A 72,089-nucleotide genomic window follows, 5' to 3' on the forward strand; every position below is an offset into this window, starting at 1 on the left:
TCTTAATACTCATAAACCCCAGAATAATTTGGAGTGTTACAAATTGAAGGGAAATTTAAGAGTTTGTAACCTTTCATAAACCTTTTTATATCCTTACAACCAGTCTAGCCCTAGGAATTAAAGCTATTAAATTTGCTAGGCATATAAACATAGTTGTGAGACGTTGGGATCCGTCTTTCGGATTTATCTACGACGATAGACTCGATCAAGTAGCACTCATTCAGATCATATTGTTCTATAAATCAGAATGCAGTTTGATCCGTGATTTACATCTACTTATTCTAGCAGATTTAATATTTATTTCAGAAATACCTTTCTTAATTCATAATTAATTACATTTTACATGTTTGAGCATTTATACGTCTATTTATGCCTATTAGAAAGTAAAACTTATTGAAATTGGAAATTACAGACTAAACCCGACGAAAGGCAAAAATTCTACATTTCTGCCATTGTAGCCGATCTGCTATAGTGAGTGGTAGATCACCCACCTGCTGCGGAAATGCAGAATTCTGGTTTCTTGTCCCAAAATTATAGCAGACAGATATGAATTGAAATCAAATTGCAGACATAGAGGAAGACTTTTAAACTCTTCAGAGTGTTACCTTTGGTGTTATAATCCAGCTTTGCATGGAGGTAGACTCACGAACGCAGACAAACAGGACCGCTACTAAAACCCGCGAATAGAATACCAAATTGATGAATCTGGATTTGAATTGGACTAAATTGATTTCAAATGTATGATTTTAGAACTTTCCTTGCTTCTAAGAAGGATTAAGATGATTGATTTGATATTTACCCAAAGAATCAGTGAGGGAAATCAATGATTTCACTCACTTTCAATGACTTTTAGTCACTTTCAGATGCTTTCTCACTCTAGAAACTCCTTAAAGACCTTAGATTCACTTAATTCTGATCTTTTGATCACTCTTAGAATGGTTAAGAACCTTCAATTTGGTGTTTTTGGTTGAGAAATAGGCTTATTTTTCATTTTCTCTCTCTAGTTTCTCGCTCTGAGGTTCTGTAATTTTGCAGAGCTCTCCAGTGTGTCTTCTACCTCTAAATTGACTGTTTTTGGTGTTTTAATTCGTGTATAGACGTGGCTTCAACTGCCAAAGTAGTGGGCAGTTTAAAGAGAAGTTATGGGGCATTTTTGCCTCAACTGCAGCAGGTAGCCGATCGACCACCACTTGGTTAGGCGCAGATTTGCCCCTTTCTCAGATGAAGCTTAGACCATTCTGAGGCCCAAGAATGCCCTTCCTGACATCCATTTCGACGATTCTTATACCATTTGAATCATATCGACGAGACATACGCTTTTATATCTCATAGACTTAGGCTAAAATGTCCCAATTTAAGGTTATTGCTCTAAGATCATTTCGGGTTTTCATTTGGAAATTTTGGAGGATCATAACTTTTTCATTTGACCTCCGAATTGAGCTCTAAAAAATGCGTTATGACACTCTCAAGGAACGCAACTCATTAAGACCCTATTGAAATTCAATTCAAAAGACTCGAGTTTCAACCCGTAATCTTGTACGATGCAACACGGGGTCCATGATAGGGACGTTTGCCCCTATCTTTTGGCGTGATTTACGGTATAATTTCAAGCTTAATAAACAAGTTTAATTACAAAAATAGTATGTTTTCGAATAAATTACAAAATAAAAATAAATTTTACGTTGTCAGTGAATTTCTTGAATTTTTGATTAATTTTAGAAAAATAAACGTCAAGCTAACTCGGTTCTCGAAGATCGTATTTTTCAGGTACAAAGAAAAAAACAATCAAGCACTAATTCACGGTTACGCGGGCCGTAAAACAGGACACGCGGTGCGTAGAACAATGCCCCTCAACACACGGCAGTCAACTGAGCATTCCCACATGGTCAACACTAACTATGCGGGGCGTAAACCAGACTACACGGGGCGTCCCCTGTATGAATTGAAGACAAAAGTTCCAGGAACCCAACTACGCGGGGCGTAAAACAGGCCACGTGGAGCGTATAAGGCATATTTCAAGCAAATAAGTTCCAGGAGCTCAACCACGCGAGGCATATCCCAGTCTACGTGGGGCGTGGTTGAGTCAACAAATCTAAATCTGGTCCACACGGAAGAAATTATCAATGAAATGGGTTAATCTTGCAGATACGCGGAGCGTACCACCTTTTACACTGGGCGTACCTTGTGAAACTTGCAAAAATAGTGTGAATTCTTGTTTGTAATTTGTATAATTATGATTTTACCCCCGAGCTTGATGTGTATAAATAAGAGTGATTAGCACTCATTTCCTCATTCAGACTTTGTACAACTAAACTCTATCACTTTGAGAGCTAGTTCACTTGTGCCGTCACTCCGTTTAAGTTCCGTTCCACCCTCTTCCACCAAGCTCGAGAAGTTCCACCTCCAAGACCTAAGAGACGGCCTTGAGTCCGGTTAGCTAGTTCCAAGGGCCGATTCTTCCCTTCTTACTTGCTAATTAGCTTGTACTCTTCCTATGTACTAGGCTTGGTTGTATTCATATTCTTTTCATGCCATATTTATAATATATGATTTGCAATCCCCGTCTCTCTATACGTGTTGATGTTTGCTACCTGTTTTGATATTTGTAATTGATTGTTGTGTAGGGGGACACGATACCCGGCGACCCGTAGGGACGAGTTATCTTTAGGGAACCATATAGGCGCTTCCCTACCGGAAGTAACACACCGGAAACCGTAAGAATTGACACATCACGGAACTTACGGGCCCTAATTTCTGATCCCCAGCATTAGACACGCCTGGACTAGGTACCACGTCATCTAAGTACTTTACGGGCCGGTCTGTCTATACGTAGTCGTCTTTGCAAGAGTAAAGTATCAATCGTATATGTTCAGAGTCTTTGCTTATTATAATTATAACTTATCACAATGCGTAGAGTTCGGTTGTACGAGTCTGTCTCACTATAGTTTAGGAGTAGTTTGTACTTGTCACCCAAACCAACCTAAAGTATTCACCGCTTAGATAACGTGTAAAACCGAGTAGTTTAATACTTGTAGTTATAAATCCCGTGGATTCGATACCCGGTCTTAACCGGATTATTACTTGATACGACGTGGTACACTTTGCCCCTACGTAGTAGCGTCTAGTAGAGTTTAAAAGCATATAGAAAGATCATATCCATAACCATAGCACTTATCATAACACTTATTATTACTGCACTAGACGTACACCCATCAGTCCACCTGCAACATGCCGAGCACAAGCAACATAATTTCATTATTAGGGTCAGAAAAGTATGTGCTCATAATTTGATATTGGAAGTGGAGTGGTTCTTCGAGTATGCCGGTATTCCAGATGAACTGAAGGTTTGGTTAATAGCTTACCGTTTGAAAGGGGGTGCTTCAGTATAGTGGGACCAATTGAGAGAGGAAATCAAAAAAAGAGGAAGAGAGTCGATTCAGTCTTGGCTTAGGATGAAGGTGATACTTTGGGAGAGGTTTCTACTGTTGGATTATGAAGAATATATTTACAGTTCATATATATCGGGGATGGTCACAAGGCACTAGGAGCGTCTATGAATACATTTCAAAATTATTGCGATTTCGGCAAGGGAAAACTTGTCGGAAATAGAAAGTCAAAGACTTTGAGGTACCTTGAAGGATTACGGTACAATATCCAAAATAGGATTGAGACACAAATGGCTATCCAAGTACAAAATGCACGGAAGTTGGCAATTAAGGCGAAAGTTCAATTGAATGTGAGGAGCCAAGGTAGCTACCGTTGTTTCGAGGGAGATAGCTATGACAAAGAGTTTTATGTTGTGATGAGAGTCTTAAAGATGTGGGAGAACTACTTAGTGGGGAAGGAATTTGTACTCTATATACCGACCACCAAGCTTTAAAGTATTTGGAAAGCCAAAAACAGCTTCGGAGCGCGATGCATGCTAGGTGGTCTGCCTTTGTGGATAAGTTCCCCTAAAAGACTTATTCATAAAGTTGGACAAGAAAATAAGATGGAGGATGCTCTAAGCCGAAGAGTTGCACTTTTCAAGACTTTATCTCTTGAATTGGACTATTTTGAGCATGCAAAGGGAGATTACAAGGAAGACCCAGATTTTGGGGTTATAAGGGAGAATTGTAAGAACCAACTCGGGGAAGGAGAATATCATGTGTTTGATGAGTACTTCATTAGAGGCAATCAATTATGCTTACAATGTACCACCATTATTTGAGATATACATGGGGGAAGCATTGGAGGGCATTTCGGAAGGGACAAGACATATGAAGCACCAAGTTCTCAATATGTTTGGCCAAGAATAAGGAGAGATGTAACATATCTAGTGGAGCGTTATTTTATTTGGAAAACTGCTAAAAGGGCATGCTACTAATTAGGAATTACATATACATATGCCCGTGCATGACTCCATTTGGGAAGACTTATTGATGGACTTTGTGTTGGGTTTGCCAAAGACACAAAGAGGGATGGACTCAGTTTTGTCGTGGTTGACCGGTTCTCTAAGATGGCACACTAAATTTTTAAGTCATTTTTGGTAGAATTTGTGGGCTCTATTTGATACAAATTTAAACTTTAATACCACTACTCATCCCCAAATCGATGGGCAAACTGAAGTGGTCAACCAGACCTGAAGAACCTTTTGAAGAGCAAGTGCAAGGATAAATCAAGAATGTGGGACTTGGTGTTGGCCCAAGACGAATTTGCTTACAACCATTCACTCAGGAACGGGGAAATCGCCTTTTTGTGATGGTATATACAAAAACTCTTAACCATAATCTCGATAATGTAGATCTTCAAAAATGGGATAAGTGGAATGTGACCACCCACAAGCTTGCTAATGAGTATCAATAAATGCATTAACAGGTGAAGGAAATTTTGAGGAGCAGAACAAGAAGTTAAAGGCAATACTACTAACCATCAAATATCAATTTTACAATTCACTTAAGTAATTACTTAAATCCTTGAAATTTTCAAATTAGTCCTTAGCTATTCCCAAATGTGTGTATATCTTAATCACTATATTTGCCTTAGGTCCGAAGAAATTAACCTAGGGCTCTGATACCAAACTGTCACACCCGACCCAAAAACGACCCCAATCGGCATCGGGTGCGAAATAGATAGTTCATATACAACACTTAAGAGTCTCCAAATTATCCAAATATCATAAATATCACTTTTATAGGCATTCCTCTTAAATGTATATTCTAAATAAATCAATATTCATACTACATTATTCCTTCAAGAACCTCAACATATTTACCAACTTTCCATCATATTACAATTTAAATACTAAGGTTCTAATAATAATTCTAACAATAAGCAATAACTTCCAATCCTCGCCTAATCAGTCGGTAATCTTCTCTATATCTTGTACTTTCTCACCTAAAAACATTAAAACATTTAAAAAGGTGAGACATAAATCTCAGTAAGCAATTATCAACTACATAAAGTACTTATACTCAAATTAACTATATATATATATATATATATATATATATATATATATATATATATATATATATTAAATTTCCAAAATGCATCACATAAAATTCATATTCTTAAAAATGAATATTTTATGGATTAAACCATAATAAAATACTCAAAATAGTACCTTTAACCAAATATGCAATTTAAAATATCATAAACTTGTTAAACATTATTTCTCAAAATACCACACATTGTCCAAAACGTAAATCATTGTATTAAATACTTAATACCAAAACTTGTGTTCAAAATAGTTATATGTATATTTATTTCTTTAAAATCAACTACATAAAATAAATAAGTTGCAATTAACCATTTACTCAAATCAATCGTAAATCAATAAATACTTCATAAACTGTATCTCAATAAATACTTCACAAACTGTATCTCAATAAATTCTTCACAAATAGTATATCAGTAAATATTTCGCAAATCGTATCCATCCGAGAGATAATCCCCGTATGTATCAATCCCCACAATATAATAGAATCGAGATATCTCATAATTTTGCCTAGCCCGCATGGTCTTACTCAACACTTCTTTGCCATACCCGATAGGTCTTTCAACTGTGTACACAGGCCGTATTTCTCACTAAATACGGACTTTAATAAAAACCACCTATCCAGATTACTCTTGATGGATACTAAAAATTTTATATCATAAAATTATAACATGCTCAAATCACTTTTCACAATCAAATTTCATAATTATTTCATAACCTTAAACCACAAACCATTTGGCTTCCGCAAAAGAACCACAATTATTCAAATATTCTCTAAAAATTGCTCAAAATACAAAATCATTTAAAATCAAATACTTCTTTAATATAACTAAAATCAGAAATCTATATATATGTAAAAATATATATATATAACTCATAAATCAACAACATAGAGTTTTTCAAGTATTTTTCCTCAAATCAATCCTTCAAAATATCAATTCTTATACAAATATTAACCAAATATATTCAAATTCATCAAAATATCAAGTATAATCAAATCCAAAAATCCAAATCATGTATATATAATTATATATTATAGGTTAAAATTAACATGCAAATACATATATAATCACTTGAACTTAACTTTAAGCTCATGTTAAAACTAATTCATGAAAACTCCAATTAATCAAATTCATATCAAAAATCACCACAAAAATTCAATTTTCTGGAAAATATAGTGTTATATATACATATATATATATAAAAACTCAAAAGGGTAGTTGAGAGAATTAGCACCTTAAACCTCAAATTTGCCCCTCTAATCAGTGTAGGTCGAACCCATGATAGAAATCTCCAAATCAAAATCACACCGACCACAATGTGTATTAGGATGTCTAGAACCTATTTTAAAAAAATGAGCTCGATCCGACGGTGCAACCTCCAGATATCAAAGAATGATCAAAACTAGGTGAAATTGGGATAAAATGAAGAACAATGGAGAAGATGGAGATGGAGATGGTGATGGAGTTGGAGGCTTTGAAATGTGCAATTGTTTTGATATGCACGAAATCAACATCTAGAAATATGGTATTTAGGTTCCCAACAAGGGAAAATACATTATTTAGTCCCTCTAAACTTTAACTTCTTTTAAAACTTACCCTAAACTTTTAATTTTACACTTAAAACATGAAATTAGCTTCCAAACTATATCTATAATACTAAATTAACTCTCCAATAAATAAATAAATATAATGTAACATAATATTAGGGTATAATAACTAAAATTAGGGACACGGATGTGACAATGGACTAGAAATCCACTCACACGGTGTGTCAGATAAACCATATACTGTGTGGCCCTACTTAGCGAGTAAGGAACACAAACCTGCCACATCTCTATCTTCCACTTATTTATTATTTTTCCCTTCCTTAATTAATATCTTTCCATTTGTATTTACTTACTGTTCTATCATTGTGTTTTTAAAGCCCATTTTGCCCCTATTTGTTAGTGAGAATGGAATGATCTTTTAAGTCTTTAGTACCCTAGGGTTGGGTAAGTATTTAAACCCACATTTTGTAAGAATAAACAAATTTTTTTTTTATGAATCAATACATTTTCCTCTTTGGAAGCAATATTATGAACCTTTTGGGATTATTTCCTACTAGTGTAGCTAGTGAAGATATTTTTCTTTGTTGGTTTAAGATCAAAATCATCATTATCGCTACGAATTCGTATCAGTTTGACTATTAGTCACTTAAAATTCTTATGGAATTTAAGCCAATTTATCCAATTTTCGTAAAAACAAAATCCCACTTTAAGCCATTTTAGCTTATTTATGCAAATGTTAAATTAGGTGAAATTTGTATGAATATGCATTTAAACCTATTTAAACGTGGTTTTATAAAGCCTTGGAGTTAATATTTCAAAATAATTTTAATAAATTTCATTTTATTCACCATTGTTGCTTTCAACCCTTTTTCTTCGGTTTCTTTTTTGTTTTTCTTTATTTGATTATATCAAAATGCTCATGTGGTGCTTTTTTTTCCCAGCCAATTTCACCCAATTAGATCAATTTAAACCAATTTAAGTTAACATTAAATTAAATGAAATTGGTATGAAACTGCATTTAAAGATGTTTAAATGTAATTGTAATGATTCGTTCAAAAAAAAAAAAATGTAATTGTAATGATAAGAGAGGAAAGACAACTATATCCATCTGTTACATTAAAATTACAAGTGAAAATTTAACTACAAGGGACCATACTTTTTGGATAAACATAATATTTTGAAATATTAATATATATATATATATTATAAAGTGACTGAATGTGTATAAAAATGACTGAACGTATCTGTAAGTGACTGAATGTATGTGAAATTAGTTGAATTTTGCTGAAACAATTCTAAAATGCAACTCCAATGTTACATAAAATTATATGAGTGTCTGAAATTGGATAAAAATAATATTATAAATGAAATTAACTTCAAAGTATATATAATTTTTTATACACATAATATTGTGAAATATTAATACCAAGATTTCCATACTTTTTGGCTACTCGTAATATCACAGGGGATAAAAAAATTCAGTGAAAACGAACTAAACCCAAGAAAAGTAGATGATATATATCATGTAAAGTGATTGAAAGTGTTTAAAAGTGACAAAAAGTACGTACACGTAACTGAAAGTAAATGAAATTAGTTGAATTTTGTAAATATTTATTCTGAACTATTAATTTCAATATTTCATAAAATTACATCCGAGTTACTGAAATTGCGCCTAGTTAGTTGTCTTCAATAATTAAAAAACCAAAACATATTGAAATTTTAAACTTACAAGTATAAAGTTAAACTTTGACACTACAATAATTGAAAGATCATGTCACAAGTATTAAGAATATATAAATAGGAATATCAATTGAAAAATATCTAAGGTACAAATTTAGCATATGTTACTATGGGAAAGGGATTAACATCCACGTATAAAATAACAGAATCTTAAGCCTAGCATTTATCATTTGGTATAGTTTCAAGCATAATCAGTAAAAACGTGGCTATTTTATGTATAATTTCATATTTTATCCACTCAATATGGTTTGAAATTGTACATTTTATATCAATGAAAAAACTCATTTTTCATCAATTATACTTGAAATTGTACCAACTTGTAAATATTATTAAGAAACGCAATGGTTTCTACATAGAAGCTAAATTCACTCTCCTCCAAAAACCATAATTCTAAATTTATACCATAAGATTTAAAAGATAAATAATTATTCTTGGTCTTTTTACATAACTAGATTAAAAATATAAAATATTTACAGATATATATATACCACGAAAATTGAAAAATCCAAAGTGAGTTTTTAATGTTTCTATAATTACAAAATCCACCAATTAGTTTTAACACTATCAAAATAAAGCAGAAACACAATAAAAAGAAAGTAAAAAAATGAAAGTGAAAAAGAATGATATAGTGTATTCCAACGTGTGTATATATATTAACTAAAAATATTTTTTTGGATGCCTTTATTAATATGGGCCTGAACAGGTGTCCCTCAAAATATGGAAAATTTACACAGAAATTAAGATTTAAAAAATTATTTACAACTATATCAAGTAATGATTTTAAATGATGTCAAACTAATAAAATCAACATTTTTAATATATTTTAAAGATTGGAATTTATAAATTAGGTGTCTATGATATATTTTTTAGGGTTTAGGATTTATGAATTAGGTCTAGAATTTTTAAAGTAGGGTGTAAAATTAAACTTTATTTGTAATATATAGAAAATAATGACATATTAAAAATTAAATTTGATAATATGATTTAGTTGTAATTTTATAGTTATTTATGATATTCATGTATTTGACCCCTCGAAACATAGCCTAAAGCCAGTCCTGAACCAACCCATGATTGCAATTGTGAGACCGAGCTGTTTCAAGTTAAAAAAAAAGATGAATTCATGAAGATTTAGGTAGTGGGAGAACGTTTGTTAGTATGAAATAGAACATATATGTGTGCTTGGGATAGACAATAATTTTAGTATTTTTAAGAATGTTAAAAAAATATGATATTTTAAGATTATGGACTTTGATTTTCTGGTGTTCTTTAAATAATACGCATATTTGGTATTCTAAGAATAAAAATGATGTTTTTGAGTGTTTATTAGCTGAAATGTACTTTGCTTAACAATGTACTTTGCTTAACAATGCCAACTAGATCTAACCGTTTGACTACTTGCTGTTTGCTGCTTTTCCAAAAAGCACTCTTTTAAAAAAGCAAGGACCCACTACTTTTGTAAAAAGCTATTTTTCAACTGTAAAAGGCAAACAGAGGTTGTCTAACTAAACACTAAAAACTCTACATTTTAAAGTAAAAAGAGAAACATTATTAGATATGGATATTTCTGCTGTAATTTAGGAATATAATTGATTTGTAATTATCATGTTCACACATATATCTTGTGTATATATATCACATTATCAATGAATGGAAAGGCAAGGATTCTACATTATCATGGTATCATGAGCCTAATTTCTTTCCTAAAAACTCTCTCCTAAAATTTCTCTCCCTAATCCCACCCAAATCTCTTCTTTCTCTCTTCCTCATTCTGCCGTTCTTCATCCCTAAAAACTCTACTGCCACCATGCCAAACAATGAACAAAACAATGGTGCCGCCGCCGCACCAACTCATCCGGCCCTCTACATTATCAACATTACCTCCTTTATTCGTGATCCTCTCGAATCCGGCAAAGGCCTCTATACCACTTGGGCTGAACTTTTTAAAACACATGCCCGTGCTTTTCAAGTTCTTGATCATATCCTTCCTGAAACCGACGATAAATCGGAAACCTCTTCTTCGGTTATGAAAGCAAAGAATCCAGGTTTATGGTCTCGTGTTGATGCCATCGTGTTGCAATGGATTTATGGAACCATATCTTCAGACCTTCTCAACAGTATCATCGGACCAAATTTAACAGCCGCCGACGCTTGGAAACTCCTAAAACAACAATTCTCCGATAATAAAAATTCAAGAGCCCTTTATTTACAACAAGAACTGTCCAATGCTAGACTTGAAAATTTTGATGATATCTCTGCCTACTGCCAACATTTGAAGTCCCTCTCGGACCAATTAAGCAACGTCGGGGCTGCCGTATCCAACGATCGTCTCGTTCTTCAATTAATTTCGGGGCTCACTGACGCCTACGAGACAATCGGAACACAAATTCGCCACAATGACATTCTGCCCAATTTCACAAAGGCAAGGTCCATGTTATTATTGGAAGAATCTGCCCGTAAAAAACGCACAGCCGCCACCGTCGGATCTGAAATTGCCGCCGTTACTATCGCCCAACAGTCCCCGTCGAATCAAGCTCCTCCATATTCAAATCACGTTCGGCCTTCTTTCCCTCAAAATTCTGGCGCTGCTCGCGGTGGCCGGGGTTATTATCGCCGTGGCAGAGGCGGACGGGGCAGAGGCGGACGATGGCAGCAAAATAGCGGTCCTCGCTGGTCAGGGGCTGTTTCTTTACAACAGCCATGGGGGTACGGGCCATGGACTGGACAGGCGCCCCAATGGGCCTATCCCCCATGTCCTTATCCTTCTTGGCCCAATTCTTCACATGGTGCAACTCATGGTGCAACTCGCGGGCCTGTTTTTAATAACAATTCTTCTGCAGTCCAGCCAGGCATATTGGGAGCCCATCCGCAGGCCCATCTGGCCCAGTATTACACTCCAACAAACATTGAGGCGGCTATGCACACCTTGACAATCACACCACCTGCAGAACCTTGGCATATGGACACCGGCGCCACTTCTCACATGAGCGGGGATGGAGGTAAACTCACATCTTATTTAAATAAGAGTCCTAACACGAGTATCGTAGTAGGTAATGGCACTTGTATTCCTGTTATCGGTCTTGGTAATGCATCCTTAAAAACAAACAACAAAACCCTAGAATTGAACAATGTTTTACATGCCCCTAGATTAATCAAAAACCTTATATCTGTGCGGAAATTTGCTATTGATAATAATGTGTCCGTTGAATTTGATCCTGTTGGTTTCTCTGTGAAGGACTTGCGCACGGGGATCCCTATTATGAGATGTAATAGCACCGATGATTTATATCCAGTCACATCCTCCTCTTCAGAGTCTTCTTATGCTTTAAATGCTTCTGTTTTATCTCCTTCAGTTTGGCACAATAGATTGGGCCATCCTGGTCCTCAAATTTTAGACAATCTTCGAACTAATAATTTTATTTCTTGTCCTAAAAATGTTGATTTTTCTATTTGCAATTCTTGTGTGCTTGGGAAACATATTAAATTGCCTTTTTATGCTTCTAAAAATATGTCATCAATGCCGTTTGATATTATTCATAGTGATATATGGACATCTCCTGTTCTAAGTTCTAGTGGCTATAGATATTATGTTCTTTTCCTTGATGATTATTCTAATTTTCTGTGGACTTTTCCCTTAGCAAATAAATCTCAAGTTTTTTCTGTGTTCCTCACATTCCGAAATTACGTACGTACTCAATTTGAAAAAGATATCAAAACTTTTCAGTGTGATAATGGTGGTGAGTATAACAATAGTCATTTTCATGATTTTTTTAACAATAATGGTATGCAATTCCGTTTTTCATGTCCACATACTTCCTCCCAAAACGGTAAATCTGAACGAACGATTCGAACAATCAATAATATAATTCGCACTCTTCTAACACATGCTTCTTGCTCTCATTCTTTCTGGCCTCATGCTCTTGCTCATGCGACCTATCTTTTAAATATTCTCCCTCACAAAAATCTTAGTCTTCTTTCACCGACTCAAATTCTCTACAATCGTACTCCTTCTTATACTCACTTACGCACTTTCGGTTGTCTTTGTTACCCACTTGTCCCTTCTTCCTCTAGAAATAAACTTCAACCTAGGTCCTCTCCATGTGTGTTTCTTGGATATCCATCCAATCATCGAGGCTATAAGTGTTACGACATCTCCGCGCGGAAAATAATTATATCTCGTCACGTTATTTTCAATGAAAGCAAATTTCCATTTTCCACTCAACATGTCTCGGCCTCCCCTCCCATTTCTTCTATTTCCAACTCACCTACACAAACAACCCAACCCATTATTCCCTTCCCCACTAATGCGTCCACTCCTAACCAAAGCCCAGTTTCACCACGGCCCAACAGTCCCAACCCATCTTCCCAAAACAGCCCAGCACTTCCCCCTTCTCCTCTCGACAGTCCCTTTCCTTCTCCAATTCAACACGGCCCAAACACAAATTCCCCACAACAGCTCACCTCCCCACAACAGCCCACTTCCCCGCCTTCTCCCGATCCTATACACGCCAACCCAACCCAACCGACTCACCCTATGACAACCCGAGCTAAACTTGGAATTTTCAAACCCCAAAGAAAGCTCAACTTACACACCACCACTATTTCTCCTATTCCTTCTAATCCCTCACTTGCTTTACAAGACCCTAATTGGAAACAAGCCATGACTGAAGAATATAAGGCTCTTATTGAAAATAAGACGTGGATCCTCGTACCCCGTCCTTCTAATGCTAATGTTCTTCGTAGTTGGTGGATTCTCAGGCACAAATTTAATGCAGATGGATCTTTTGAAAGATACAAAGCAAGACTTGTTGGAAATGGGGCGAATCAACTTGTTGGGGTAGACTGTGGTGATACTTTCAGTCCAGTTGTTAAGCCAGCAACAATTCGAGCTGTATTAAGTATTGCACTTTCTAAAGGTTGGCCACTACATCAGCTGGATGTAAAAAATGCTTTTCTTCATGGGGATCTTCATGAGACTGTTTATATGCATCAACCACTGGGATTTCGGGATCCCAACTATCCAGATCATGTATGCCTTCTTCAAAAGTCTCTTTATGGTCTCAAACAGGCACCACGGGCGTGGTACCAACGGTTTGCCTCTTTCTTGTCTACCATGGGTTTTTCTCACAGTAAATCTGATCATTCACTGTTTGTCTTTCGTCGGGGAGCAGAGATGGCATATCTACTCTTATATGTGGATGACATCGTTCTAGCTACTTCTTCCACTGCTCTACGAGAGTCAATTATCAACAAATTGAGTTCCGAATTTGCTATGAAAGATCTTGGCCCATTGAGTTATTTTTTAGGGATATCTGTCACTCGGAGCGCCGGCTCTCTTTTTCTGTCTCAAAAGAAGTATGCTACTGAGATCATTTCTAAAGCCGGTCTTTCTTCAGCAAATTCCTGTACAACACCTGTTGACACTAAGCAAAAACTGAGTGCTTCATCTGGTTCTGCTTATCATGATCCATCTGAGTATCGAAGTTTAGCTGGTGCATTACAGTATTTGACTCTCACTCGCCCAGACATCAGTTATGCTGTTCAGCAAGTCTGTTTATTCATGCACGATCCCAAAACGTCTCATATGGCAGCTATCAAGCGGATTCTTCGATATGTTAAAGGAACCCTGGAGTTCGGACTTACATTCACAACCTCTTCACTAGATTCCTTGGTCTCCTATACAGATGCAGATTGGGGGGGATGTCCTGACACTCGACGTTCTACTTCAGGATATTGTGTTTTCCTTGGTGACAATCTTCTGTCTTGGTCTGCTAAGCGGCAACCCACTTTATCTCGTTCTAGTGCTGAAGCAGAGTATCGTGGTGTTACTAATGTCGTATCTGAAACTTGCTGGATTAGAAATCTTCTTCTTGAACTTCATTGCCCTATTAGTAAATCCACCTTGGTATATTGTGACAATGTGAGTGCAGTTTACCTCACTGGTAATCCTGTACAACACCAACGTACCAAGCATATTGAGATGGATATACATTTTGTTCGAGAAAAGGTTGCTAAAGGAGAGGTTAGGGTACTTCATGTTCCTTCTCGTCATCAAATTGCAGATATTTTCACCAAAGGTCTACCACAAATTCTTTTCGACGACTTCCGCTCTAGTCTCAACGTTCGACCACCTCCCGTTTCGACTACGGGGGTGTATTAGATATGGATATTTCTGCTGTAATTTAGGAATATAATTGATTTGTAATTATCATGTTCACACATATATCTTGTGTATATATATCACATTATCAATGAATGGAAATGCAAGGATTCTACATTATCAAACATAAGGTGAAAAGTAGCTAACCAAACATCCCTTTAGATTCTTATGCATATTATTACTTTTTACTGTTTTAGTTCATTATGTCATATGTATGGTTCTATTTGGTGACATTTATTTATTAAAAATATTTTGTAATTATATATTTTATTATAAAAAGTATTAAATATTATATATAACATAAGCAATATTTTTTTAATGACCTAGAGACAGTCCGCCTCTAGCTGCACAAAACCGTCTCAAAATTGTCGTAGGACTGTCACTAGTCGTTCCTACAGAAATTTACCCGACGACTTGGAAAAACCGTCGCTAGAGTACGTCTGTTGTATGGACGGTTTCTGACAGTTTTGGATACCGTGGTAGAAACTGTAGTGACAGTTAAAATTGTCGCTACATTAGATAATTTTTCTCTGTAAAAGCTCTGTTTCTTAAAAGTGATTATTGAGTTTAAACTACTTTCTTAACTTTTTAGTTCAAATGATTATTCGACCGTTAATACTTGAAGAAATTGAGATTTTACATGCAATTTTAGAATAAATTTTAAAAATCTACACCAATGGCACTCTTAATCGTATATTCTCGATATTATTTGAAATTTTAGTTTACTCCATTTGCTAGTTTAGCATATGTATAATTGGTCAAAAATATAAAAATTACTGAAATTTATTTTAATATCTTCTTCGACCGCTACACTTGCTCAGTTAGAAATCTAACAGTGTACGACATGCCATGATTAATTTAGGAGAAAAACATTGTCAAATTTATGTGATTTCATTGAATAAAATCTCTGATCATGCGAATCTATTTGATAGAAGTGTATATTTTTTAAAGTGATAGAAGTGAATATCGTTAGTTAACTAGTTCCATTTAATTAAATTTGGACGGTTAATCATTTTTCGATTTTTAGAAAATGCTAACCATACTAATCGATTTGGTTAACCATTAATCGATCAACTTATTATTTCGGCTTGTTAACTCTTTATTTTGGTTTTTAAACATTGAGAAATCTCAGAACAATAATAACAATTAACTTTTAATTACTTGGTGGGAGCGGGAGAAATAAGGAAATATCATATATTAACTTCTTCTTTTTTTTTCTTTATATATGTTATTTAAGAAGTTACATACTAGTATTATATAAAAAGTAAAATCTTTTTTAAAAAAGTAAATTTTTTATTACAAAATAATTTTTTTTTGGTAGAAAGCATCTTGACACCCTTAATAATTTACTAGGATACATTAAAGTCCCGATAATTTATCTGTTGTCTCATTAAGCATTCTTACCAAATTAGTTAGTTGTGAACATATAATTTAGTTAAAAATATGTTAGTCATTTCATTTGTGTTTGAAATTATATATGTTTTTTACAGTTTGAATTAAGGTTTTTGCATTTTCCTTATAGTCACATTACACATTAAAATTGCTTTCAAATTCTAAAAAATATAAATTTCAAACGCATGTGAAAAGAATAATACTCTGTTAACCGATTTTTATATTCAAAGATGCCACCGGGTGCTTAATGTGACAAAAAAAAGTGTCATGCACTTAATATATCTAAATAAAAGATTAATGAACTAAAAAATGAAAGTTAAGGAGCATCATAATGATTTTTGCCTTGATTGAGTCCTAATTCAATTTAACATATTTAACTTTCCATCAATTATAATTGCAAATATTAAGTCATGCATACAAATGTAATAATTAATTAATTGTGAATATCAAAATATAATTAAAAAAGAACTACTTATTTCATCTTCATCTACATTTTTACTGATTCGAACGAAAAGATTTTTTATAGTTTCTATATAACCATATTATTAAACATATATTAAAGTATTAAAAATGTAAATCTCAAATTCAAATGAAATAAATACCATTCAATCACAGTAATTTAATGTTTAAATCAAATGCAAAAAGAATCTAATAATTAATTAGGTAATGATTTCCAAAGGAAATATTCCTAATCAGCACCATATGTTCTTAAAATTAAAAATAAAAACATTAAAGGTTAAGGGTTAAATCAATTCCGGAAGCTTCAACATCTTCTTGATCTTGATGAACATCCATGCGTCAAATATGATCATCATTGGACTGTGCAGTTAGTGCAAGAGATGAGGTAAGAGTTTGATCAAGATTATGGAATGGATTGGGTTTATTTTCCCTAATGAAAAGAGACGGTGAATTAACCATGGCTCGAGAGGATGAGGATGAGGATGATGCACCATGGCTATTCGTGATAGGGAACATAATGAATGGAGAAGATGAAGATGAAGATGAAGGTTTATGAATGAAAGACTCTTTTTTCACAGCAAGTGGTCTATAGGGAACAGAAAGACCTAAATCCATACCTTGATGATTCTTTTTGGCTCGTTCTTGTTTGTGCCCATTCTGGTGTCCACCAAGAGCCTGTGCCGATCTGAACTCTTTCTTGCAAAACTTGCATGAAAAACTTTTAGATTTCTCCTTCTTAGAATCACCATATATGTCACTCAAATTACTGAATTTTTGTGCAGATTCCTCACTAGAAATGTCCTCCTTCATCATCTTCATACGCTCGGTGGCCATAGCAGGACCAACTTTAGAATTGATTGGCTCCATATCAAACTAAAGACACAAAGGAAAATACAAGTTTTTAGAATGAAGAGTTTGCTGAACTTTTTGCTTTATAATTTATTTCTATTCCATGTAGAATTAGGGTTTGAAGTGCTATAGGGTTCATTTATTTATATTCCTATTTTGTAAAATGCTACTTTTTAGGTGTACAACACAAACACATTATATGAAAATAAGCAACCAAACACCTCCTTAATTATGCTAATCAAATCATCATTTAATATAATTGATTATAATTATCAATTAAGGATATTTCCACTACAAGAAAAACAACTATTTATGAGAAAAATTTAGTGAGAATAGTAAAAAATTCTCATTACAAACATACTACAATGAGAATATTAAAATATTCTCATTGAAAATATTATTATGAATATTCAACTATTTAATTTTATAAAATTATTCTCATTAATTGGTGCCAAATGTTTTGGCTCCAAAAATTCCCCCCCAAAACTTAATTAATACTGAAATAAATAAATAAATAAACAAAAGAAAAAGGATAATTTAGTAATTTTTTCTCTTCCAACCTCTAAAGTCCTACTCTGACTCTCTTTCTCTCTCTTTACGATTTCTCTACATGTTAAACCCTAGACTTAAACTCGTTCGCATCTCCTCTGGAACCGTCATCTCCCGTCCTCCTCCCGGCTTGCTATCTCTTGTATTTTGGACACCTCGTGATGGTAGGACTCTCTCTTCGCCCTCGTGATGGTAGGACTCTCTCCTATCGCAAGTTAAGTTTCCTTATTAACTAATGTTTTCTTTTTGTTCATTCAATCATGAATAATAACCAAAAAAAAAAAAAGAATTCAATCATCAATATTGATTTTCTATTCTAGAAACGGTAAATATTAATAATGATGATTGATGGTTTCCTTTTTCTCTACTTATTTCCTATTATACAGTTGATTTTTTATGATGTTTATATAAGGTTTCATAATTACAATTAAGGTTTTAAAAATCAATTTGAACCAATAAAAAATCAATATTAATAGTGGTAATTAAGGAAATATCCTTGATTCATAAGGACAATTAATTATATTAAATTGTCATTTGATTACCATAACTAACATGATGAAGATGATGGAGAAGAGGTTTTTTTATAAAGTAAAACAGATTCGTTACATTTATATAGAATGACGCTGTTTCAATCATTTTCTTAAAAGAATCTCTGATGAAACGACGTGGTTTCATTAATGAAATGGACTCCGTTTCAACTTAATAAACTAAAAAAAAATATTCTAATCTTATAACCCAATCTCTCCATATTAGCCTAACTTGTAGAAAATTATTTTTTGCTATAATTATTTTCTTATTGACATTATGGAATTTTATTATTAAATATTTGAGCTCTATCATGGTTCTGTGTCCAAGCTGTTGAGGATTCAAATCATGGCAACCCTATTAAATAGTGAATTTTAACACATGGTAAGATGGGTATGTGTTCTATACATTTCAACTTTAGGGGGCATTCGCGTGCCAAGATGTGTCAGAGATTATAATAAAGGAAAATCTACTAAACATGTCACATTTCATTAGTATAAAAACGTGCTTTAGGGACGATTGGTTTCGACAATTAGTGACGGTTTCTCAATCGATGCCAATACTAGGCGACATTAAAGTTTGGCGTCGGTTGATAACCCGAGGCTAATGATGAAATCTTTAGCATCGGTTGTAACTGACGCTAAAAGATGTCATTGGGATTGATGTTTAGCAAACAACCGACCCTAATGTCATTTATTTCTCGATAATGAGATATGTTATTGGTGTCGGCTATTACGTACAACTGACCCTAAAGATATCATTGGGGTTGGTTGTTTGCAAACAACCGACTCCAACGTCATTTGTTTCTCGATAATGAGATATGTTATTGGCATCGATTGTTATGAACAACCGTCCCTAAAGATTTGATTGGGATCGATGTTTGCTAACAACCGACCCTAATGTCTTTGTCATTAGTGTCGGTGTATCCTAACAACCGCCAATGGCTTATATAGAGTCGGTTGTTGACCAATGACTAACGAGCAAAAAGTAGGATTCTTATAATGCCAAACCACAACTGTCAAGCTAAAGAAGAAAAAGAAATATTAGGTCATGAACTAAATCTTTTGGGGATCAAAAACCAACTTTGATCAATTTGTTTGAGAAACATGCGATTCACGATAAAAACAATTTTTCAGATTACGTGTTTGTATACTTTATTTTATTGGTTACGCAGTATTTGCAAATAGATTATATTCATACAGTTATATGCAACAAATGACATATAATTTTTAAAAAATAATATTTGATTATTTATCATAAATTAATAATCAATTTATTAGAGAAACATTTTTAATAATTAATTAGGATATGCGGAACAATGATCCGGGCTCTCTTCGGGGAGTTCCGAGCTCCTCGGGGGTCGTCTTTGTGCGGGGAGCGGTCCCTGGGAACACTCCGACGATCAAGACAGTTAGATATTCAAAGAGGATTTGTAAAGGAAATATTCGAGAAGATATGGGGTTACCCGGAAAGTTAATTCAAGAAGTCCTCTCCTTCCCCTTCCCTTGTTAGGGGTATTAATAGAAAATTGGTGTGGGCTCCCGGGCCCTTGGGCCTAGTCTTGGACCGAGAAATATATATATTCCGAATCAATAATTATTTTTAAATCAAACGTATATTCAAAATATATTTAAAATACATATTAAATATGTAAAAATAAAAAAGTATAATTAATCTTTTATTAATTTGTCTCTAAAAAAATTTATTTTTAGAATTTGAAAAACGTATTACTTTTTTGTAATTTAATTTTAATTTATATAAATTTTTGTGTATTTAAAAAAACTACACATTAAAAACAACTACAAAATATTAATTAAATCAATATTAATTATTCCGTATACCTGAAAATAAATTAAAAAATATAGAAAAATCACAAAAATAGACGAACATCCTAGAAAAAATCGACGTTGAATGGATATCCGGGGAGGTTGCACGCACCGCGTGCGTGTGGGTGTTGGCTCGACGATGCGTCCAGGCCACACGCCGCCTTCTCGGTGTCTGATAACTCCCAAGTTTTGGCCAATGGGGGGCTTTCAGGGTCTCGGAGTTCAATGGTGTGGTTAGTTTCAGGTTTTGGGGATTGAAAATTACCGAAATAGATAAACAGAATATAAATCGTGTGTGTTAAATTGCTAAAACACACCCATAATTTTCAACAGCCACGACACGAATTTCAACAGACTAAAATCATTCTGAGACGCACAAAATACATAGATCTGAGAAACGACTCAACGAAACATGCATTTATTCAATCAAACCAATCAAAAGAATCTCAAAACATACAAAAATGGTTCCTAACAGATGGAACACAGAGTTTAAAGGGTTCTAGTACCAATGAAGGCTTTATTAGTCGTTATATATTACCTCTAACCTCAAAGGGATGGGTAATGAACCTAGATCTATCAATAAACAAACAAGAGATTTAGGGTTAGCTCTTGTAGCGCAGGTCTGTTGAATAGCAGCGGAAGAAATTGACTCTGGTTCCGTATCACCGATCTAGGAGAATGCTACACTAAAGGAGAAATCACCATTGTTCCACGAACTAAGAACGCATACTGAGGACAGAGGGGGCGGTGGCTTCAGAGTGCAGGGAGAGAGGAATTGACTTTTGTAGTATTCTAAATCTATGTGTATTATAAATTAGGGTGTTAGGTTTAGTCTTCGTAGCTATCTATTTATAGTTAGATTAAACCTAAAGACCTAACTATAACTCTAACTGATTAGGTTACGGGCGGACCATAAATGGATTGGTAATGGGCCAAACCCGTTTACCCATCTAATCCTACACTAGAGGATGAGAGAGGTTAATAAAAGAATGTTTAGGAAGAGAAATGAATTGCCCCGGATAATAAGAGATTGACTTTACCCATATTTGGAAGGAAGAATTCATAAAGGCTAATACTCTTACCTTATTTGGTTTGAAGGGTTTATAAGAAAATAATAAAATCTTTCAAAAAAAAAATAAATAAATAATAAAATTAATCCTCTAACAAAATAATAAAATTAATAACCCAAAAAAAATTCCAGCATCAATATTGATTTTCCATTCTAGAAACGTCAATATTAATGATGATTGCTCATTTCCTTTCTAACTTGATTCTCTACTTGTTTCCTATTATACAATTCATTTTGTATTTGTATGATATTTATATAAGGTTTGATAATTACAATTAAGGTTTTAAAAATCAATTTTAAACAATAAAAAAATCAATATAAATAGTGGTAATTAAGGAAATAACGTTGATTCATAAGAACAATTAATTATATTAAATTGTAATTTGATTACCATAGCTAACATGAGATGATGATGAAGAAGAGGGTTTTTTTTTTTACAAAGTAAAACGGGTTCGTTCCATTTAAATAGAATGATATTGTTAATTTTCTTAAAAGAATCTCTTCGATGAAACAACGTCTTTTCATTAGTGAAAGGGACACAGTTTCAACTTCATAAACTAACAAAATATATTGTGAGCTGTTATATACCGCAACTTTTTTTTCATCCACCGCACCTTTTGACATTTATGCCCTTCTCATTTTATTTTTTTCAAAAACTTAAATTTTTTTTTCTCTCTTTCTCTCCCAAGCCTAAAAACCCGAATTTGACGAAAATGGACCCGAGTATTCCCGAAGACCATGATTTCGAACACGAAGTAATCTTACGATATAAATTTAAATTAAAAATTCGTTTTTTAAATTTTGAATTTTTTTTAAGCAATAAGCCTAAACGGATGCGCCACCTGTTCCACCATCAGGTGGAACAAGCGCGGAACCCAGTTCCACCTTACGGTGGAACGGGTGCGCGGTGGAAAGTATGGCCGACGCCGTTGCCACCACGGGCGGAACGAACAGCTCGTCCGTTCCGCCCGTGGTGGCAACGGCGTCGGAGTTCCGTTTAGGCAAAAAAAAAAAAAAAAGTTCCGTCTCCGATTTCGGAGGCGGAACCCGTGATTTCGGACATATTTTTAAAAAAAAAAAAACTTATCGGAAGATTCATTAAGCCTTTTCCCCTTCCTTCCTTTGGCGGCATGTCGTTTTAGGTCGGGTTTTATGAAAAGCTTCAAAAGCTAGAGAGGATTTGGTTATTGGTTTGAAATTGTGAAGAGGGCATAAATGTCAAAAAGGTGCGGTGAAAAGTATAACCTTTGCGGTATATATCAATACCCAATATATTCTAATTTTATAACCCAATCTCCCTATAGTAGCCTAACTTGTAAAAAAATATTTTTTGCTATAATTATTTTCTTATTGGCATTATAATATTTTATCATTAATTATTTGAGCTCTGTCATGGTTCCGTCACTGGATATGGTATCATAGCTTCTTATATCAAGTTGTTGAGGATTCAAATCATGGCAACCCTATTAAATAGTGAATTTTAATACATGGTAAGATGAGTATGTGTTGTATATGCTTCAAGTATAAGGGTATTGTCGTGCTGAGGTGTGTCGGAGATTATAATAAAGGAGAATTTACCAAACATGTCACATTTCACTAGTACAAAAACACACTTTAGGGACGGTTGGTTTCGGGAATTAGCGACGGTTTCTCAACCGGCGCCAATAATGGGCAACGCTAAAGTTTGGCGTTGGTTAATAACCCGAGGATACTGATGAAATCTTTAAGATCAGATGTAATCAACGCTAAAAGATGTCATTGGGGTCGATTGTTAGCAAACAACCGACCCTGTCATTTGTTTCTCGATAATGAGATAGGTTATTGGTGTCAGTGTTTACGCACAACTGACCTTAAAGATGCCATTGGGGTTGGTTGTTTGCAAACAACCGACTCCAATGTCATTTGTTTCTTGACAATGAGATAGGGGTTGGTTGTTTGCAAACAACCGACTCCAATGTCATTTGTTTCTTGACAATGAGATAGGTTATTGGCGTCGGTTGTTAACCGTCCCTAAAGATTTCATTAGGGTCGATTGTTTACTAACAACTGACCCTAATGTCTTTGTCATTAACATCGTTGTATTATAAAAACTGACGTCAATGGCTTATATAGAGTCGGTTGTTGACCGACCACTAACGAGCAAAAAGAAAGATTAGGCCATGAACCAAATCTTTCGGGGATCAAAAACCAACTTTGATCTATTTCTTTGAGAAACATGTGATTCATGACAAAAAAAAAACATTCCAGCCTACTTGTGTGTATGACTTTATTGGTTACGCAACATTTGCAAACAGATTACGTTCATACAAGTATATGCAACGAACGACATATAATTTTTAACAAATAATATTTGATTATCTATCATAAATTAATAGTCAATTTATTAGAAAAACATTTCTAATAATAATTTTTAAATCACACGTATATTCAAAATATATTTAAAATACATATTAAATATCTAAAAATTAAAAAGTATAATCAATCATTTATTAATTTTACTTCTAATCAGAAACGTCCCTAAAAAAATTAATTTTTACAATCCAAAAAACGTTTTACTTTTCTATAATTTAATTTTAATTTACATAAATTTCTCGGTATTTAAAACAATTTTTACATATTAAAAACAATTACAGAATCTTACCAAAAAAAAAAAAAACAATTACAGAATACTAATTAATTCAATATTAATTATTCCGTATACCCAAAAATAAATTAAAAAATAAAAAAAAAATTCACAAAAAACAAACGAAGATCCTGGAAAAAATTGACGTTGAATGGACATCTAGGGAGGCTTCACGCGCCACACGCACTGCGTGCTTGTGGGTGTTGGCTCGGTGGCGCGTGTAGGCCATGCGCCGCCTTCCCGACATCCGACGTACGGCTCCCAAGTTTTGGCTAGTGGGGGGTTTTCAAGGTCTGTGAGTTCGATGGTATGGTCAATTTTGGATTTTGGTGACTGAAAATTAGCGAAACAGTATAAACAGACCATAAATCGCTCGCATTAAATCGCTAAAACACGCCCGAAATTTTCAGCAACTACAAGTCGAATTTCAGCAAACTAAAAACATTCTGAGATGCAAAAAATACATAGATTTGAGATACGACTCAACCAAACATGCATTTATTCAATCAAACCAATCAAAAGAATCTCAAAACATGCAAAAATGGTTCCTAACAAATGGAACACGGAGCTTAATGGGTTCTGATACCAATGAAGACTTTAATAGCCGTTATATATTATCTCTAACCTCAAAAGCATGGGTAATGAATATGGATCTATCAATAAACAAACAATAGATTTAGGGTTACCACTTGTAGCGCATATTTGTTGAATAACAGCAAAAGAAATTGACCCTGGCTCCGTATCACCGATATAGGAGAATGCTACACTAGAGGATCAATCACCATTGTTCCATGAACTAAGAACGCACACCGAGGACAAAGGGCGGTGGCTTCAGAGTGAAGGGAGAGAGGAATTTCCTTTTGCATTAGGGTGTTAGGTTTAACCTTCATAGCTATCTATTTATAGTTAGGCTAAATCTAAAGGTTTTAACCACAACCCTAACTAATTAGGTTACGGACGGACCATGAATGGATCGGTAAATGGGCCAAACCCGTTTACTCCATTTAATCCTATAATAAAGGATTAGAGAGGTTAATAAAAGAATGTTTAGGAAGAGAACTCCGAGTAATAAGAGATTGACTTTACCTGTATTTGGAAAGAAGACATAGGTTCATAAAGGTTATTTGGTTGGTGGTGCCTTCTATACCTACTTTATTTTTGACAAAGTAAGCTTTACTTTGTTTTTTTTTTGTACCATTAGATGAGCTTACTTTGTCAAAGTTATATTATCATCCAATGGTGGAAAAAGCAAAGTAAGACTTACTTTGTCAAAAACAAAGTAAGCATAACCTAACCTTTGGTTTGAATGGTTTATAAGAAAATAATAAAATCTTTCAAAGAAAATAAACAATAAAATTAATCCTCTAAAAAATTAATAAAATTAATGAAATATTCATCTTATAAAAGGGATAAAAGAGAAAAAAAAAGACTTGACTTAAAAAAGGATAATACTGATATTAAAAGAAAATCGAATAGGGAAAATTTTGTAACATGAATCCTTAATCCTCATAAACCCCACAATAATTTGGAGGGTTACAAATTGAAAGGAAATTTAAGAGTTTGTAACCTCTCAGAAACCTTTTTATACCCTTATCATTTAATTATCTACCCATCCTTTGGGCAAATTATTAGAAGCATCCGGTTCTCTATGTCAAATGGAGGACCTCTCATACATATTTTGACACGTGTAATATGGATCCACCCATTTTATAAGAGGTCCTCTTATTTTAATTATTACGTGTGGTCATAATACAAGTCCAAATATGAATTGAAGATCCTCCGAGTAACATGGAAAACGGTTGCTTAATATAAGAACTCCCTCCCCTTACCAAAATTATAGTAGTTCTTAGCTGGATTCATAATTATTACGAAAATACAAAGGAGTAACTTTTTCAAAAATGATCTCACAAGTATACTTGCTTATCAAAGTAAATATTAAACAAGAAAGTAGTAAGCATGAATACACATATAATCATTCAACTTGTTCTATAACAGGCAACAAGGAATACAATTTAGGAATGGACAAAAAAAAAACTTTAATTTTGAGAAAGAAGAATATTCTAAATTCCCCCAGAATTAAAAGTTTTTTTTTTCTAACGTTTATGTTCTAAATCGCTCCCTATTAGATGGCATCTAGCTGCCTGTCACATTTCTGTCCCAACAAACTGTCTGTTTTGTGCCCAGGAAGTTAAACACGACTGACATTTATTCGTTGGCTGCTAATTTACACGTCAATATTGCACAAAATTGAACATGGAACCATCTGATCTTAACATGAAATTTGTGAGAGATTAGGTGCCTTAACGCTGCAAGGGAGGAAATGACGATTCTCTTCTATCAATTGCTTTTGTGGTCGATTTTTGATTTTTAGAAACTAAATTTGTAATGTGTTTTTTTAGATGTATTTAAGATCATGTATTGAATTTAACAATGTATCAAAATTCAATTTTTTTTTTTGATGTTATATGCTCTTTCTGAAAATATTTGAAAGTTTTATGGATCTAAATTTGAGTCATTAGTCTAAATGCTATTGTGAAACTATTTCAAAGTTTATAGATTTAAATTTGAGTAATTGGTCAATAATTAGTATGAGGTACCCAATTGGAATAGAAATAAATAATATAATATAAATAATTGAAAATAAAAAATCACTAATAACCACCCCTACAACTGAGAAGGGAGTATTTCAGAACTGCAGTTTTTCGTCGCTATTTCGTAGCTCCAGTCCCCTTTGCCGGCAGATTTGGGGTGGTCGGAAAAACCGCCCCTACACATGAAAAAAATGCCTCCATAGGTAATTTTTGTTGTAGTGTACAGACAGAAATTTTGTCACTAAACTTTTATTCCGACAGAAAACTGTCAAATATCCGAAACAGTCCCCAAACCTTCAAAAATATTAAAAACAATTAGATATAATCTAAAAATTTCATTTTAATCCCAAACTACCCAAATCGGGTCATAGTTCGTGTAACAAGATTAAAAAAATGAAATTTTGGTCTTAGATAAAAAAAAAATGAACAATTTAGAAATTCCAAAAAGTGTGAATAAAGATGTTAAAAATGAGTCTAGTTCCTCAAATTAATACCTTTTGACGGGTATTCAGTAAAAATAATGTGTTTTCCTTAGTTTGGGTAAGATTTTAGTGTATTTTTCGGGTCTAAATCCAATTCGGCAATGGTTCGGGGATCGTCCGAGGGCCTCGTCAATGCCTCAAGGTCCGTGCCTATTATAGGCACAACCCCGAGGTGGGTTACACCTAGATTCTGGGCGTCACGCCTATTATTCTGGGCGTATATGCTTTGAGCCACGGGCCGAGGGCCCATGGCCGACACCATGGGCCTGTTTGCGCGGGCCCGTGAGAGGGTCAACGGGCCTGCTTTCGCGGGCCCAATGTTAGATTTTATCGAACCTCGTCTGTTTTCTTCTGATTTTTAGATTTTATTTTTTCTTTACGTGAATCAGTCGTTTTCATCATTTTTTACCGTTTATCGTAGGTTTTCATCACATGTCCTCTAACTCTAATGTCTATAGAGGTATTGAACATAATTGAGGAGGAGGAAGTTGTAAGTATTGACACATCTCAAGACAAATCAAGTGATGTAGAGGTAAATTGTATGAATTGATTATTTGTACTTTCAATTGATTATTTGAACAGTTACTTGATCCAGAGAAGCAAACAATCCACAGCCGACCATTGGGCAAAGAAAACCATGGAGTTGAAGTTCTTTCTTGTATTGATGGCGATGCACATCTGTCATACCCGCTTAAAGGGGAACTTGAGTTCGTTAAGGATGCATTAGGGCCAGTTGTAGAATGACCAAAAGAATTGTGTAATCTGCAATCCGTTGAGGTAAAATGAATCATGTAATTGGTTGAATAGTAGCATTCGATTTATGACAAATCGTATCTAGTTATTTACAAATACATGCAGGAAAAGAACACGATAACATTAAACTTTGAAAAGGTAAAGAACAAAAGAGCTAATTTTGGTGATAATGTTGATTTGGTAAATCTTCCGGACAATCTACCACACCCACTAATAAGGTTGTGCAATTGGACAAAGAACAACTTAAACAATGGAAAATATGTACACAAGACTTTTGGAGAGGAGCTATTCGGCCATCCAGCTGTGACAGCAATGATGCCTTTAGAAATCTATGCATGAGCTGAGTGGAAGCATGATTGTAGTTTGCATCAGGTAAATGAATATTGATCGAATAGCGTGTATAGTATTAGTTGGATAGCTATTTGATAGTTGCTTATACGTGCACTTGTCCAGTCACCTCTATCAGGTATTAAAAAGAGCACAAATGCATGAAAAGATCTATTTTGTTAATCCATTTACCACTTTTACAATGGGATTTAAGAAAACACCAACTGACCGGTCCAAGGTCTTGATGGATCAGTTCAAAATAGGTGGTGATAAACCTGTCTTTCTTCAGCCTTACAATTCAGGATACGTATGAATACTTTATGCAATATGTTTATTTACGATTAATTCTCTAATTCAGGGTACTAAAATGACTATTAGTTGCAGAGCATATTGGATTTTGACAGTGGTTGATTTAGAGTAAAAAAAGGTCTATTGGTTAGATCCATTGAAATGACGATTGTTAAATTCGACTGAATGGACAGATGTTGTAAGCAAGTAAGTTTCAAATTCTTTTCACATGTACACATTAATTATATAATGATATTTCTCACATACACATGTTACTTTTTTTTTCAATAGGATCAAATTCTACTACTCTCAGAAAGACCCAAAGAAAGTCCTAAAAACAAAAGCAAAACGATACCGCTACTAATAAGTGTTTATGGTTTTATATGTATATTGATATAGATATTTTATTCTCTGTAATTTAGCATATTGTTATGTTACTACAAGTTACCATGAAGTTTGACTTCGTTTTTCGGTTTTTCGGTTTTTCGGTTTTTTTATATGCACCCCAGGGATTATTGATTGATTTCTTAAATTGTTTTTTTTTTTTATAGTTTGATTATTTCTAGATTAAATTTGCCACCAAAGCAGGTATACTCAAAACGACGAGCCGTCTTCTGAAATTCTTGCCACGTGGATTAAGAAAATAATAATAAAAAGAAAAAATAGTGATGTGGAGAGTAGAAGAGTGTAACCGCCAAGAACATGATCAACTTTGAGCTCTTTATTGTCTATAAAAGGAGAAAAAGTTGTCACGCAAAGATTCTAGAGACAGACAGAAAGCTATAGGATTACTGTGGACAATTTTGGTAAAACAGACTAGCTTGAATTTGATCTTGGTTCTTGATTTTTCTTTTTCTCTGTTTAAAACATCGAATTTTGTTTGTTTAGGGGAGAGCTCTGCAAGCAAACATGGATGAAAAGCCTGAAACTTTGGAGCCTGTGTTGAAGGAAGCCGTCGATTTGGTATCAAAAACAGAGCAACCAAACCCATCTCTCTCTTTTTTTAATTTTTTAGGGTCTGAAGACTGAATTTGTAGTGTTGAATGCAGGAGAATGTGCCAATCGAAGAGGTTTTTCAAACTCTGAGATGTAATTCTGATGGTCTCGCAACTGAGGCTGCCCAGCAGAGGCTTGCCATTTTTGGATATAACAAACTCCAGGAAAAGCAGGTTTCATTCATTTCCAATCAATTTAAGAAAATTAAAAAGGATGATTGGCTTTATCTGTGTTGTATTTTATAGGAAAGTAAGTTTTTGAAGTTCCTTGGATTTATGTGGAACCCTCTTTCTTGGGTAATGGAGGCAGCTGCTATCATGGCTATTGCACTTGCTAATGGAGGGGTGAGTGAGTTTATCTTAATAATTTCCTTGCTAACTGACTAACTGTACCTAAAATGAAAAAGACATACCTTTTTGTTTAGGGGAAACCGCCTGATTGGCAAGATTTTGTTGGAATTATTACTTTGCTTATTATCAATTCAACAATAAGCTTCATAGAGGAGAACAATGCTGGTAATGCTGCTGCTGCTCTAATGGCCCGTCTCGCTCCCAAAGCCAAGGTGTGGAGTGCAATGGATTGATTAAACAATCTCTTTGTTTTGATTGCTTCTTGCTCTTAGCCAAACTGTTGTTCAGGTTCTTAGAGATGGGAAGTGGATTGAGGAGGATGCCTCTATTCTTGTTCCTGGGGATATTATTAGTATCAAGCTTGGAGATATCATTCCTGCCGATGCTCGTCTCCTTGAAGGCGATCCTTTGAAAATTGATCAGGTAATTATGCAACTTTCATGTAATTATGCAACTACATTTAGATATTTGGTTAAGTTAGCTTCTTTTTATATTTGAATTGCAGTCAGCTCTTACTGGTGAGTCTCTTCCTGTGACAAAAGCACCTGGTGATAGTGTTTATTCAGGTTCTACCTGCAAACAAGGAGAGATTGAAGCTGTGGTTATTGCCACTGGAGTACATACATTCTTTGGCAAGGCTGCCCACCTTGTTGATACAACGAATCAAGTTGGACACTTTCAGAAGGTAATTAGATGCAACTGCACAACCCTTTTCTTCAACCGAAATTACGATATATTTGCTGATTTATATCTCTTACTTATTAATTGGATGCTTTTTGGACCACGCTCATTTCATTTGTATCTCTTACTTGTTTATTGGGTGTGTTTTGATACAAGTGTATTTTGTTCTTCATTCATTTTTGCTTTGTTCAATAGGTATTGACAGCAATTGGGAATTTCTGCATATGCTCCATAGCTGTGGGGATGATTATAGAAATAAGTGTCATGTACCCGATTCAAGAGCGGAAATACCGTCCAGGAATTGACAATTTACTAGTACTCTTAATTGGTGGAATTCCTATTGCAATGCCTACAGTGTTATCAGTGACGATGGCAATAGGGTCTCATAGATTATCTCAGCAGGTTGGTAATTGTAGCCATAACAGAATGATCAATTGATTTATATTTGATTTCTGGTGGTATTTGTAAGTGATGTTTTAAATTTTACAGGGAGCTATCACAAAAAGAATGACAGCAATAGAAGAAATGGCAGGCATGGATGTCCTCTGCAGTGATAAAACTGGAACTCTGACCTTGAACAAACTCACTGTTGATAAGAATCTGATTGAGGTTCGTTGCATAGTACTTCACATTGTGATGTCGTTTTTAATCTTCTGATTGTTGTTCCAACATTTTGTTTGGATTCAAATGCACAGATTTTCGTTAAAGGTGTGGACCCAAATACTGTGGTTCTGATGGCAGCCAGGGCCTCTCGAATAGAAAATCAGGATGCAATTGATGCTGCTATAGTAGGGATGTTGGCTGATCCAAAGGAGGTAGATTGATTTTCTGCATATATTTTGTTTAGCTATTTAGTTTGAGGTTTCATTTGTGAAATCACTATGACTAATTTTATGTAAATCATACTACTTCTCATTTTGTATTTTTGTTTCTTCTGACTAATAACAAGGCCCGAGCCGGTATTCAAGAAGTTCATTTCCTTCCATTCAACCCAACGGATAAAAGGACTGCTCTGACATATATTGATGGTGAAGGCAAAATGCATCGGGTCAGCAAAGGTGCACCAGAGCAGGTATGACAATCAACAACTATCTATTTTGATGCTTTTGCACTGTCATTTAAGTAACTCGAGTTATGTGATTGAATAGATTTTAAATCTTGTACACAACAAATCAGAAATAGAGCGTAGAGTTCATGCAATAATTGATAAGTATGCTGATCGAGGTTTACGATCTCTTGCAGTAGCATACCAGGTAAAGTATATGACCTTTGTTGATTCTTCACCGTATTGTTATCTGAGTTTGAAATCAGTAGGTTATTGTTGAATATTTATTCACAGGAAGTTCCTGAAGGTAAAAAAGAAAGCTCAGGAGGCCCATGGCAATTTATTGGTCTCATGCCTTTGTTTGATCCACCTAGACATGATAGTGCCGATACTATACGAAGGGCACTGAATCTTGGGGTAAATGTGAAAATGATAACAGGTGATCATGATTGTATCATTGATCGGAATATCCAATTCTTCAGATATTTCATTCTTGTTTATTGAGTACCCTTTGATAATTTTGATTCACTAATATGAGCCTTTTGGTCTCTTGTAGGTGATCAACTGGCAATAGCTAAGGAAACAGGACGCCGACTGGGAATGGGGACTAACATGTATCCTTCCTCAGCCTTGTTAGGTCAGAACAAAGATGAATCAATTGTTGCTCTGCCTGTTGATGAACTTATCGAGAAAGCTGATGGATTTTCTGGTGTTTTCCCTGGTATATCCCTTTAAACTTGAATTAGGTGTGACTTAGCCTATCATATCCACAACTATATCGAGTGAGAAGCCTAGGACTGGTGCCTTATGTTTGATGCTGGATTTGATAATATGTGTAACAACCATAATGATATGCTATATGTTTTTTTCTTTTACTTTATTCTGATGTTTCTCTTGTTTTACTGGCCTTGCTCCACTATTGGAACAGAACACAAATACGAGATTGTGAAACGTTTGCAAGCTAGGAAACACATATGTGGAATGACTGGTGATGGAGTGAATGATGCTCCTGCTTTGAAGAAGGCTGATATTGGCATAGCAGTAGCTGATGCAACTGATGCCGCCTGTAGTGCTTCAGATATTGTTCTAACAGAACCTGGCCTCAGTGTCATCATTAGTGCTGTACTAACTAGTCGAGCAATATTCCAGAGGATGAAAAATTACACAGTGAGCTTAAATTTCCTATTTTGTAGAACCTCAATGCCAAATAACTGAGTCCAGCATTATGTTATGAATAGCAGAGTTAGCTAATATAGTGGATTTTATGTTCTGCTTGCAGATATATGCAGTGTCTATCACAATTCGTATTGTGGTAAGTTCTTTGGTTTTAGCTTCTGAAAGGAAGCTTCGAGGTTCTGAGTTTTAACTCATCATTTCTTCCGACCTCCACACATGATGTATTTGATATGTGAATATATCAGCTACAATTATGCCTGCTAGTAATTTAATTTTAGTATGATAACGAAAATTAACATTTCGCTTATCTGTGATTATAGCTTACATAGTTGTTGAATGTGTTTTGTGTCAGCTTGGTTTTATGCTATTGGCACTCATATGGCAGTTTGACTTCCCACCCTTCATGGTGCTGATCATTGCTATACTTAATGATGGTTTGTACTTTTCGTTTGATTTAGGCATTGATTTTGATGTTCAGGTTAGACTTCTGTTAGTAATCACAAGATGTCCACTGTGCTAGGTACTATTATGACAATATCGAAAGATCGAGTGAAACCATCTCCTCTGCCAGACACTTGGAAATTAGGAGAGGTCTTTGCAACTGGGATCATTCTTGGTGGTTACTTGGCTATGATGACTGTCATTTTTTTCTGGGCAGCATACGAGACAGATTTCTTTCCTGTAAGATAAACTATGCCTGGTTTATTTGAATCAAATCACATTTCTACTCTCTTCACCGTCAGCTGATTCTTTTTGTTTCATTTCTACCAGATTGCTATATTCTTAAATGAATGAATGATTTATTACTGGTACGCTGATTTTTATAATTTGATTTGCAGAGAACATTTGGTGTTTCAAGCCTTCAAAAGAAGGATGAAGACGATTGGAGAAAACTTGCCTCAGCAATCTACCTGCAAGTGAGCACCATTAGTCAGGCTCTCATATTTGTGACTCGGGCTAGGAGCTGGTCGTTTGTTGAACGCCCTGGCCTTTTGCTTGTCGCAGCTTTTGTTGTTGCTCAGTGGGTGAGTTATATTTGATCTCGATATCTGATTCTCAACATGTCTAGAAAGTTTGATTGGTTTTTTTTTCTTTCATGATTAGATTGCTACTCTGATTGCTGTTTATGCAAGCTGGAGCTTTGCTGCGATTGAAGGGATTGGATGGGGTTGGGCAGGTGTGATCTGGCTCTACAACCTTATCTTCTATTTCCCACTTGATTTCATCAAGTTCTTCATCAGATATGCCCTGAGTGGGAAGGCTTGGGATCTTGTCATTGAGCAAAGGGTATAAATGACCGGTTCAATTGAGTTATTCTGGTGTGTACTCAACCTTATTCTGAGTGTTTTGTTTGTGGTTCTGCTTTGCAGATTGCCTTCACAAGGAAAAAGGATTTCGGTAAGGAAGAACGTGAGCTTAAATGGGCACATGCACAAAGGACCTTACATGGCCTGCATCCTCCTGATACCAAAATGTTCAATGACCGCGGTAGTTACACAGAACTTAACCAGATGGCTGAAGAGGCAAAAAGACGAGCTGAGATTGCAAGGTAAGATCACTCGCCATGAGTTAATTTGATCTTCAACTCATTTTCTTTGCCGGGGTCGTGTGCCTGTGTTATTTTCCAAGCAGTATAAAGGCTTGATAGTTTTGTGGTAACCATACATGAAATGACCACCCTTGATGCTTGCAGACTTAGAGAGCTGCATACCCTCAAAGGGCATGTCGAGTCAGTGGTGCGACTGAAAGGTTTGGACATCGACACAATTCAGCAAGCCTACACTGTCTGAGAGAGAATCTAATCTATTTTGAGTGTTATAGTAGGGAGTTTTTAGTGGTGAGAATGTAATTAGCAAGTTATCTCCAGAATTTATAATTTATCCATAATGCAACAGCAGTGATGTATCATATATTACAAATGCTTTTCCTCCATGTATGTAAATATTCTCTATATGATGCTGTACCATGAGCATATCATATCTTTTTGCAAACAAAATATAAATTTTTCGTTTTCTAAATCTATATAGAAGGATAAAATAAGCCTCAGAAACACTGAAGAACTTTTTATGCTTCAAATTCCCAGCAATCAACATGATCTTTACACTTCAAACTTGAGTTTCCATTTCCAAACTAAAGTGATATGTGTTCTTCCAAATTAGAAACAGCAAGAAATTTTAAATTATCACCTCACTTATAAACACAACACACCAAATAGACAAGTGATATGATCATGATGAAGTGCATTGTTGGTGGAATAATCTAAAAGCAACAGAAAGCAAAGAAATTTGATAAATTAGAAGCTTCTGTGCTTCTCAATCTTCTTGTGAAGTTCATCCTTCTTGGCTCCCACAATCCTATCAACTTCCTTCCCTTTCTTCACCAACACAAACGTTGGCATCGCTTGTACTCCAAATTCCTGTGCCACATTCTGTCAATCCCACAAAGCAATTCATCAAACACCATATATCTAATACCCCCAAATTCATAATTAACTAAAAAAATTAAACATTAAACCACATACAGGCAATTCATCCACATCGATCTTAGCAAAGGAGACATCCGTGAATTTCTCTGCCATGGCTTTGACTTCTGGTTCCATGAACTTACAAGGACCGCACCAAGATGCAGCGAAATCGATCACCATCTTACCTCAGAAAAATTAGGCAAAATCAAATAAAACTACCATATGAATCAGTTATAAGATTGATTCAGTAGAGAATGAGAAGAGTACCAGCTGGGATGATTCTTTAATAGAATTCAAGTGGAGCTGCCATCGCTGAGGGGAGTGGAAACTCGTCACAGCAGAGTGATCGACGGATGATGAATCGGCGGCGGCGGCGGCATCTCCGGTGAGGGCAGACAGTATAGATCCCATTGGTTTGCTTGGTAGCAATCTATGCAAGAATCTAGTTTAGAAGAGCGAGAGAAAAGGGAGCTTGGATTTGCGTGAAACAAGTGGTCAATTCAAAATTGGAATATGTAACTGATACATAAGTTTGTTTGGTGAATTTACAACAGTAATTTGCTGTTAAAATGTAAAAAACTATAAGATATCTTTTACATTTGTGATAAGGTTTAAATTTTTTTTATCATTTTTTGAAATATATATTTATTTATAATGTCTAAAATAGCATAGTTTTATCCTTAACGTTGTTAAACAATTTCAATTTTAATTTCATCTCTATCTAATAGAAAATTTTAACGGATTAACTTGAAGCTGTTTTAATAACATATTAAAAAATTTAAGTTGTTTAATTTGTATTTGAAAAACTTAAATATTGATATTTCGACATATTATTTGTAACTATGCTAGTAGTACAATAAATATTTTAGACATAATTAATATTTGAAAGGTACGCATCGACAATTATATTTTGGTGACAATTAATATTTGAAAGGTACGATGCGTGACAATTAATATTTCTCAAATCCTATATATTTTGGTGAATTCATAATTTATATCATAAAAAAACGTGAAAAATAAAAAAATGAGAAAAACGGTTAAAAAATGTAAAAATACGAAAAATATGAAACACACAAAACATGAATAATGTAAAAAAGTTATAAACACGAGAATATGCAAAAAAAAACGCGAAAAACATGAAAACGTGAACAAATGGGAAAAAAAGAAAACACAAACACATGAATAACGCGAAAAGTGACAAAACACGAAATATACTAAAAACGTGAAAAAATACGAAAATGTAAAAAATGCTAAAACACAAAAATGTGACAATACGTGAAAACCGCGATAAACATGAAAATGCAAAAAACGCAAACAAAACACGAAAACGTGAAAAAATACGAAAAACATGAAAAACACGAAAAGGTAACAAAATGCGAAAAAAACAAAAACGTGAAAAAAAGAAAGCGCGAAAAACCAAAAACTAAAACGTGAAAATATGAAAAAACAAAAAAAATGTAAAAAAAATACAATAACGTGAATAACACGAAAACGTGAAAAATACGAAAATGTGAACAAACACCAAAAACAAGAAAACTTAGAAAACATGAAAACGCGTAAAAGAAATGCAAAAAACATGAAAATATGAAAAAACGTAATAAACACATTTTTCATATTTTCGTGTTTTTAACGTTTTTTCATGTTTTTCGTGTTTTCCTACTTTTTCATGCTCTTCTGTTTTTAATATTTTTTTATTTTCGTGATTTTCGAATTTTTTCACTTTTTGTGTTTTCACGTTTTTTTTTCTTCACTTTTTTCTGTTTTTCATATTTTTCTATATTTTCATGTTTTTAACATTTTTATGTTTTTTTGTGTGTGTTTTTTTACATTTTCTTGTTTTCATGAGTTTTTTTCTACAGGTTTTCATATTTTTGCATTTTTATACCTTTCCACGTCTTTATAATCAAGTTTTTATTATTTTTTCGTTTTTAAAATTTTTCGTGTTTTTTTTTCGTTTTTCATGTTTTCGTTTTTTCTGTTTTTTATATATTTTTAAAATAATATATATTAAATATTTGAACAATTTATAGTAATAATTAAAATTTTAAAAGAAATAAGACATTACATTTGAGTGTAATATTGTCTTCTGAAAAAAAAAACTATTTATTCCGTTCTATTTTATTCCACCAACCAAACATAGGAATAATTATTCCTAGAAATTTCTATTCCATTCTTTGTTATTCTATTCCTTTGGAATAGCCATTCCATTTTATTCCGCGAACCAAACGACACCTTTAAGTTTAAATAATGAGTATAAGGGCTAAATTTGATCCCAACGTTTTATGTGAAGTACAGATTTAATCATAATATATGAAATTGTCCAAATTTAACCCTAACTTTTTCACGCAAGATCAATTTTAGCCATATGTTACCGAAAATTTGAAAAGATTGGTTTGACTGTTACTTAACTATCATATCGGATCTTCCAAACAAAGTTTATCGATAAACTGGAGCTGTTTCGTAAATTTTTTGTTGGCTATTTCTAACTATATTAGTAACACAGTAAGCATTTTAAACATTTTGACAAATTTTGTTGTGATTAACTTATATGCGACAGACTTAATTGTTAGCATTTAACAGTTCTTTTGTAACTGCGTTAGTAACACATTAAATATCTTAGATAGAATTGATGTTTGGAAGGTCCAATGTAATAGTTAAATAACAGTTAAACCAGTATTTTTAAACTTTAGGTAATGTAAGGCTAAAATTGATCTTGCCTGAAAAACGTTAGATTAGTTAAGGTCAAATCTGAACATCACAAAAAAAAACATAGGGTCAATATACTTGTTATTTATTTTTCCTAAAATAGTGTCCAATGGTTGTTACATACATCTACGGTACTAGACTTTATTTTTTGTGTAACCATTTTACCACCTCATAGTAGTACAACTATATATATATATAATGTTATTATGTTCTTATTAATGACATGAAAATTATTTAAAAATCTTATTCTTTCTCTCTCTATCTTTCTAATCTCTCTTCCGACTCTACCTTATCTTCTCAATCTCCTAAAATTCCTATTTGTCAGCCTAACAAGTGACATTGGTATCACAGACTGTTCTTCCAAAGACCATTATATGAATGATAGATACTCCCTTGTGAGGCAACAAAAAGAAAAGAAAAAGCGGCCATGTAAACCTTAGCAAATCAATTTACAGGGTGTTTATTAGATGGGATAAAGATACGGGGATAGGGATAAAAAAACTGAGATGAGTTATCTCATGTTTGTTTTAGAGATATGTTAGGGAGATAAGAGAGGGATATGAGTCTTATCCCTCAAATCCTATACCCCTTGAAGGTCATACTTAAGGAATTGAAATTCCAAGTTATATCTCCCAAGTTGACCAACCATTGCACTCTAAAAACCATTTCACATCCTTCCAAGTTTATAACCAAGAAATCTCCTGCAAAATTTTGGCCCTAGATCACCTATAGGAACCCTTCACAAATATAGGAAGATAGAAACACTTGACCATTAACAACTATAATTTTAGCACGTCAATTGCCTTCAAAGTACATCATAATCTCTTGATCATTGTGAGGTCTAGGAAATTATATGTACTGACCGGGTCTACTAGGATATGCAATGCCTTCTTATTGAAATTGATTGTAATGACAGGGTGAACCTGTAGTGATCCCTCCCATTGCACATAAGGATATCAATGGACACTCATCATGTTGTACTTCACTTTCTATGGTCTCCTCCACTTCTTTGCCTGGACAGGCTTGCACCATTATCATGTGCATATACTTCTTCTTGCATTGGTGACCAGGGGTGAACTTCTCACCACAGCAAAACATAAGTTTTGAGCTCTCTTATCTGCTAATTCTGCTTCAGTTAGTCTACGAGCTTTGGGTTGAGCTTGGGATTTGGTAATGGTCTGATTGGTTGGTTTAGGAATTGAATAAGTAGAACCTATGAGTAATTTGGGTATATTAGGTGTTGGTAACATGGGTGGTTATGGTTTGTATGGTGTTACTGTAGTTGAGTTACCTGCAGCGAACCGGGTTTTACTACTAATCGTTCTTCCTGCCTTAATAGCATTTAAATAGTCATCTTGCATTCTAGAAAGTGCATAAGCTTGCTACAAGGTTTTGGGGCCAAACATTTGTAGAGGAAACCCAATTTCATCGTTGAATCCACTAAGAAAACAACTTAATATTTTCTTCAGATAAGGTCACCTTGTGTGAGTAGATATCGAATGCCTTCATCTAGTCCAAGAGAGTTCCAGTCTCAGTCAGCCTGTTAAGATCTGTTGTTGGATCTTCATAGACCCTTTTCTCCAAATCGCCCCTTAATTTATTTCACATAATCATTCCATGAAGGATCTTCTGGCCTTCCTTTACTCTTCAGGAATGACTTGTGCCATTCTAGTGCGCTGCCTTTAAGATGGAGAGATGCTAATTTGAAGCGGGGTGTTGTCAATATGGAAGAAATGCTCACATCTGAACAACCATCTTTCCTATTATGTTCCATCGGAGGCATGGAAAATCTACCTTGGCAAATCTGGTGGATATGTGATAATGTTGCTTTGAGTTTGGGCCAAGGTTAACTATATGGTTAGTTCTGGGTGGGTTGGTAGGATTAGTGTTTAAATTAGTGAGGAAGGTCTTAGCCTTTGTTTGGGAGTTTGGAGGTTAATGGAGGTGAGAGTTAAAGAATGTAATGGAAAGGGAAGGGAAGTGATGGAAAGGAAAGTTAAAAATTAACCTTGTTTGGGAGTTTATAGAATGTAAATGAGGTTAAATGTTTAACTTTGTTTGAGACATCAAATATAGAGGGGAAGTAAAGTTAAATTTACACTGTAGAGACAAAAAAAAATTAAAAAACTTTATGTTACTCCCATTAACCCCCAATTTGGAGGTTAGAGGAAGTAAACATTTAACTTCCATTAACCTTCATTTACTCTCAAAAAACAACTCTCAAACAAGGTTAACTTGATATTTAACCTTCCATTACTCCTATTTACTTCCATTAACCCCCTCCCAAATAAGGGCTTAAGCTCGTCTACAATGGAACTCTATTGCCTAGTCATCATTTCTTCAAATAATTGTTCTTGCCTCTTATTGTTCGTTACGAACATACTCTTCACCATCTATTTGAGATTGTTGTCGTTTTTCTTTTGTTCTTCAGATTTGGTGCTGTCAGCCATGAGAACATTTAGGTTTGGATTTGGCCAGATGAATCCCATAGGGGAGGAAGGCTGCTCTGATGCCAAATTACACCAGATAAGAATTTGAGATTCAAGAGAGAAAACTTAAGTGATTTCATTTATGAAAAAATAATGAACATATTCCAAGGAAGGTATTGATTTTATTAGAAGCAAAAAAGGATTGAAACTCTGCAATTCTTATTATTGAAAAACAACAGTACAAGTTCAGCTATATATAGCTGGATACAAAAGATTATGTGGATGGCTCTCCTCCACATTTTGATAACTACTTTTCCCGCCTATATCACATGCCACAAACACTTGACACGTGTAATGATACTTCAACAGCCTTCCCTAAAATTGATGTACTTCTCCTCATCCAACTCTTCTATCATTAACAGCCTCCCCACAAGATGAAGAGCAATTTACAACTTTCATCTTGTCTAAGAACCCGAACATTTGTGAACCGGTTAATGCTTTTGTAAGCAAATCTGCAACTTGATGCGATGAAGCTACATATGGAGTACTGATGAAACTAGTTACTAAATGCTCACGAACGATGTGGAAATCGATCTCAACATGTTTCATTTTTTCATGAAACACTAGGTTCGCAGCAATGTGAATAGCTGCTTGATTGTCACATCTTAAAGGAATTGGAAAAATGGGGTTAATGTCAAACTCTTTCAACAAGAATGATAACCACTTTAACTCACATGATGCAGTGGCCATAGCTCTATACTCAGCTTCAGCTGAGCTCTTGCTCACTATCCCTTGTTTCTTTGGTTTCCAAGAAACTAAACACTCCCTTATGAAGACACAATACCCTGTTACTGATTTTCTTATGATTTTTCACCTCCCCCAGTCTGAATCGCAAAACCCCTCCATGGAATTTAATTCAGATTGAGAGCTATAAAATAACCCCACTGAACTAGTGCCTTTCAAATATCTCACTACATGTTTTGCTGCCTCCATCTGCAATTGAGTTGGATTGCTCATATATTGACTCAATTCTTGAGTTAAAAAAGCAATATATGGCCGAGTAAAACCTAAATACAGCAATTTGCCAACCAATTTTCGAAAGCTTTCTGGTTTTTCATACTCTGCTGATTCCACATCCAACTTGGTTCTACCAGCAAAAGGACTAGTGGTTGAATGAGCATTGTCCAAACCTGCATCACTAATCAAGTCTGTGATATATTTAGACTGAGTAATTATTGTTAGGCATGAATTTGACTACAATTTAACATATTATTTATGATGAATTAAGGGTGTTTTTAGGGTTAAATTACGTGAAAGAAGACCTTATAAGTGTTTTTGTGCAGATTTGGAAAGATTAAGTTAAACAGACTGTAAGCAGCCTGTTTTGCACAAACCATGAGGAGATGAGCAACCTATGATCCAGCGGTCTAACACTGCAATTTCTGATGACGGATGGCGACGTGACAGACGGTAGGAGCGACAGGCAAGAAAGGCAGATAAGAGCAGTTAAAAGAAGCATGATGACAAGAAAGTTCGACCCTTGAGTGTTTAAGGGTCAAAAGGATCTTAACCACTTCTAGTAGTCTAGGATTTATAAACAATTTAGTTGGTTTTTGTAATATTTTATCACATATTGTCAGTACTGTTTTGATCTTTTCTCCTTTAAATAGACGTAGTGGGGGAAAGGAAAAGATATCTTTTTGTTAACTAAAAATAGACGTTTTGGTAGAGAGAAGAGCTTTGGATGAAGAGGATGACTCCATGGATGGAGCTCTGTAGATGGGAAGCAGACTGTTCACTCGGTAGTATGAGTGATTAGTCATTTTGAACTGGTTCGGCCAGTTAGGGCCGGTTATGTAAGCTCTTTATTTTCTATTTATGAATGAATGTTGTTAATTTATGAAGTGTTTGATGAAGCTTTTTATTCCATTTCTTACGCATGTATGCCAGTGTTAGATGAATGATAGGGAACTGCTTTCATCTTCACGGACCTTTTTATCAAACATCCAACCCCGAAGCAGGAATGTTAGGAGGTTGTATCAAGGGTTTTTCTTTATTGAAATGATGTTTCGATCTTAATGCAAGAAAGAACCAACATTAGGGACGCTTATTGTTGTAGTAAGTCTTATAATCTTAAGAACACACGAGAGTTGACTTAAGTGAGCATTAAAACAGAAACATTGACTTCACTTTACTCCATTCATGAATAAATAGGATGTTTAGGGGCTCAAAGTAACCTGTTCCACTGTGCCTAACCTGTTCTACCTTTTATCCATTATCAAGTAATCGTTTTTATCAGTTTACTCATTGACTTTGTCACATTTTCACAATATCTCTCATTATAAAGAATTCACACACCACGAACACCCTGTTCTACAAGGTTTTTCTAGTAAAATTTGGTCTTCAATCCATGTGGAGACGATACTCTATTTATCACTTTATTACTTGTTTCTAGTGCACTTGCTAGAGTCTGTTCAGAGGACAACAAGTTTTTGGCGCCGTTGCGGGGATTGAAAGCAACAAAATTTATCTGAAAATTTCTGTGACAAGGTGTTTTTAATCTGTTTGCTAAGTAGTGCAGCCAGAAGTAGTATTCCCACTGTCTATGCGCAGAGCTGGACCACCAGTTTTTCCTATCGATCAAGAGAATGTGTAGACGAAACCGAGCGGGAGCTCGACGAGCAAGATAGAGAGAGCGACAAAGAGAAAGAAGGATGGCTGGAAGAGTACCACCAGAACAACCAGTTCAACCCAACCAAGAGGAGGAAGGAGACAACAACAACCCTCTAGTTATGAGGATCAGAGACTATTCTAGACCAACCATAGAAGGACACTCGTCGTGCATTGTGTTGCCGAACGAAGGGAACAACATGTTTGAAGTGAAATCATCTATGATACAAATGTTGCAGGCCGCAGTGCAATTCAATGGATACCAGTCGGAAGATCCAAACGGGCACATCCAGGAGTTCATTATACTATACAACACTTTCTGATCAAACCGAGGAGTTTCCGATGATGTGATAAGGCTAAAGTTGTTTCCTTTTTCTCTCAAAGATAAAGCAAAGAACTGGCTACAGAACCTACAGCCAGGAACCATTACCACTTGGGAAGAAATGGCTAGTGCTTTTCTAATGAAATATTTTCCACCTAGACAGGCAATCAAACTCAGAAATGAGGTATCTCACTTCGTGCAAGAAGAGGATGAATCCTTGGCCGAGGCATGGGAAAGGTACAAAGAGCTATTAAGAAGGGTACCGAATCATGGCATCCCCATGTGGATGCAAGTGTAGAATTTTTACAATGGAGTAACCAACATTTATAAAATCCAGATAGAATCTGTTGCCAATGGTAACCCCGAAGATCAGTGAACCGTCGTTCTATGATGTTTGTGATTTTTGTGGAGGACCTCACTTAAACATCAACTGTCCTGGAGTCAAGCAAGGGAAAGGTGAGATGGAACAATGTGATTATGCTGGATATAATTAGAGGAACCCACCAAACCCATACTCCAATAATTACAACATTGCTACAAGAAATCATCTGAACTTCGGATGGACGGGACAGCTAAATCAGCAGGAACAACCAAGGTATCAGCAGCAGCAAAGAGGACATTACCAAAGGCAACCTCAACCACCTTATAAACAGCCTGTTCCACCAAAGGAAGATGTAGAACAGGACATGAAGACCATGATGTTGCAATTCATAAAGCAGACACAAGCTTCAATCAAAAATTTAGAGACACAAGTCCATCAAATTGTTGCGTCTTCATCAAAAGGAAAAGGGATAATGCCAAGTAATACCGAACCAAACCCTAAGGGAGATGTCATGGCAATCATTCTGCGGTCTGGTAAGGAAACTCACCCTCCTTTGTCAACTGATAAAAATGTTAAGTGTGCAGGTACCTCTTAAAACACTGAAGAAGATAAGGAACAAACTGTTCCTAGCTAGGAAGAACCAGCCGTGGTGGAATTGACCACTGATCGAGACCAGGAGGAACAAGGGAAGAGGTACAAACCACCCTCTCACTATGTACCACATGTACCTTATCCGGCGAGGCTGATAAACAAGAAGCTTGAAGAGCAAAATTCAAAAGTGCTAGACACCTTAAGGAAGTTGCATATTAACATCCCCTTCATGGAAGCACTTTCCCAGATGCCCACATATGCAAAATTCTTAAAAGATATCTTATCAAACAAGAAGAAATTGGAAAATATCTCGATGATCCAACTGAACAGGGACTGCTCCTCAATACTCCAGAATAAGCAGCAGCTTCCGAAAAAGCTGAAGGATCCAGGGAGTTTTTCTATTCCATGCTCAATTGACAAGTTAAATATTGAAAATGCATTATGTGACTTAGGAGCAAGTATAAACCTAATGCCATATTCTGTGTATGATAAGCTAGGGTTAGGAGAACCACAACCAACTAGAATGTTCATTCAGTTGGCTGATAGGTCTGTATGTTACTCGAGGGGAGTCGTGGAAGATGTACTGGTCAAAGTAGGAAAATACATACTGCCTGTTGATTTTATCATAATGGACATAGACGAGGACTTGCATGTTCCTATTATCTTGGGTAGACCGTTCTTAGCAACGGGCAAAACATTGATTGATGTAGTAGAAGGACAATTATTTTTGCGAATTAATGGGGAGGAAATCATTTTCAAGATGAATGAGGCTATGAGACGAACTAACACTAGTGATGACTCATGTTATTTCTTAGATGATTTCCAAAGTCTTTCCACTTCGCAGGAACATGGACATGACACTCTGGAGGCTCTCCTGGGAGAAGAAGTGAATTTATGTGAAGGAACAGGCTATTCCATTGAAACCAACTTGTCAACACTTCCTTCGAACCCCACTGTCCCTACTCATCAAGAACCACCTGAAATACCCACTGTGCCATTGACCAAACTTGAACTAAAACCTTTGCCATCACACTTAGAGTATGCATTTCTTGAACCACCTAGCGGAAGCCCGATGATTATATCTTCAAAACTAACCCCTGATCAGAAAGCTCAACTCATGGAGGTATTGCGAAGAAACAAGGAAGCTATTGCGTGGAAAATTGATGATATCAAGGGTATTAGTCCAGCAGTATGCATTCATAGAATTCTGATGGAGAAAGATCACAAGCCGTCTGTCCAACCATAGTGCAGACTGAACCCCCACATGAAGGAGGTTGTAAGGAAAGAAGTGATCAAGCTGTTGGATGCAGGAATCATTTATCCCATCTCTGACAGTGTGTGGACTAGCCATGTTCATCTTGTGCCAAAGAAAGGAGGTACCACAGTGGTTCTCAATGAAAAAAATGAGTTGGTTCCCACAAGAACCATAACAGGATGGCGAGTGTGTGTGGACTACCGAAACCTCAACGAGGCAACAAGGAAAGACCACTTCCCTTTACCCTTCATTGATCAGATGCTAGAACGTTTGGCAAGGTATGCATTTTACTGTTTCCTTGACGGATATTCGGGGTACAATCAAATTGCTATCCATTGTGAAGATCAAGAGAAAACAACCTTCACCTGCCCCTATGGGACTTATGCTTACAGACGAATGTCGTTCGGATTATGCAATGCCTCAACCACGTTTCAGAGATGCATGATGTCCATATTTCACGATATGGTGGAACGGACTGTGGAAATCTTCATGGACGATTTCTCCGTCTATGGAAACTCATTTGGAAGCTTTCTGAACAACCTGGAGGTTGTGCTAGTGCGATGTAGGGAGACCAATTTAGTCTTAAATTGGGAGAAATGCCACTTCATGGTTACTGGTGGCATTGTTCTTGGGCATCAAATCTCTGAAAAAGGAATGGAAGTAGACAAAGCCAAGGTGGAAGTGATAGAGAAACTTGTTGTTCCTACTAATATCAAAGATGTGAGAAGTTTTCTCGAACACGCAGGGTTCTACCGAAGGTTTATAAAGGATTTCTCAAAGATCGCATTACCTTTGTCAGCTTTGCTACATAAAGATGTGGATTTCTCATTTGACACAAGCTGTGTAAAAGCATTTGAACTATTGAAGGGCAAGCTGATCAAATCACCTATACTAACAGGACCCAACTGGGAACAGCCATTTAAGATGATGTGCGATGCTAGTGATACATGTGTAGGAGCTGTTCTTGGGCAAAGGATTGAGAAGAAGTTCCGGCCTATCTATTATGCAAGCAAAACATTAAACGAGGCTCAGCAGAACTACACCGCGACAGAGAAGGAGCTTCTTGCAGTAGTGTATGCTTTTGACAAATTCCGTCCATACTTGGTTTTGTCAAAAGTCACTGTCTACACAGACCATGCTGCATTACGCTACCTGTTTGCAAAGAAAGATGCAAAGCCAAGGCTGATACGGTGGTTACTCTTACTCCAAGAATTTGACCTCGAAATCAAGGACAAGAAGGGGACAGAAAATGTAGTTGCTGATCATTTGTCCAGAATTTCTCATAAGAACAACCAGGAACAACCAGGAATCATAGAGACTTTTCCAGATGAGCGTTTGTATTCTCTACAGCTTACTCCATGGTTTGCTGACATTGCGAATTTCCTTGCTAGTTCAATTAAACCTCATAACCTGTCCACTAACCAAAGGAAGAAGTTCTATGCAGAAACCAAATATTATTTTTGGGAGGAACCATATCTTTTCAAGTTATGCGCAGATCCGATCATTCGCATGTGCATCACCCAAGAGGAAGGACAGGCTGTTTTGAGCCATTATCACGATCGAGAAGCAGGTGGGCATCATAGCGCAAGTAGAACAGCAGCCAAAGTGCTTCAATAAGGTTTTTTCTGGCCAACCATTTTCAAAGATGCCAATGTGTTTGTACGCACTTGTAATGAGTGCCAACGAACAGGCAATATTTCAGCTCGAAATGCCATGCCCCTCAGTAACATTGTTGTTTGTGAAATATTTGATATATGGGGCATAGACTTCATGGGACCATTCCCTACGTCTTTTGGACATAAATACATATTAGTTGTAGTCGACTATGTGAGCAAGTGGGTCGAAGCAATTGCTAGTCCCACAAATGACGCCCGTGTGGTTATAAAATTCCTAAAAAGGATGTTTGCCCGATTTGGTGTCCCCCGGGCGATCATTAGTGATCAAGGAACCCACTTTTGCAACGCTCAATTTGAAAAGTTGATGGGCAAGCTTGGAGTCTCTCATAGAATTGCCACACCTTACCACCCACAAACTAGTGGACAGGTGGAGATTTCAAATCGTGAAATCAAAAGAATTTTGGAAAAAACCGTAGGCAATTCTAGGAAAGACTGGGCAAACAAGCTTAACGATGCTTTATGGGCATATAAAACTGCATATAAGACACCCATTGGAATGTCCCCATTTAGATTATTGTATGGGAAGTCCTGTCATCTTCCAGTAGAGATGGAGCATAGAGCCTTTTGGGCTTTAACTTTCCTGAATTTTGAGAAACAGGCTGTGGGAACAAAGAAGGTTTCAATTCTATGACATGGAAGAGTTCAGGTTGTTTTCATACGAAAACGCAGTGAATTATAAGGAAAATACCAAGAAATGGCATGACAGAAAAATCCAGGAGAAAGTCTTTCAAGAAGGACAGAGGGTCCTTTTGTACAATTCAAGGCTCAGACTATTCCCTGGAAACCTGAACTCAAGGTGGTCAGGGCCGTATACGATGAACAAAGTGTTCGATCACGGGGGAGTCAAGATTGGCAAGGAGGATCATGAACCTTTCAAGGTGAACGGGCAGAGGTTAAAACCTTATCTCGAGAATGATCACCAAAGGAAGATTGACACTGTCCACTTCCAGGATCCCCCGAGCTAATAGAATCAAGAACAGGGTGTCCGCTGCAAACACCAATTGTAGCACGAGTAATCTTGCATTTTAGTACATTACTTTCAATTTTTGTCGAATTTTAGGTAGGATTGCTTAGTCGTGTTAAGATCAACTTTGAGTCATCTGAGGGTCCGTAAATAAGATAGTTTCTTTGATTAAAAGTTTTTAAGTGCGAGTAAAAATGTAAAACTTTTACCCTTCCATGCGGGTAAAGTTTTAAATTTTTACTTGTCTGAAAAAGGAATGTGAAATGATCTTTTGGGGAGGGAAATCAATTGGTCCAAAAATATGAAGCGAACATAGGGCAATTAAAGTGAACATCAAATCAGACTGTTCTTTGGGTACTTATTATACTCTACTTTTGCACCTCTCTCGGTAAAACCAAAGTAGGTAGAGTATAGTAAATTCAAACTCAAAAAGTAACCATTCGCTACCCCAAGCGTCTTTTCATCTGGCCGCGGCTGTTGCCACAACTACTCATATAGGTGGAGTTCATAGAAACGTCATCATAATGACGGTTCTGGCAACATGCCATTTCACGCATTTTTCTACTTAAAGGACGTAGACTGTATTGTGGACCCTAGTTAAAAAATTTCTAAACTCTTTCTTGCACACCGTTCCCCATATTTTATTTGATAACTATTTTTGGGTGTCCCTATTTAGTCGCTATCTCAGGATGAGGACTCGAGGCTCAGGGAAACAAGTAAAAGTAGAAGGCACAAAGAAAGAAAAAGTGAAGGGCAAGATGGTGGGCACAAGCACAGTCGCGTTTGTACCCGACGAAAAACTAGTAAAGCAATTGTCTCAGTTTAAGGACTATATGCTGATTTGGCTCAACTCGAATTTGGGCCGGTGAGAACTATATGCTGGGAAACGCTCAAAAAGCTTAAGCTTGTGGAACGTGTAAGGAAACCGATGGAAGCAGGCCATTTTGGCTGCTTCTTTGAGATGAAGGAGCCCGCATACAAGGGACTCACTTTGGAGTTTCTGGCCACCTTTAAACATGATCCTGAGATCACCGACCCAGATGAAGAAGGAAAGTTCAGTTTCCGACTGATGACCTATACCCAATGGCCATCTTTGAACACATTTAATAACCTGCTCGGCGCTGCGGATGACGATGACTTGGAGTCTGACGGGTACAAAGGGGCTTTCACCAAAACCCCGGATGAGTTTGACCCGACGGCTTTCTGGCGCTCAATCTCTGGCCAGCCAAGTTACGACGGTAGTGCCTCCAAAGCATCTGGTATTAAGGACTATGCCATCCGGTACTTGCACAAACTGGTTTCCGGCACCATCTTCGCACGCGAGAACCAGGCCACTATCCCTCACGCAGACCTTACGGCTCTTTGGAGTATGGTATAGGGGCACATGATGAACTTTGGATTATGGTTTGGGGAGTACATTAGCGCTTTTGGAAGGAAAAACTCGTTTTTCATATGCTGTGGCAGCATTGTGACACGAATAGCAGAAGCAATAGGGGTCTTCAAGCCAGAAGACAAGAACCGGCTAACAGTGGTAAACTACCCGGACCAAATCGATTTGAAAAGCCTTCAAAGCATGCTATTCGGGAGGATGGTGAATGGGAAGTGGTCTGGATGTCAGATTTTGTGGAGGCCAAGAGGGTTGAAAGTCGGAAGAGGAAGAATGAGCCTACAGTATCGGTGTCATCCGAGTCTGAGCAAATCGAGCAAGCCAAAGATCTTGGCTTTTACCAGAAATGTGCAAAGCTCTCCAATGAAGACATCCTTTCCAAGTTCAACGCCCTGTTTGCACAAACCCAAGCTTGCAGAGAGCAGATCTTTGCTCTGGAACATCAAAATGTCGTGCAACAAGGCGAGATTGACCTGCTCAAACACCTTTGTGTGGAAGAACATGGGAAGGAGAGTCCCTCTGATGCGTCGATCAAGAGTCCGGTAAGAGTTAAACCTGAAACAACTACCAATGTTGCTGCCTCCTCGAAAAGGGATGGCAATGCTCCTGCTACGGATAGAGAGGTTGATTCCTCTCTCTCCCCGTCTGTCTGATCCTTCAATTTGTCGCTATCCAAGCATCTGGTAACACTTATACCCCTTCTTTGCATTTGTTTACACTCACATGTTATCATGTTATGTTATTTTTCCTATGCTTTTGTTAGTAGTAACATTGAGGACAATGTTCCATTCTAATTTGGGGGTGGGAAATTACATTAATAAATGCAATATTTGTGTGCATAACATTATAAAAGTTTGAACAAGTTGTTAGTGTAGTATATTTTTCTGAATAATAAATTATCCCCCTGTGATTTTTGGCATGTACAAATGGAAATCTTTAACTGTCCTTAGTAAATATTCCTTGTTTATGGTCAGTTTCTTGTAAACATTCATGTGTTGCGATTGTTTCGTCCCTGTAGTAATCACTAAACAGATTGCGCTTGTTATGATTGAGATGTGTGGTGATAGCCTTGTGTTAATCTTAAATTCCCGAGTCTTGAAGTTCCAAAAAATTTTAAGTTTTAAATCAGGTTTCACGCGAGGAACCTTTGGCCTAATGCATGAAACCCCAAAGTAGTGAGAACTTGAGCATGCAATTGCATATAAAATGCATTGATTCTTTAAAGAGTGGGCCAGTACTTACTATCTTTAGGGAGAGTTTGCTTTGGTAAGCCCTGTAGAAATGGAAAAATTTTGGACAAACCTAGAATGATAAAGGCACATTAGGCACCCAACTCAACCATTAAAAGACATAACCCGTGCATTGCACTCATATAGTAGGATGAACCATTTGAGCCTTACCCTTGTCTTTTGTTAACTTAGCCTGTGAATAACCATAACCCCTTCACTTTGAGCTTAAAGAGCCAAGAATTTGACTCATGCAAGCAGTGTTAATTGAAAATATAATTGGTTGAGGAAACTCGAGCGCACATTGAAATAAAATGTGAAATAAAGGAAAATGATTGAGAGGAAAAAGAAAATGATAAATCAGCAAAATAACCTCTTTATTCATGGCACATAATCACAATGTGTGCCCAAAAAGCATTGAAATTGGTCGTTTAGTGGTAGGAGTTAATGGAAAGATGGGGTAAGTCATTTGTTAAACAAGATGTGCAAAGTTGTATGTAAAAACCAAGGGATTTGTGTAAAGTGCATGAGGACAGAATTCTTACACATAAAAGTCATTCACTTCCACACCTGTACTTTAACCTTACATTACAACCATTAAAAGACCTTTGGACTTTGTTTGAAAAAATTTTGATCCATAGAAATAGGACCAATAAGCAAATTCACACCCTACGGGTGTATTTACTGAGCTGGGGAGAGAAGTTGCATTCCCTAACCTTATGGCGAAAAAGGGCCATTCGAGAGTGAGTGAAACATCACTAAGGAAGCATTTCGGGCAAGCAGGTTGTTCATTTGAAAATTGAGGTTTAACTTTAAGCTTTGAGGAATTTCTTGAGTAGGGATATATGATTAAACAATGGCATAACTTCATTTATAATCGTGATTTGCGTTTTTCTGTAACTTTTCGAGAACAAATGATCTATTATACTCCCTTTCTTCTCCATGATCTCCTCTAACTCATCCTCCGTGTTTTTTCATACCTAAAATTCTTCCTAGAAGTTGACTTGTTTTCTATCTGTTGTTTACTTGAGGACAAGCAAAGATTCAATTTGGGGGTATTTGTTAGGCATGAATTTGACTACAATTTAACATATTATTTATGATGAATTAAGGGTGTTTTTAGGGTTAAATTACGTGAAAGAAGGCCTTATAAGTGTTTTTGTGCAGATTTGGAAAGATTAAGTCAAACGGACTATAAGCAACCTGTTTTGCACAAACCATGAGGAGATGAGCAACCTATGATCCAGCGGTCTAACGCTGCAATTTCTGATGACGGATGGTGACGTGACAGACGGCAGGAGCGGCAGGCAGGAAAGGCAGATAAGAGCAGTTAAAAGAAGCATGATGACAAGAAAGTTCGACCCTTGAGTGTTCAAGGGTCAAAAGGATCTTAACCACTTCTAGTATTCTAGGATTTATAAACAATTTACAGTAAAACTTCTATATAGGAATACACTTGGGACCGGACTATTTGTATAACAATTGGGAGGTTATTACTAAATAGAGTTTTATAATAAAAAAAATCATCACATAAAAATTTTAAATTTTTATCATAGGCATGCATGGTTTATATATAATGTATAACAATAGACATTAATGGAACAAATTAAATATTTAGAATTTCAATTTATAGTTAGGTTTCCAATATATAGATAATTGGGAAGAGTTTTTTTTTGGGAAAAATGTAAATATCAATTAGAATTCTAAATATTTATAATTTCAAGTTGTTTCCAACTCATAGATAATTTCAATAGTTTTTTTTTAATATTTTATAATTTAGTTTGAATTCTTAATATATATATATATATATAATTAATTATTACTATATAGAGGCATAGTTTCTAAAGGTGGAACTTGAAAAGTGTATAACAAATAACGTTTGGGAGGTTATTCCTATTTATAATTGGCCCAAGTTGGGACCGAGTTTTATTATAACAAAATAGAGGTTATTCCTATATAGAGTATTCCTATATAGAGGTTTTACTGTAGTTGGTTTTTGTAATATTTTATCACATGCTGTCAGTACTGTTTTGATCTTTTCTCCTTTAAATAGACGTAGTGGGGGAAAGGAAAAGATATCTTTTTGTTAACTAAAAATAGACGTTTTGGTAGAGAGAAGAGCTCTGGATGAAGAGGATGACTCCATGGATGGAGCTCTGTAGATGGGAAGCAGACTGTTCACTCGGTAGTATGAGTGAGTAGTCATTTTGAACTGGTTCGACCAGTTAGGGCCGGTTATGTAAGCTCTCTATTTTCTATTTATGGATGAATGTTGTTAATTTATGAAGTGTTTGATGAAGCTTTTTATTCCATTGCTTACGCATGTATGCTAGTGTTAGATGAATGATAGGGAACTGCTTTCATCTTCATGGACCTTTTTATCAAACATCCAACCCCGAAGCAGGAATGTTAGGAGGTTGTATCAAGGGTTTTTCTTTATTGAAATGTTGTTTCGATCTTAATGCAAGAAAGAACCAAACTTAGGGACGCTTATTGTTGTAGTAAGTCTTAGAATCTTAAGAACATACGAGAGTTGACTTAAGTGAGCATTAAAACAGAAACCTTGACTTCACTTTACTCCATTCATGAATAAATAGGATGTTTAGGGGCTCAAAGTAACCTGTTCCGATGTGCCTAACCTGTTCTACCTTTTATCCATTATCAAGTAATCGTTTTTATCAGTTTACTCATTGACTTTGTCACATTTTCACAATATCTCTCATTATAAAGAATTCACACACCACGAACACCCTGTTCTACAAGGTTTTTCTAGTAAAATTTGGTCTTTAATCCCTGTGGAGACGATACTCTATTTATCACTTTATTACTTGTTTCTAGTGCACTTGCTAGAGTCTGTTCAGATGACAATAATTATCAATCCCCTTTCTGATCTGGCTAATTCAATGCCTAGAAAATATTTTTCTTCTCCTAGGTTCTTGATTGTAAAGCTTGCATCAAGAGCTTGCTTGACTTCTTCTATCAACTTCATAGATGTTCCTTTGATGGGGACATCATCTACATAAACTATTAAACAAGAAAATCACCCTGAATTGTCTTTTTAGTGAATAGACAATAATCATGAATAGACTTCTTGAAGCCTAACTTCAGTAATTGCTCAATAAATGCCTTATTCCACTGCTTTCTCGCTTGCTTAAGACAGTATAATGATTTCTTAAGCCTACATACCAGACCATCCTTTGCCTTAGAGTACCCTGCTAGGGGATCTATATACAATTCCTCCTCAATGGTGCCATGCAAATAAGCATATTATTAATGTTTATTTGTTGTATCGGCCATTGATTGGTAATGGCAACAGCCAAGAAAACTCTAACAATGGTTACCTTTGTAACAGGTGAGAAACTATCATGGTAGTCAATGCCATATTCTTGGTCATAACCATGAGCAACTAACCTAGCTTTGAACCTGGTGACACTTCCATCAGGTGCTCGCTTAATCTTGAACAACCATTTTGAAGTGATTGTTCGTTTGCCCATGGGTAGAGACACTAATTCCCAAGTCTAGTTTTTCTCTAAGGCTGTGTTTCCTGATGCATAACTTCTTCCCACTCTGCAATTCCTTTTGCTTCTTTGTAAATTCTTGGTTCTTTATGAATTGCAAGTGCTGACAAAAATGCAGAATGTTGAGGAGTGTATTGAAAAAAAGCTTCACTTGTTGAAGCTTGATTTATAACAAAATTAGCCATCCATCCAGGTTGCTTTACATTCCTGGTTGTTCTTCTTGTTGTGGGCTGATTAACCCCATTATAGTGAACTGCTGAAGTGTCCTGCACATCAATGGTGATTGTTGGAGATTGTAAAATTGCAGTAGAACCATCACAATCATGGGCAGATTGACTTGAGGATGTGAGAGGATTTTCAATTGCACCAGCAGTTGATAAAGGCATAGCTTGCTGAGATGAATGTTCTGTGGATTCCAGGGGTGGAAATGAATATGGTACTTCAAGATCTGCTTCTGCAAAATTGTCTAAAAGTGGAATAACTCCAGATGAATGATTGCTTGTATTAAATGTGTTAGTGTTACTATTGTTAGGAAATGGAAAAATATGTTCCTGAAATTGTACATCTCTGGAAACACAGGTCTGATGTGTGTCAAGCCTGTACATTTTCCATCCTTTTTTACCAGGAGATCCCCCTAAGTAGACACTTTTAATTGCTCTATCTTCAAACTTGCCTTTCTGAGGATCATTATTAAGAGCATACCCTTGACAGCCAAATACCTTCAATTGGTCATAGTTGAATTTCTGATTGTATAACGATTCATAAGGAGATTTCCACTTGAGAACCTTTGTAGGATATATGTTCAATAACATAGTGGCATATAGCATGGCCTCTCCCCAAAATTTTACAGGAAGGTGTCCTTATTTTAGAACATCCCTTACAACAGTTATCAAACTTTTATGCCTTCGATCTACAACCCCATTCTGTTGGGGTGTGTAAGTACAAGGTTTTTTGTGCATAATTCCAAATTTTGTCAACACAATTGTGTGTTTTGACTTACAAACTATGTGCCATTATCAGTTCTAATGGCTTTTATACTAGATTGAAACTGATTCTGAGTAAGTTGAACAAAATCTGCAATTAATTGAGTGACTTGATGCTTATACTTAAAAAGCACTATCCATATCACACGAGTATAATCATCAACAATTGTAAGCATATAACGATCTCCTGCTAAAGAACATTGCTTATAAGGCCCCCAACAATCCATATGTATCAATTCAAAAGGCTTCTTAGTTCTTATTTCACTACTACAAAAAGGCTTTCTGCTGTGTTTAGCACGAATGCATACACCGCAATCACTAAAAACATCATCATTCACAAACTGCTTATTAAACATATGTTTGAATTTCTCCTTCGAAATATGACCTAATCTCTTATGCCACAATTCAGTAGTAACAATATCTTTTACACTTGCAAAACATGCAATATCTTTTATTTCAAATTGTCCTATTACAGCTTTATCAAATGAATCTCTAGTAAGATAGTACAATCCTCTATGCATTCTCCCCACTGCCAATGTCTTAAAGCATTCCAGGTCCTGCAAAATGTAGTGTTTAGGCTAAAAGCAAGCCAAAATGTTCTGATCTTGAAGCAATTCAGCTTTCTCATGACCTCCTCTCCTACAGTGAGAACACCTTTTCTCCTTTTTGCTCTTACCTGAACCATAATTATTTCTATTATTGCTGCTGCCTGAGTTTTCTGCACTCACTTGCTTCTTAGAATTGTTAGAATTGTTAGCATGCTTGTTGCTAAAATTCCTATTATTTCCACCTCCAATAGACATATTCACAAAATCAGTTGTTACTTCACTATCATTATTGCGTTGCTCTTCAATAGTTAAAAGCATTGAGAATGCCTTACTAACTGTAGGTGATGGATCAGTTATGAGGATATGATTTCTTACATGATTAAATTCAGAATTGAATCCAGATAGAAATTGCATTAGCTGCTCTTCTTTTTCTGTTCTTGAACCAATTTTCTGGACTTTTCACATTTGCAAGTTTTAGTGGGCTTAACAACATCATAATCATCCCACATCTTCTTAATTTTATTGAAAAACTCCACTAAACTCACACTTCCCTGTGATATGGCAGCAATATCTCTTCTCAATCTAAAGATCAATGGACCATTGCTTTTTTCATATCTCAAGGAAATTTCATTCCATAATTTCCTTGAAGATGTAGCATGAAAAAAAACCTCAGCAAGATCTCTAGATAATGCATTCAATATCCAGGAAAAAACTAAATCATTGATTTGCTTCCATTTTATATATGCGGCTGATTCTCTATCATTAGGTTCTTCATCTTTCAAGATATAGTTAGTTTTCTTCTTCGCATTCAAAGCAAGCATCATAGATCTTTTCCAGGATATGTAATTACTTCCATTTAACACAGAACTGACCAAAACTAATCCAGGATTATCACCATGATTGTTTTGAGTATTAGGGTTAGAATCCATACCTCCTTCTTCGCTGAAATTATCTCTTTCGATTTCAAAACTTTGATTCTGATTTTGATTTTGATTGCTAACTGCTTGCGCATATGACTTCGATCCTCTTCTCATTTGAGTTTTCGAAGAATCTTTATGTATTTTTTAATGGATCTCTCCATATTGCTTTGATACCATATTGATTTTATTAGAAGCAAAAAAGAACTGAAACTCTGCAATTCTTATTATTGAAAAACAACAGTACAAGTTCAGCTATATATAGCGGGATACAAAAGATGATGTGGATGGCTCTCCTCCACATCTTGATAACTACTTTTCCCGCCTATATCACATTCCACAAACAGTTGACATGTGTAATGATACTTCAACAGAAGGTAATCATTGTGCTAACGGATTTAGGAAAAACATGACACGTGCAACTCCTACTAATAGACTCTTAACGTATTCAAAACCAAAACACATAACTCATGTTCAAAAGGACAATGCAACATTTAATCTCATACTACAGATGCCTACATGAGAAAAAATAGTTTTAGACTTGTGATAATCTAAGGAAAGAGTTTCTGTAAAATTTTCCATCCAATCAACAACCTTATTATCTTTCCGATATGTATGCTTCATCACAACCTCCCATTCTCTGTAACAGAGCCAATGACACTCATCCAACAAAAGATCATAAAAGATGACTGTTTCTTATCTTTCAATCTTTTTTTTTTTTTTTAAATGACTGTTTCTTATCTTTCAATCTTATAAAAGATCATAAATTATATCAAATCTGTTAAGTATACGTAGTCTATAAATAGATTTATATACGGTTATATATGAATATGATAATTCTCGTCCATTAAAAGGGAATACAATTATTTATACTTATAGCTCAATCAAATTATTATGATTGGCAAATTAAAAAGGCAATGATTAACAGCACTACATATGCATATATTCAATTGCTACCTCTATATTTATACCACTTAGCAAAAGCTAAGAAGTAAGCAAAGTTAACAAGTCCTAAGCCAGCAATCATGTAATAAAACCAATCCAATTTCCCTTTATTAAGATCCTCAGGCAACCAATTTCCACCCTTAGATCTCAATGTCATATGGTGCACTGTTGCAATAAGAAATCCACTTAGATAATTTGACCCTGCAATTCCAAGAGACAAGAAAGACCCCCCAATGCTTCTCATATTCTCTGGAAATTCCTTGTAGTAAAATTCAATCTGTCCAATTACATTAAATGCCTCACTTAGTCCAGTAAGTGCCAATTGAGGAACTAGCCAAAATGCAGACATAGCTGAAATATCACCCCCTTTTTCTGCACTTCCTAGTGTTAACTTTGTAAGAGCTATATGTCTTCTTTTCTCTTCAATCAAACCAGAAATTATCATTGTTATGATAGAGAGAAGAATTCCAATTCCCATCCTTTGGAGGAGTGTGATTCCGTTGTGATATCCTAGTTTCTTAAGTGTGGGAATTAGGATTCGGTCGTATATTGGAATCCAAAGGGTAAGGCTTAGCATTGTGAAAACAACAAAAGAAGCAGCAGGAATTTGGAAACTGTTGTTGCCATTGCCAAGTCTTCTGTCTGATTGAAGTGCTTGGAAAGGTACATAAGTGTGCTGTGGACTCATTGCTACACTGAAAATTATGCCTGATGCCCATATTGGTATGACTCTTAGTACACATTTTGCCTCTTCCACTTGCTGGATGCTGCATAGCTTCCATTTATTGGCTGCTGAACCATCAGGATTTATGTCATCTTCACTTGTTATGATAGCAGACTTTCCTAGCCAACTGCAGTTTAATGTTTGAATAAAATTCTTATGAATGTTGAGAAAAAAAAATAGAGAAAGGGTTAGGTTAATTACCTGAATTGATGAGTGTAGTGGAGAGTGGAGTTGGTAGAACCTGGTGGGATGTAATTGAAAAGGGAAAGAGATGGATTTTGAGGAAGAAGTAAAGCCCTTTTCTTATTAGCAGCAACCAAGACTTGCACTAGGCTAGTTAAAGGGCTGCCTTCTGGGGGGACTTTGACGTAAATTTTAGAGCCACAGAAGAAGAGAAGACAGGAAAAAAACACTAAAGATGCAGGAATGGCCATCCCAATAGCCCAGCTTATATTAGATTGAATATAGACAATGAAAGTTGCAGAAATCATAACAGCAATAGTTGTAGTGAAATAGTACCAATTGAACAAAGTATGAATGGCCTTTTTCCCAGATTGAGTGTTGGAATTGAATTGATCAGCTCCAAATGCTAAAGAACATGGCCTAATACCTGCAGCCCCTACAGTTATAAACCCAAACGCGCTCAATAGAAAAGCCAACTGCCAATTTGTAGCTCCGATGCAGCTGTTACTACTCTTTAGTTCACATTTTGGAGGGTGAAGTTCAGGTATTGCTGCTGTTAGAGTTAGTACTATCATCCCCTTTAAGAAAAAAAAGAGAGAAATCAATGTTTTATATGTATAGTAAAGAAGAGAGAGATAGTATATACCAGAAGAGAAGAGATGGAAGTAAAGGAGAGAGTTTTGTAGCGTCCAAAGTAGGAATCAGAAAGCAAAGCGCCTAAAAAGGGAGCGACATTAGCAGTGCCCTGGAAGATATTGAGAAGCAAGGCAACTGTGATTTTTTTCATGTTGAAAACTGTTATAAGATACACTGTGAGGTTTGATTGAGTCCCAATCGACCCTAGCTTCTCAAATGCTTCATTTCCTGCAATCCATTCATCCGTTTCCAAAGTATTATGTTGCACGGAAATGGAAACTGGAAACGTTATTTCTAACAAAGGTAGGAAACTACCATGGAAACGGAAACAAACACGAAACATAAAAAGACTAACGAAGAAGAGTTTCCGTACCGATGATAAATGGCAATGCTTTAATTCCTCTGTGGTTGATGTGTTCCTCATGAGAAGATGTAGTCTTTTCTAATTCTGCTACCTCCATGATGATGATTATGTATGTATGTGTTGAAGGTCCGGAATATATAGAAAAAGGGTATAGTTGTGAAGTAGCGTCAGCATGAGCATGAGCATGGAAAAGATGATGGTTATGGACAACTCAGCTGCTTCCAAGAAAAGACAAGTAAGTTGTTGTTTTCCCCATGCATTACTCTTTTAAGCGTTTCATATTTTCTGGCTTTGCTGTTATCATTTTCGATTCATTGGTCAATACTCACATGCCATTTAATCTATATATTTTAATATATACATATATCTTACCTACTTTACATTAAGTTTTTAAATAAATAAAACATCTCCCCTTTTAAAATTGCGAAAATTTTAACACATTATTTCAAAATATATTGTTTCATTTTCTTTCTCATCCATATCACATTTGACAAAAAACAGAATTAAAAAAGTCTCGAATGCTAAGCAATTCTAAAAGTTGTCACTATAGTCTTGATGACTGGTGGAGAATTTTCCGATCAGCTTCCGTCTCTGTGGAGGGCGTCGTTGGGTTCGACGGGGGAAGCTCCGATGCCAAAGTCAGTATAAAGTTTGAAGGAGTAAACTGAATTGACAAAGTAGGGTTTCTAGGATTGTGTGAATGTGTACCTTGATAGCTTTGAGATGCAAGCTATATATAGTAGTGAAGTTGTAACCATTAGTAACTAGAAAGTCTCCATTAATGCTTCATTAATGGCGGTTACTAGTTTCCTTTAAGTATGCCCGCTAGCTTATTAATAGCTCATCAATGGTCTTTATTGCGAGATCGGCTCAGCTGTTCCGCTGGCGGATTGAGAGGTTATGGCGGATCGCCACATAGACATGACTGCGGATCTCTTGTGGCGAAGTCTTGGTGATCCGCCTGTCAGATCTCCTTTCTTGATACGCCATCACATCTCGGTATCAGGTGATCAATACGTGGCCGTTCTAGGCGAATATCTCCTTTGATCCTTTGGATAATATCCCATTGTTATCAGAAGCCCCCCTAAAGTTCCTTTAAAGTCCTTTAGGGCTTTTGAGCTTCTTCGCGCGCCGTTATGATGACTTGCATTAATGGTCACTCTGTTCGATGCCAATCGACGGGTGACACGTGTCATGGGTGTTGAAACACCTTTCCACATAATTTTGATTTGACAAAATTGTTTAAGTATAATTAAAAACATATTCTAAAACACACTAAGTTTAAATGCTTTGATTTATTCTATTAATGTGTTTGTTCAATGTTGAGTTAAATTGCTTATAAGACATAAGGATTAAAAGGCCCAAGCCCAATACAAGAGTCAAAGCCCAAGTCAAACAGTTCAAGATAACTCGGCCCGCGTATGTCAAAACGTTGTCGTTATGGACAAAACGCAACTCAGCGGAAGAAGGATCTAGAAGACCTTCAGGGAACAACTTCGGAACAAAGCTGCTGAGTTGATTCGACAAAGCGTACAAGACAGCAGCTGGCTAAGGAAAACTTCCAGACAAAGTGTTTCCACTTTGGGTAAAGTTCAGACGACACAGTATGCTGTCCAGTTGACTTTACCATAAAAGGAGAGACATTCTGCAGAGCTGACCAAAAGCTGACCGAGGACAAGATACTCAAATCTGATTGGCCGAGAGCTCTGAGCAAGTCAGGATGACAACGACAGGAAGCCGTTTCCCTCCAACGGTTATTTCGAAATTCGAAATGACCGATGCCTCAAGACGTCTCTATAAATAGTGCCATCAGAAGCTTCATTCCACACAGAACTTGATCAAGCCATTACGCTGACCAAATTTCTACGCAAGTTCTGCAAGCAAGAAGCAAAGCAATCTTACACTAAATTTCATATCCTTTGTGTAAAAGTCTAGAGTGATTATTCAATCATCCAAGGTGTCTTAGCAATCATTGTTTAGGACAAACACTTATCATTTCTAGAGATTAGAAAGGAGAGGCTGAGTACTCGGTTATAGTACTCAGCGAGAGATTAGGATTGAGTAGAGGTATAGAGGAAGGTACTCTTGTTATACTCAGTTGCTAAGATTGTAAAAGGTTTGAGGCTCTACCTTTAAAGAGCTCAGTAGAGGATTCGAAATCTCGAAACGTGTTCCGGAGACAGGACGTAGGCTTAGAAGCCGAACCTGGATAAATCTGCTGAGTAACGTATTTCTTACCTTAAACTCCTTATATATATTGCTTGCTTAAATAACCAAAAACTGACCAAGTAAAGAGATCAAGCTGAGTTGTGCGCTTCGAACATCTGAGCTCAGGAATAGACTCTAAGTGCTATCTCCTGACTCAAGTTAAGAAACTGACCTAGTCACCAGTTGACTAAGCCAGTATCTTGTTGTTTACTCAGCGCCGCTGTTAAAACCTTTTCTCCTAAGAAAAGAAGTCTGCCCTAAATAAAGAAAAAGTTTAAATAGTTCCTAACCCCCCCCCCCTTGGAACTATACTTGTAACGTTATAAGGGACCAACAATAGGCGCGCCGCCCGAGGGGAGAGAAATTGTCTTCTTCCTTCCTTTCTTTTTTCTTTCTATTGCATTTGCATTCTTCTCCCATTTTCGTCAAGTTCTTTTGCCCGGAGTTCTTCCAGAGTTCGAAATCTTTGCAGAGCTTTTAACTCACATGTAAGTGAATTTTTGCTTTGATTGCTGAATGTTTAGAAGTTCCTCTTCATCTTCTGGGTCTACTTTTGAGCTTTTTAATTTGACTACTTCTTCCGAAACCGTAGTTAGCTGGACTTCTTCCTCTTTGGAGAATTCTGGTTCTTCCGAAGGTACTGTTAGTTGCGATTTAGCTGAGTTGCGCAACTCGGCGCGTAATAGCGGTCGAACTCGTTCAGGTAGGATTCGGAACCGTTCCGTCGCCGTTGCTCGTCTTGCTCCGGCGTTAGATTCTAGGTGGTTTTCGGGGATGGAGGCATCTTCTTCAGCTCCGTCTAGGAAAAAGGCGCCTCGTACGGAGTCCACTTCCTCTCGTATGAGCGTCGCGGATCTAGCGAGTCTGGCGGATCGTTTTCCTTGGATAAAGGAATATGAGACTATGTTGGCGGAAGCTCATCAGCGACCCGCCTGTCCACCAATGGGGTATTTATCTGTATATAGTTGTCACGTAGAAAGGGGGTTCCGGCTTCCTCTTCCTAAGATGATGGCGGACATCTTAGCTTACTTTGACATCACTGTCAGCCAGCTGCATCCAAATGGCTGGTTAGATGTAGCTCTAGATTGTTACTTAGCTTCAAATTTAGGGGTAGTTTGTAACCCTCGTGTCTTCCGAACTCTTCATAAACCGACGAAACGAAAAGCCGAGTCTTTTTACACCTTTGCTAAGTTTGGAACCTATTCGCCGTTTAGCGGCAAGATGTCCAATGTCCATCTTTGGGATGAAAAGTTCTTCTATGTAAAGATAAAAGAGGGCGAATCTCTGGGCTTTCCGTCGGTTTGGGGTGCCAGGCCCTTGCATATGGCTGGAGACATGCGAATATTAACAGACAGTGATGAGCAAGTGGCGAATGTCATGAAAAGTGTCAAGGCGGAGGCTTGGACATACGTCGATGCCTTGAACTTCATGATGAATGGCATCCCTCTGATCCGCCGGGAAGGGAACGATATCACTTATGTGACGTTTACACAACTTGATGAAGGTAACTTTGTTTTTCCCTGAACCTTGATTATTTTACGGTTCTTTTGTCAGGGGTTTGTCTAAGGCCAGTCACGCTCTTGTAGAGATACACAAGAAACAGAAGGAGGAGGCAGCTCGAAAGAAGGAGCAGGCAGCGGATCCCTAGAAGGGCGCAGGAAAGCATCCTGCTGATACAATGGCTGATCTTCCTCTGCAAAAGAAGAAGAAGCCTGCAGTGTCCGGCGGATGAAAGTTTATGGCGGATGCCATGAAAGCCGCGATACCCACTATGGAGAAAGAACAAGTAGGCTACTTTAATTTTTCTTTTCCCCATATTGTGAGTCTAAGTATTGACCTTCTAATCCTTATGCAGATGGTGAAGCCTGATCTAGGCGGTTACTGGTCCGCCAAATATGGTGACAAGGGATCTTTGAGGAATGAATCTGTCATCAATGACCTGGACGAAGCTCTTGGTCAATTAGGCGAGGTGCGGAAGAGTCAAAACGAGATCCCAGGATCAACCCATGTTCAGATGGGAAAAACGGAGCTTCTCACGGTAAGTTCTTTCTATCCTTTTGCATTTTTGGATGAAAGAGTGATCTCCTTTGGGGAGATGTTTGTTGTCGTTCTTTCGCTTGAATTGGGCTTTTACATTGATAGGTATACACCTGTATGCGTGCCATGGAAGCGGATCTCCTTCAAGGGGTGGCGGATAAGGCAACCATAGAAAGGTTGGAGAAGGAGATCGCCGTTGCCAATGAGAACGCTGCATCCGACATTGCTCTAAAGGATGCTAAGATCCTTAAATTGAAAGAAAAAATGGAGGCGGATGCTAAAGAACATGAAGCTGCCTTAGAGGACACGGAGGTTTTGGCAGGGGAGCGAGCTTACTACTACGGCGAATGGATCATGGCGTATGTTAAACTGGCGCATCCCGAGATCGATTTTATAGATCCGGAGTTTGTGGTTCCTAACGTGGATGTGGTCCTCAAGTATCGCAAAATCCCTAAAGTCAAGGACTACATCCATGATTACATTCGCAAGGTGATGAATGGATCTGTCGAGGAAAGCAAACCCCTTATCGATCTTGAGCCAGAGGTCCTCGATAAAGTGCCTTCGAAGGCGGATGACCAGAATGTGGAGCTGATAATTGATGGTACCACACCTCAAGGAGAAATTATTTCTGTAGAGAAGGGAGCCCCTTTGGAGGGCGCATCTAATGTAAAAGATGCTAAGGAGGATGCTCCTGTTAATGTTTAGTTTTGTAGAACTAAGTACAATTTTTAATCCTTGCTATAACTATTTATGTTTACTTTATGCTTTGTGCAAGTAAATTTATAGATTTTAGGATTGATTTGAAGTAGGTGGCCAGCCATACTCCATTGTGTGAATCTTTGTGAAGGTTTTAAAGCTGTTTTATTCCTTTAGAGGAAGTTAAGCTACCGTTAGGGATCGATTTGCTTCCTATCTTTGAGGTGAATCGATCCGCCTTTAGGACTTATGAACCCTTCTTTGGGAAGGATGCAAGAGAGTGTAAAGATCTCGCGTCTGAGAAATGTTTTAACTCTATCTCTAATGGTGATCATTTAAGGATTGATCCGCCCATGAGATTGTTCTCCTATCTTTGAGGAGAAAAAGTAGCTATGTCATGATAGCAGTACTTTTTTGTGTGGGAAGCGTTGGGTGCCCCCCTTCTTTTTTAGGCTGGAATATTTATATTACTGCAAGAAAATATTTAAAAAAAAAAAATATTGACAAGAGAACAATCGTCTTTTATTGATTGGTGATACGCTTTATTACAGCAAGCGGGTCTTATATGTGAGCCTCATTAAAACCTTTAATAAGAAAAACCTCATGGGAAAAAAGCTTACTTAAAGGAAAAAGAGTACTCAAGACCTTGTTTACATTCTATTTTCTGGCGAAATATTTACGGAGATTTTGGAGATTCCACGTACGCGGCAGTGTATTTCCCTCCATGTCTTGAATTTTAAATGTGGCGAACCCAATCTTTTCGACTATTCTGTACGGACCTGTCCAGGTGAGTCCCAGCTTTCCTTTCCCTTCCTTAGATTGGATTTTTTCTGCTTTGCGGAGTACGAGGTCTCCCACATTCAAGTTTACAAGTTTGGCATTTTTGTCATGATAGGCTGCGATCCGCTGCTTGTAAGCCTCCATGCGTACGTATGCCTTTTCTCGCCTTTCCTCCACTTGATCCAGACTTTCTTTCAATCTTTGGCTGTTTTCGTCTTCACAATAAAATGCAACTCTGTCACTTGGGACTTGTATTTCAACTGGGATTACAGCTTCTACACCGTGAGAAAGGGCGAATGACGTCTCGCCAGTGGCTGTTCTGGGAGTAGTGCGATACGCCCATAGGACGCTCGTTAACTGATCCGCCCATTTCTTGTCATGCTCTCCCAATCTTTTCTTTATTCCTTTAACGATCGTCCGATTTGTAACTTCGGTCATACCGTTTGATTGAGGATAATAAACTGAGGCGAATCAGTTCAGAATGCCCAATTCTTCACAGAAAGTTTTGAACTCCGCACAGTTGAATTACGTTCCATTGTCAGTGATAATCGTATGAGGAACTCCATACCTTCCTACGATGTTATCCTTGACGAACTCCACCATTCGGTCAGCATTGATAGAGGAGACAGCCTCAGCCTCTACCCATTTGGTGAAATGATCCACAGCCACTACAACATAATTCCTCTGTCTTCTGGTAGGAGGAAATGGTCCAACGATGTCAATTCCCCAGACCGCAAAGGGTCAACCTTCGAGGATGGGTCTTTGAAGGTGCTTAGCAGTGTGTGATTCATTTGCATGAATCTGACAATTATGGCAAGACTCCACAAACTTTTGAGCATCAAGTTCCGCCGTAGGCCAATACAATCCTGCTAACCTTGATTTCTTCAAAATGGAGGCAGATGCCTCATGAGCTCCACATGCGCCTTCATGCAACTCTTTGAGGATTTGTTGTCCCTCTTCCGGTGCGATGCATTTCAGCCAGGGGTGGCTAAAAGACTTCCTGTATAGGCAATCATTTATCACAGAGAAATAGGCCGCTTTTCTTACGATCCGCCGAGCTTCTTCCTTGTCCAAAGGAAATGCTCCATCTGTTAGATACTGGCGGATTGGTGATCTCCAATCATTCTCCACAGACATGAGTAAGGATACTGTCTCTGAGGCGAATGCCGGTACTGTCTTAACCTCGAACGGGCATTGCAGATCCGCCCAATGCTCCTTGCTTGAAGCCATTTTGGCTAGGTGATCAGCCTCTATGTTGGATCCTCGGGGTACATGGATCAATTCCCACTTGGTGTCTTTGGCTTCGAGGTGATTTAGCAGTTTCTTTACCTCTTTAACATACTTGGCAAGAATGTCATCTTTGACCTCGAAATTTTTGATCACCTGGTTGACCATTAATTTGGAATCGCTGTAGATCACGATCCGCGCGGGAGTGATTTCCTTTAGCAGGCGTAGTCCCAATATTAAGGCCTCATACTCAGCTGCATTGTTGGTTGCGAGGAAATCCAATTTTGCTGCGTAGTGTAGCTTTATATATTTGGGACCTTTGATCACGATGCCTATACCTGCACCTTCTGCCGAAGAAGCCCCATCTGTGTACATCGTCCATTCCTCAACTTTGGATTTGGGGAGATTCATTCCCTCTTCAGTGAATTCATTCACAAAGTCTGCCAAGACTTGACTCTTCAGGGCTGACCGGCTTTCATAACGAACATCGAACTCTCCTAGGCGGATTGCCCATTCCATCAACCTTCCTGAAGTTTCTGGCTTTTGCAACACTTTCCTCATTGGTATACTTGTACGAACTATGACAGTATGAGCTTGAAAGTAAGGCCTGAGGCGTATTGACGTGGTGACGATGGCCAGTGCCATTTTATCCAGTTTGGAATATCGGGTCTCTGCATCCTTTAATACTTTGCTCACGTAATATATAGGATATTGCTGGCCCTCTTCTTCCCTTATCATGACCGTGCAAACGGCTTTATCTGTAACTGAGACATACATGTAGAGATTCTCACCTTTCAAGGGTCGACTCATTAGGGGTGGTTCCGTGAGAAACCGTTTGATCCCCTGGAAGGCTTTCTCACAATCCTCGCTCCATTCAAACGCCTTTTGCTTCTTGATTACTTCATAAAAGGGTTGGCATCGTCGGGCTGAACATGAGATAAACCTGCCCAAGGCTACGATACGCCCGTTAAGACGTTGCACTTCCCTAATATTCTGTGGCGCTTTCATCTCCAAGACTGCTTTGATCTTGTCTGGGTTTGGACTTACTCCCTTCTGGCTAATCATGAATCCCAAGAACTTTCCATATGTTGCTCCGAAAGTACATTTCTCCGGGTTCAATTTAATGTTGTGGTGCCGGAGTACGCCCAGTACCTCCTTTATATCATCTGCATGCTTCTCTACAGTGGTACTTTTGATGATCATATCGTCCACATAGACAGAAAAGTTATCACCTTTGCTTCCGTCGAATATTTTGTTCATCATCCGTTGATAGGTTGCACCTGCGTTCTTAAGCCCAAAGGGCGTGACTTTGAAGCAATAGGTGGCTTGGTGAGTCACGAATGAAGTTTTGATCCTATCCGAGGGCCCCATTGGGATCTGGTGATAACTCGACTTCACGTCGGTGAAGGAGTACATGGCGTGTCCCGCGGTTCCATCTACTAGGATATCAATACATGGCAAGAGGTAGTTGTCTTTGGGACAAGCTTTGTTGAGATCTGTGAAGTCAATACACATGCGGTATGATCCGCCTGCTTTCTTGACTAGAACCACATTCGTCAGCCACTGTGTATAAAGTACCTCTTCGATGGCATCCGCCCGTTTGAGCTTGGTGATCTCCTCTTCTATCACCTTCTGCCTTTTAGGGCCATGATTTCTCCGTTTTTGTGCCACCGGTACCGCGTCTTTGTCGATGTTGAGTTTGTGAGTGATCACATCTGGGCTAATCCCGGGAAGAATCTCATCTTTCCACGCAAAGACGTCTTCTGACTCATGGAGAACTTTGGTGATAGCTTCCTTAATTTCTCCCTTTAGCCCTTTAGCCATCCGTACTTGTTTTTCATCCGTCATGAGGTACATCTCTGTCTCACCCAAGGCCATTGTGACAAGTTCTTCCTCGTCTTCATCTTTAGACTGTGGGCGAATCATTAACGATGCTGAATACGTCTCCTGAGCCACTTTTTGGCTTCCTCTGATCATTACACCTCCCTTGGCCGTGGGGATGTAAAGAGTTAAGTGGCGTATGGAGATAAAGGCTGCAGCTTCGGAGATAAAGGGTCGCCCAAGGATGATGGCCACTTTTTGGCTTCCTCTGATCATTACACCGCACCAATTGATGACTGGTGGAGAATTTTCCGATCAGCTTTCGTCCCTGTGGGGGGCGTCGTTGGGTTCGACGGGGGAAAGCTCCGATGCCAAAGTTAGTATAAAGTTTGAAGGAGTAAACTGAATTGACAAAGTAGGGTTTCTAGGATTGTGTGAATGTGTACCTTGATAGCTTTGAGATGCAAGCTATATATAGTAGTGAAGTTGTAACCATTAGTAACTAGAAAGTCTCCATTAATGCTTCATTAATGGCGGTTACTAGTTTCCTTTAAGTATGCCCGTTAGCTTATTAATAGCTCATCAATGGTCTTTATTGCGAGATCGGCTCAGTTATTCCGCTGGCGGATTGAGAGGTTATGGCGGATCGCCACATAGACATGACTGCGGATCTCTTGTGGCGAAGTCTTGGTGATCCGCCTGTCAGATCTCCTTTCTTGATACGCCATCACATCTCGGTATCAGGTGATCAATACGTGGCCGTTCTAGGCGAATATCTCCTTTGATCCTTTGGATAATATCCCATTACACCAATAGTAGGCAACTAAATCATTTTTATATTAAAAAAAAAAAAAGCAAAGGTGTCAAAGGGGCGTCAAAAATTGCAAACAATATGCTTATTGCGAACTAGATCCATCGTATACCGACATTCTTTTGTCCGAGCTAAAGCAAGTTGAGCCCGATACTGCAGATAGCCTATTTTTCAAAAATCCATCCATTTCTTCACTTCCATAACCACCACACCATAATAGCAAAAAGCATATATTAGTATCAACGTTTGTAAAATGGTATTAAATTAACTTTGAATAACAAAACTAAACTCAATGTTTGTGAAATAATACAAATTTAGCCTCAAGTTTATTATCCATGGCTAACTTGATATCTTTCCACAAACAATAGTGTTATTTTATATATTGAAACTAAATTGGTATTTCTTAAAAACTTTAAAATTATTTTCATACCTTATCTCTACTAAATAAAATTTTATAGTTTTGGTAAATCTACTCACTTGACCTTATATGTTACTCCCTCCGTTTCATATTACATGACTTTTTAGAAAGTTATACAGAAATTAAGGATATTAAAAAAAAAGACATTGTTGCCCCTTATTTATTGATTCCAATATTTATTTATTCTATAATAAGTTCATTATGCTAATTAATTTTCATAAACATGTGTTTTATAGCAGAAAAAATGATGACTTAACGTGTACTGATCATATAAAATGACATGTAATATGAAACAAAAAAGAATCTCTAGAAAGTCATGTAATATGAAACGGAGGTAGTATATAATATCAAGAATTCTATTTTTTATATAACCAACCAGAATTCAAATTTTTAAGGTAAAAACTACTAATAATGATAAAAAAAAATAATAATTGAAGAAGCTAATAATGATAAATTAAACTATGGAATAATTTTTTGTAATTAATTGAATTCAAAAATTGAAATTGCAAAAGGAATTTTTTTAAAAATAAAAATATATAGGCATTGTAGGTTCAAAAGTTGTAGATGATAGCATGTATGATATGAATAGCAATGGGCAAAATCACAAAGGATTTGTCTGCCAATTTGTACTGATTAAATTAAAAAGTATATATAGTATAGTATAGCTTAGCCACTCAAGAGCATAAATAGGAATGATGTTGCTCATCAACTTGGGCCAATTACCAAATATGTGCAACCCAAAACAATACTCGTGCTCGTTATGTACTCGCCATATATATAGGCTCCAATCTGCAATTAATTTATAGTCAAGTCAATTATGATTGTTCAGAAATAGCATTATTTTTTTTTTAGGAAAAATTACAAAACTAGGTCAAATTGGAGGCTCATTTACATATTTAATCCATTTACTCAACCTACTACATATTTAGACTGATTTTGTGTGACTTTCACATAATACCCTCAATATTTACGCGCGTCTCGCCCCCTCCCGTCTGACTTCGCAGATTCCATATTATGCGAAGCCTGCGAAGCTAATGTTTGGATTTATATGTGAAGCCTGCGAAGCTAAAGTTTGATTTACTTGATGAATTTAGTTCGCATATGCGAAGCCTGCGAAACTAAAGTTTGGTTTACTTGATGAATTTAGTTCGCATATGCGAAGCCTGGATATGTTTTGAAGCTAATTCGCGAAGTGGTATATAACAAAAAATGGCAACCAACAACGGATTCTAACATTAAAATCATAACATTATCAAAATTTACAACAAGATTACCACAATAACAACATCAAAATCATAACATTATCAAAATTTACAAGATTGCCACAATAAACTCCTAACAAATCACTTCAAAGTGAACCTGACTAATCCGGTACCAATTTTGAAGTGGATGAATAATCTTGGTGTGCACCGTGGGACACATCCATCCCAAAAGGTCTGGACTTCCATTTCTAGAAATGACAGTCCATACCTTTTGGGATGGACGTGTCTCACGGTGCACACCAAGATTACTCATCAACTTCAAAATTGGTACCGGATTAGTTAGGTTCACTTTGAAGATTGGCACCATGGGATGGACGTGTCCCATGGTGCACCCCAAGATTGGCACAATCTCTCCTAACTAACCATTTCAGGAGTGAATGTGTCAATCTTGAGGGAAGTTCATCCCTATACAGGAAGAAAAATCATCTCCTATGCAGCTCAGTATGCCGCCTTCCAGAAAGGGATGTTACGTATTCAACCACCTTCAGAAAAAATTAATCGTGTTAGGAAGGGAAAAAGACGATTTTGGTTTCGCGAAATGAAGATTAGCGAAGCATGTGAATGTAAATGTGCAGGGAAAGAGGTGATTTTACTTCGCTAATCGATTTTTCGTGAGGTATGCGATGTCTGAAACGTGACGATCTACGTCGCATATCGATGCTTTTGCGAAGTCTGCGAGGTTTGAAACATGAGGATCTATTCGCAGACTTCGCGAACTATTCGATTCGCGAGGTAGACCCACACGTTTCAGACTCTTTCTCTTCGTAGATCTTCGCGAAATCATCGATTCACGAAGTAGATCATCACTTTCCAGGCTATTTCTCTTCGCACAGCTTCGCAAAACCATCGATTCACGAAGTGTATTCATGAAAAAACGCAGAAAAAACAACAGATACTTACATTTTTCGCCCCTTTCACCCCCAAAAGCAACAATAACAATATGATAACATGGAAAAAACGAAGGAAAAAACGTAGAATAACCGTTTCTAACATGGTAACAAGAAGAAAGAAACCAAGTAACGAACATGAAGATGAAGAACCATGGCTTCATTTTCTGGGGTTAAGAAGTTGCAGAATCAAGAGATGAAGAGAT

At 36.6% G+C, this 72,089-nt stretch overlaps 3 protein-coding genes and 1 non-coding gene across 4 annotated transcripts; 1 reads left to right on the top strand and 3 right to left on the bottom strand.

Annotated features, from left to right (window-relative positions):
• Nucleotides 1-29,357: 29,357 nt before the first annotated feature.
• LOC136232042 (plasma membrane ATPase 3-like) lies at nt 29,358-34,869 on the top strand. Its single transcript, XM_066021082.1, has 22 exons — nt 29,358-29,464; nt 29,547-29,621; nt 29,708-29,827; nt 29,900-29,998; nt 30,079-30,216; nt 30,293-30,427; nt 30,510-30,689; nt 30,881-31,087; nt 31,175-31,294; nt 31,381-31,500; nt 31,635-31,757; nt 31,834-31,938; nt 32,025-32,169; nt 32,287-32,451; nt 32,659-32,897; nt 33,010-33,042; nt 33,259-33,340; nt 33,427-33,587; nt 33,746-33,931; nt 34,011-34,193; nt 34,277-34,455; nt 34,600-34,869. The coding sequence occupies exons 2-22, from the start codon at nt 29,568-29,570 to the stop codon at nt 34,694-34,696; spliced, it is 2,871 nt and encodes a 956-aa protein (XP_065877154.1). The 5' UTR covers nt 29,358-29,464; nt 29,547-29,567; the 3' UTR covers nt 34,697-34,869.
• An 85-nt stretch (nt 34,870-34,954) lies between these two features.
• Nucleotides 34,955-35,871, bottom strand: LOC136232043 (thioredoxin H2). The gene is made up of 3 exons (XM_066021083.1): nt 35,638-35,871; nt 35,428-35,550; nt 34,955-35,334 (listed from the first exon to the last, which is right to left on the bottom strand). The coding sequence occupies exons 1-3, from the start codon at nt 35,779-35,781 to the stop codon at nt 35,200-35,202; spliced, it is 402 nt and encodes a 133-aa protein (XP_065877155.1). The 5' UTR covers nt 35,782-35,871; the 3' UTR covers nt 34,955-35,199.
• A 7,795-nt stretch (nt 35,872-43,666) lies between these two features.
• LOC136234372 (small nucleolar RNA R71) lies at nt 43,667-43,773 on the bottom strand. The gene has a single exon (XR_010691258.1). It is a non-coding gene; the product is annotated as a small nucleolar RNA R71 (small nucleolar RNA).
• A 13,932-nt stretch (nt 43,774-57,705) lies between these two features.
• Nucleotides 57,706-59,868, bottom strand: LOC136233278 (protein NRT1/ PTR FAMILY 2.11-like). Its single transcript, XM_066022896.1, has 4 exons — nt 59,746-59,868; nt 59,383-59,600; nt 58,755-59,314; nt 57,706-58,680 (listed from the first exon to the last, which is right to left on the bottom strand). The coding sequence occupies exons 1-4, from the start codon at nt 59,831-59,833 to the stop codon at nt 57,831-57,833; spliced, it is 1,716 nt and encodes a 571-aa protein (XP_065878968.1). The 5' UTR covers nt 59,834-59,868; the 3' UTR covers nt 57,706-57,830.
• Nucleotides 59,869-72,089: the final 12,221 nt, after the last annotated feature.

This window comes from Euphorbia lathyris, chromosome 6 (assembly GCF_963576675.1).
Source record: "Euphorbia lathyris chromosome 6, ddEupLath1.1, whole genome shotgun sequence".
In the NCBI taxonomy this organism is placed as follows: domain Eukaryota; kingdom Viridiplantae; phylum Streptophyta; class Magnoliopsida; order Malpighiales; family Euphorbiaceae; genus Euphorbia; species Euphorbia lathyris.

Bases quoted from the DNA above. Each gene is read 5' to 3' on its own strand.
- LOC136232042 (XM_066021082.1), top strand. From the start codon at position 29,568: ATGGATGAAAAGCCTGAAACTTTGGAGCCTGTGTTGAAGGAAGCCGTC. The intron at 29,622-29,707 runs GTATCAAAAACA...TGTTGAATGCAG, and splicing joins TGAAGGAAGCCGTCGATTTG to GAGAATGTGCCAATCGAAGA. The intron at 32,452-32,658 runs GTATATCCCTTT...CTATTGGAACAG, and splicing joins ATTTTCTGGTGTTTTCCCTG to AACACAAATACGAGATTGTG.
- LOC136232043 (XM_066021083.1), bottom strand. From the start codon at position 35,781: ATGGGATCTATACTGTCTGCCCTCACCGGAGATGCCGCCGCCGCCGCC. The intron at 35,551-35,637 runs GTACTCTTCTCA...TTCTGAGGTAAG, and splicing joins TTAAAGAATCATCCCAGCTG to ATGGTGATCGATTTCGCTGC. The intron at 35,335-35,427 runs GTATGTGGTTTA...TGGGATTGACAG, and splicing joins TCGATGTGGATGAATTGCCT to AATGTGGCACAGGAATTTGG.
- LOC136233278 (XM_066022896.1), bottom strand. From the start codon at position 59,833: ATGGAGGTAGCAGAATTAGAAAAGACTACATCTTCTCATGAGGAACAC. The intron at 59,601-59,745 runs GTACGGAAACTC...AATGGATTGCAG, and splicing joins AGCATTGCCATTTATCATCG to GAAATGAAGCATTTGAGAAG. The intron at 58,681-58,754 runs GTAATTAACCTA...ATTAAACTGCAG, and splicing joins CACTACACTCATCAATTCAG to TTGGCTAGGAAAGTCTGCTA.